At 48.0% G+C, this 68,803-nt stretch overlaps 11 protein-coding genes across 12 annotated transcripts in view; 5 read left to right on the forward strand and 6 right to left on the reverse strand.

Annotated features, from left to right (window-relative positions):
* The window catches only part of TRIM38 (tripartite motif containing 38), an 11,091-nt gene extending 9,282 nt beyond the window's left edge, over positions 1–1,809 (forward strand). For both annotated transcript variants that reach the window (XM_002714220.5, XM_070074845.1), the window contains one exon: positions 1–1,809. This exon is cut by the window's left edge and continues 85 nt beyond it. In XM_002714220.5, the coding sequence (XP_002714266.1) occupies positions 1–439 (439 nt within the window). In that variant the 3' untranslated portion in view covers positions 440–1,809.
* Positions 1,810–30,765: 28,956 nt separating this feature from the next.
* Positions 30,766–32,388, reverse strand: H1-1 (H1.1 linker histone, cluster member). Its single transcript, XM_002714219.5, has one exon. It carries the CDS (start codon positions 31,479–31,481, stop codon positions 30,822–30,824), a length of 660 nt encoding a protein of 219 aa, XP_002714265.2. The 5' UTR covers positions 31,482–32,388; the 3' UTR covers positions 30,766–30,821.
* Positions 32,389–32,421: 33 nt separating this feature from the next.
* Positions 32,422–34,249, forward strand: H3C1 (H3 clustered histone 1). The gene has a single exon (XM_070074846.1). It carries the CDS (start codon positions 33,389–33,391, stop codon positions 33,797–33,799), a length of 411 nt encoding a protein of 136 aa, XP_069930947.1. The 5' UTR covers positions 32,422–33,388; the 3' UTR covers positions 33,800–34,249.
* Positions 34,250–34,374: 125 nt separating this feature from the next.
* On the forward strand, positions 34,375–35,094 carry LOC100349756 (histone H4). Its single transcript, XM_008262456.4, has one exon. The coding sequence runs from the start codon at positions 34,411–34,413 to the stop codon at positions 34,720–34,722; it is 312 nt and encodes a 103-aa protein (XP_008260678.1). The 5' UTR covers positions 34,375–34,410; the 3' UTR covers positions 34,723–35,094.
* Positions 35,095–38,998: 3,904 nt separating this feature from the next.
* On the reverse strand, positions 38,999–39,398 carry LOC100349246 (histone H4). The gene has a single exon (XM_008262457.4). It carries the CDS (start codon positions 39,361–39,363, stop codon positions 39,052–39,054), a length of 312 nt encoding a protein of 103 aa, XP_008260679.3. The 5' UTR covers positions 39,364–39,398; the 3' UTR covers positions 38,999–39,051.
* A 2,276-nt stretch (positions 39,399–41,674) lies between these two features.
* Positions 41,675–43,854, reverse strand: H3C2 (H3 clustered histone 2). Its single transcript, XM_070074848.1, has one exon. It carries the CDS (start codon positions 43,801–43,803, stop codon positions 43,393–43,395), a length of 411 nt encoding a protein of 136 aa, XP_069930949.1. The 5' UTR covers positions 43,804–43,854; the 3' UTR covers positions 41,675–43,392.
* Positions 43,855–44,263: 409 nt separating this feature from the next.
* On the reverse strand, positions 44,264–45,665 carry LOC100348485 (histone H2A type 1-E). Its single transcript, XM_017344944.3, has one exon. It carries the CDS (start codon positions 44,988–44,990, stop codon positions 44,598–44,600), a length of 393 nt encoding a protein of 130 aa, XP_017200433.1. The 5' UTR covers positions 44,991–45,665; the 3' UTR covers positions 44,264–44,597.
* A 6,201-nt stretch (positions 45,666–51,866) lies between these two features.
* LOC103349694 (histone H2B type 1-B) lies at positions 51,867–52,727 on the reverse strand. The gene has a single exon (XM_008262459.4). The coding sequence runs from the start codon at positions 52,301–52,303 to the stop codon at positions 51,923–51,925; it is 381 nt and encodes a 126-aa protein (XP_008260681.1). The 5' UTR covers positions 52,304–52,727; the 3' UTR covers positions 51,867–51,922.
* On the forward strand, positions 52,589–53,065 carry LOC100348744 (histone H2A type 1-B). Its single transcript, XM_017344941.3, has one exon. The coding sequence runs from the start codon at positions 52,632–52,634 to the stop codon at positions 53,022–53,024; it is 393 nt and encodes a 130-aa protein (XP_017200430.1). The 5' UTR covers positions 52,589–52,631; the 3' UTR covers positions 53,025–53,065.
* Positions 53,066–53,262: 197 nt separating this feature from the next.
* On the forward strand, positions 53,263–58,653 carry LOC138849825 (histone H3.1). The gene has a single exon (XM_070074849.1). It carries the CDS (start codon positions 53,654–53,656, stop codon positions 54,062–54,064), a length of 411 nt encoding a protein of 136 aa, XP_069930950.1. The 5' UTR covers positions 53,263–53,653; the 3' UTR covers positions 54,065–58,653.
* Positions 58,654–59,030: 377 nt separating this feature from the next.
* On the reverse strand, positions 59,031–60,614 carry H1-2 (H1.2 linker histone, cluster member). The gene has a single exon (XM_008262462.4). It carries the CDS (start codon positions 60,558–60,560, stop codon positions 59,919–59,921), a length of 642 nt encoding a protein of 213 aa, XP_008260684.1. The 5' UTR covers positions 60,561–60,614; the 3' UTR covers positions 59,031–59,918.
* Between the last annotated feature and the right edge of the window lie 8,189 nt (positions 60,615–68,803).

Raw genomic sequence — 68,803 nt, forward strand, 5'->3', positions numbered from 1 at the left:
GGAGAATCTCGCCGCGTCTCCCAGGAGATTCAGTGCCTTACCCTGTGTCCTGGGCTGTGAGAGCTTCGATTCAGGAAAGCATTTCTTTGAAGTGGATGTTGGAGAAGGGACGGGGTGGGATTTGGGAGTTTGTGTGGAAAGTGTGCAGAGGGGGTTCGGGGTAAAGCAGAAGCCGCAGTCTGGCTTCTGGGCCATCAGGCTGTGCAGGAAGAGAGGCTATGTTGCGCTCACCTTCCCCCAGACTCCTCTCTATCTCAGTCAGCAGCCCCTGGTGGTGGGAGTTTTTCTGGACTTTGAGGCCGGAGTTGTATCTTTTTACAATATGAGTACAGGTGCTCACCTCTTCACCTTCCCAAAGGCCTCCTTCTCTGATACTCTGCGACCCTATTTCCAGGTGTATCACTGTTCTCCTTTGTTCCTGCCTCCCCCGGGTGAGTAGGACAGGCGCAGAGTCTCCTTGTTGGCTTCACCAGCACAGAGAGGAGACTTCAAGTCCCGTGAGGGCAGAAATTTGGTCTCTCCTATTCCCTGCTGTTCCCCCAGTACCTAGAACTGTGATGGCTTTTAGTGGACACTGCTACATCTGCCCTGAACTGCCGGCTCTGGAGACTTTCAGGCTGTCACGAAGATCAGGTCAACAGTGAGGGTCGCACTGTCCTCCCTGCCAGTCCCTCTGCAGTGAGCCCAGGGCTGTGACTGCTCCGGGGTCCTTGAGCAGGGTGTCCCCAGAGTTAGGGAGTCTTCCAGCTTGGTTGACACCATTGTAACTCCTGAGAGCAGGGGCATGAAAGGAGGCCGGGAGTGTCTGCCCACCACATAAAAGAGCAGGAAAAAAAAACAAAATAGCAGCGGCTCCTCCCACAGTGTGCCTGGTCAGTGATCCTCAGAGCTGTCCTTCCTGCAGGCTGCCGGACCCCCTGAGTCTCCCTGGGGAAAGAGGCAGGCAGTGATGGGGGCAAGTTCCAAATGGCTTGAAATTATATGCTTCAGATGGAAGGCGGATTACCAGCAAAAATGGACTTTGGTGGGAAACTCAGTACCGGAAGAGAGCAGGAGGTTGGTCTTTGCCAGACTGCTGGAGCCAGCCCTCTGATGTCTTAGATCTCAGGGAATAGTTGTTGCTGGAGTGATTGTGGGCTGTCTTTGTTGTGATTCAGATGTGATGTAGAGAGACCTTGACTGTCTACAACTCTATTCTGAAAAGTAAATGCCCACCACACCTAAATTATTATACCTCAGTGGGCTAAGGACAAGACCTCATTAATATCAGCCAATACGTAAACAGTGTTATTGATGACCAAAACTAGTCACAAATTTGCTAGATAGTTATCATTCAGAGTTGATATAAAAATTGATGTTCGCTGATGTTTGTGAGGTCCTCTGTCTCTGCATTAAAGGAGAGGCAGTGGGAGTTGTTCTGGATGTCAGGCATGCGTGGGCCAACCCCTCTGTCCACACGGAAGACATAGGGAGAGTCAGACCACTGCCCAAGCACCTGCTGCCTCCACCCCCTCACACACAAACATACAGAGGACAAGAGAAAACACTGTAGCCTCCTATCCTGCAGACAACACCAGAGAAATCCATGTAACCAACTTTGTTAAAACGTGCCTTTATTGACCATTGGTTTTCCTATGTTTGCCACCTGGAAACCAGCCCTTCTCCTTAGCTTTGTTGCTTCTGTAGAAAGAAACGTCTTGTTCTGTTAAGATGCAAGAAAAGCCAAGAGTTCTAACCACCAGCTCTGTCACTCTCCCTGGAGTGCTCTCATGAGTGTGTGATGCTCGTGTTAATAAACTTCTGCTTGCATGTGTCTTGTCATTCTGCCTTTTGTTTAGTTTTTGGGGTTCCAGATGAACAACCTAAAATGGGTAGGCAGACGAGATTTACCTTTTGTTCCCACACGGGGAACCCCAGTCTTACGTGGTCAGTCCTCGTAATTTCAGCATGCTGACTCAGTTCTGGGGCTTAGGGCCCACTGGTAAGGGAGGAACCCCACAGTCGTGCAGGACCAATGAAGGCACAGTCTGGATCTCAGAAGCTCTAACTCCTGGAGTAGTGCAGTCCTGTCTGACCCAAGTGTGGTCTCGCTCAGGAAGGGAGGCCGCCCCGCCACTGGCAGAGTCTGGAGCGCTCGCCCGGGAGATTCTGTATTCCTGAGTGCTCAGTCTGCGGAGCAAGAAAGAGCAAACATTTAACTGAAGAATTTTAGAAATTAATAAAAGAAACCTTTGAAACTGTAAGGAAGGATGTATTAAGGATTACCTTAGAAATTGGTTGGGATGCAAACAAATTATAGAAAGAAAAAGAAGTCCCGGTGGTCCTTAGAGGGAAATACTACTAATTAGATAATACATTGGCTTCTTTAATGAAGATTTTTAAAATGAAGAAGAAAATAGAGGGGCTGACGTGGAGTAGCAGGTAAAGCTGCTGCCTGTGATGCTGGCCTCTGAAGAGACCCAGCTGCTCCATTTCCAGTCCTGCTCCCTAATAGTGAACCTGGGAGAGCAGCAGAGGATGGGCCAAGTGCTTCAGCCCCTGTATCCGGGGAGGAGACACAGAAGAAGCTCCTTCCTCCTGGCTTCAGCCTGGCCCAGCACAGCTGTTGCAGCATTTGGGGAGTGAACCAACAGATGGACGATTCTCTGTCTCTCCCTCTCTTTAAGTAACTCTGCCTTTCAAACACAAATAAATAAGGAAATCTTAAAAATAAGAATAAAATAGAAACACAAAAGAGAGGGAGAGACAGAGAAGTCTTCTATCCGATGGTTCACTCCCCAGATGGCCACAATGGCTGGTGCTGCACTGATCCGAAGCCAGGAGCCAGGAGTTTCTTCCGGGTCTCCCACGTGGGTGCAGGGGCCCAAGGACATGGACCATCTTCCACTGCTTTCCCAGGCCATAGCAAAGAACTGGATTGGAAGAGGAGCAGCCGGGACTAGAACTGGTGCCCCTGTGAGTTGCTGGTACTTCAGGCCAGGGTATTAACCCGCTGCACCACAGCGCTGGCCATTCATAAACTTTTTGAAGACTTCTCACATGCATGGGTGTCAAGTTTTTGTTACACCAAAATAAACTTCATCTTTTAAGTCCATTTTCCACAAACTTTTTGAAGAACCCTTGCACGTGTATGATGCTGCAAGACTTTTCTCTGACAGAATCCAGAAACCAGGGAGCAGAAGTAGTGGGTAGGGTAGGACTGAGCCAATTTTAAGGTTTTGTTGAATTGGTACAATACGAGAGCCAGAAGGGGAGAAGGTTAGGAGATGGTGATGACAATGACTGCATAAACTAAGAGAATCATCAGACTAACTGGGGGATCAAGCAACAGGCCAGGAACTGAGGAGAGGACAAGACTCGGAACGAGGAACAAAGGGGTTGGGGCCGGAGGAGGCCAGGCTACAGGGTGTGATGAGCAGGGGAGTGCAGGGGTGAAGCTGAGTCTGCAGAGGAAAAGGCGCTGCCGGTGGGAGCTGATTCCGGATAATGCTGAATCCCAGGCACTGCAGTAGGGCAGCTCACCCACGCCGAACAGCTCTTAGCTTCAGTGTGCAAAACGGCCGCGGGAGCTGCCCATCAAAGCCCAGATGCACGGGCTTTACCTGGGACCTCAGTGCTTCTGAACCTGGCAGTGAGACCCAAGACCCTGCATTTCCCACAGCCACTGCAGTGATCTTCCTGCAGATGCTTCCAGGCATCAGAGGGGCAATACGCAGGGCAGATTCCTCCTGCAAACTCAGAGTCCATCCAGTCTGAGGCTAAGAATGGGGAGAACACCACGAACTAGAGGAGAAAGTTCTATGATGACCAGTGAGGGAATGAGTGGCAGGGCTGCGGAGGTTGGCCCAAGGGTGTGGCAGTTTAAGTGTGGAGGTCATGGCAGGGAGCTGGGTGCTGGGGCACAGTCTCACCTCTGAGCCCCAAGGCAGAGTCCCTCATGCGGGAGAGAGCTCACAGAACACCATTCTGGAGAGCACCTGCAGACTCTGTCCAGGCCTGGGTGCAAAGGGAGACCCCAGGGCCCAAGAGGGTTGATCTGGAGGCCCCTGTGTAGAGGAGAGGAGGTGCTTGTGCCCAGGTGAAACTCTGGAGGCCCCATCTGGGGAGAAGCCGGGGGGAGGGGCGGGTCCTAGCAACCCGCATGTCCTGACACAGGAGTGAAAACCGCCTCCCTGCCTCCTGGGGCTGGCACTTTGGCTGAGCTCACTGAGCGCGGAGTTCCATCGGCTTGTTGAAATGCACCCTTCTCAGTCCCCCGTGAAGAAGAGTGCCTCCTCACCCATTATCTCTACAAACTCACACTGACAGTGCTTGACTTAAATCAAGCACTCCAGGAGCCATTTCAGGTGAGGGTCCCTTCCTGCCTCTTCAGAAATCCCAGTGACGGTGGAAAGGAGTCACATAGAGAGATCTAGATCTCTATGGTCTTGGGGAGATGTATCAAGGGTAAAGTTTTGGACTGAACTGGCGAGCGCCAATATCAGAAGAACTGCTGTCTCCACAGGCCTCTGAGCCCGCGGGTTGTCAGGAGGAGGAGATAGCCTGGGCTGTCGCTGTGGCTGTGGCCGTGGCCTCCATCCCATTAGGGCTTCCATGGGACTCTGGAAGTTCCGTAACTCCCCTTCCTGCTCAACCACTGGCTGGCATTACTGCCCCCATGCTCCTGAGTCACACATGCGTGTTCCGTGTGGATGGCAGTGCAGTGCAGCACAGTGTGGCAGCAGATGTCTGCTCCCCAGTGTACCACGCCAGGGTGACTGGTCTAAGCACAGACTGAGGAGGAGGCAAACTGTGTAGGTTTTGGAGCCTGGAAAGACATGCCTTCCTTCACTTGTACCTGCAGAACCCTTGCATGCATTCGAGCACACTGGCCCATCCATTAATTCTTCCAGAAAAATCTTTCACTTGCTTTGAAGTTGTCTCCTAAAACTCCATAAACACCAACCTCAATATTTTCATGAGACCTGCATTAGAACTATAGGATGGAGAACAACACGCAGTTTTATATGTTTCTGTTGTAATGGAACATGTACAGCCAGTGAATCATTTCTAGTCCTTTTCTGCTAAAGCTTTGTGGTATTTTGTGTCATCTTCAATGTTGATTCTTTTTACTGCCTTTTGTTTTTAAGTGTTTGCTTCTTTCATCACAAGACCAACAAGTAGGACGCAAGAGTTGGTTTTACAGTCGATTGCTGACTCCCGGGGCAACTTCCTGCTTCACTCTCAGCAAAGTCAGAAGTATGAAGAAGAGGCTTTGATCTGGTGGCTTCCGGTTCTTCTCCTCTGGCCCCCATGCACCCTCCCCCCTCATGTATTGAATGCACAACTAAAATATGTTCTTTCTCTTTTGTAAAAACACACACGAAAACGTGTTTTTAAATGCACCAAAGTTTTTTAGGTAAATGTCAGGTCACTTGTACTATTTCTTTGTAAAATACAGTGTGTCAGCATAGAAACTCACACTTTGTAAATCCGAATGTGTGGGGAGCAGCCCGGACTGGACTGAGTTACTGGAATTAAGACTTATTCTATGCATCTGCTCTCCCACAATATGGCGCTGGGAGAGAAGTAAACAGCTTCCGCACAGCTGCCTCCAGTTCAACCAATAAACTGTAGGACTTGCTCCTGATTGGAGAGCAGCGTACTCGGCGTGTGGGCAGCCGAGTTGGGATTGGCGGAGGAGGACTATAAAGGAGGAGAGAGACGGCATGCACCAGGAACATCTAAGGGGAACATCTGAAGGAACGCCTGTGCAGCCCCCGAGAGAGCCGGCCGGCGGTGCGCCACTCCCCTGCGGAAGTGGGGAATGTGGCCAGGGGGAACCGCCCTTCCACGGAGGTGGAAGGGACAGTAGCCAACCCGGGAAGAACCAGCAGCAAACCCGGGGAGGGCCGAGCAGACGAAAGAACAGCGCAGGGTCCTGTGTCGTTCCTCCACGAAGAGGGGGAGCGACAGAATGTCTACAACTGGTGGCTCGTATTGGACCCGGATTACGGAGTGTGGTTGCAGTGAACAAGGTACCTCCCCTGCATGTTCCATTTAGAGTGCATTAGCTCACGGCACCGAGGGCCAAGGAGGCCGCTGAGGAACTGACATGTGCCAAGTAGGACAAGGAATTGTGAAGTTGATCTGCTTATTAATAATTTCGAAATTAATAAGCTGTGTGGGCTCTTGCCACAAATTCAGAGGATTCTGAAAACTGGCTCAAATAAACTAGACAGCATGGTAAATTTTCAGGATTTTATTCAGCAAGAGAAATGCATAGGAGAATGAGGCTCTATCTAAGGGAGAAGGAAAGTCTAGATCCATACCGAGCAGAAAGCAGGCAGGGAGCCACGTGCAGCAAGCGTTTGGTTATGGGCAGCTACAAGCAGCTTAGCACCAGGAGCGAAGGGAAGGCAGAGAGCACAGGGAGCGGGTGGCTCGAAGGCCACACGCCCAGAAGGCACGGGCAGCAAGGGCCACAAAGGGCAATAATGGCCAAAACAAGGGAAAGAAGGCAGGGCCCACTGTGTTCCAGGCCTTTTATCCACTTCCCAAAGGGAGTGGTTATGTAGCCTGATTGGCAGGTGGGCGTACAGGTGTGGTGAGGTAGGGGCATGAGATCACACAGGGGCGTGGTGAAGGCGTGGCCCTCCAGCTCACAAATCTAATCCATTTTATCCCAGCTGCCTGCCTACAACAGTGAGTATCTAATTTTACTAAATTTTAGTTAAGATGTAAATAGCTATCCATAGCTGTAGCCACTGTGTTGGAAGCAAACATCTGGAGACACCATGAATGAGAGTAGCAGAATCAGATGTAGGGGCCCACGTGGCAGTGCAAAGGGTGGAGCCACCACTTGTGACACAGGCACCCCACGTCGGAATGCAGGTTGGAGTCCTGATTGCTCCACTTCCGACCCAGCTTCTTGCTAATGCCCTCTTTGTCCACCTCGGTGAAGCAGTTCATGAACTTGAGAATTTTGTCTTCAAATTCTGAGGAAAATGCATCCAGAATCCCAGGGAGTGTGGCAGAGGCGCCTCCTCCCGCCTCATCAAGCTTCTCACGTGTCCAGTCTGGAAAGCCTTGTCCCCGGCAGACAACGTCTGTTACATAACTAGCCGGACAGTAAAAGAAGAGAGACCGTTCCTGGTGCCCCCTCCCTCAGATAAAGAAATAACTACTTAATCATTCATTTAACATACACTTTTTGTGAAATGCTGGGAAATACAGTATATACTCTGAGTACTAGGGAAAACACATCCTGTGTTGCTAAATCACCTTCCTCATGTAATCGAATATGTCTGGTCTTGCATTTTTTTTTTTCTGTGTGAGTTTTCCCCACAGCATTTCAGAGTATTTTAATATGTGGTCTTATTTACCTATTTGTTTTATGTTTAAAATTTTGTTATTTGTCCATTTGAAAGGCGGGGGGGAGGGAGAGAGAGAGAGAGAGAGAGAGAGGGCAGAGAGATCTTTCATCCTGCAACAGCTGGAGCTGGACCAGGCCAAGTTTGGGAGCCTGGAACTACTCCAGGTCTACCACAGTGGGTGGCAGGGACCCGAGTACTTGTACTATCAGCTGCTGCCTTCAGGGGTGAGCATTAGCAGGAAGCTGGATAGGAAGCAAACCCAGGACCCTCAATATGGGAAGCTGCGCCCATGTCCACCCCTAATACGTGGTTTTAAATCACTGTGGCGATCTCATAATTATCCCCACAAATATTCAGTTCGTTTCTTGCGATTATAACTAAGGTGCCAATGGACGTCACTGTGTAAGTAGGTCTATACCTCCTGTTTTCTTCAGTGTGGGTTTTTGAAAGAAACTTCCTGAGTCACAGAATGGGTGCAGCCATTTAAGACTGCTGATCCAGTGCTGTCCCGTCTTCCTTCTTCCCTGCGTCCTCCCGTGCCTGTCCTGCTCCCACAGCGCTGGCTGCCTTCAGAGGGGAACTCTGGAAGGGGGCGGGGCCAGGCTGAGGAGGTGAGAGTGGAGAATGCTGCGGCTGGGTGTGGGAGCAGCACTGGGGACTGCGTCAGGGGACCTGAGGCAGTGACCACTGGGAGACGTCCTCGTCCATGACTCCACACTTCTGCTTCCTGATGGAAGAAATGCAGGGATGATGCAAGGATGACAAAGGCAGGGAGGGCCACGAGCTGGATGCACCTGGGATGGTGCTGCACAAAGGTTGCACGTGAAGGTGGGAGGCACCGAGGCTGAGCCTGCAGAGGCTCCAGAAGGTCTGAAAATTAAAAGGCAGAGTTACAGAGAGCCGGGTGTCTTCCATCCTCTGGTTCACTCCCCAAATGACCGAAATGGCCAGACCTGAGCTGATATGAAGCCAGGAGCTTCTTCCAGGTCTCCCACACAGGTGCAGGGACCCAAGCACTTGGGCCATCTTCCACTGCTTTCCCAGGCCATAGCAGAGAGCTGGATGGGAAGAGGAGCAGCTGGGAGCATGAATCGGTGCCCTCTGCTGGCACTTCAGGCAGAGGCTTAGCCAACCATGCCACAGTTCTGGCTCCAGCAATAGTCTTTTCTTTTTAAGATTTATTTATTTATTTGAAAGTCAGAGTTACACAGAGAGAAGGAGATGCAGAGAGAGAGAGAGAAAGGGATGTTTCCATCTGCTGGTTCACCCCCAGATGACCACAATGGCTGGAGCTGTGCTGATCTAAAACCAGGAGCCAGGAGCTTCTTCTGGGTCAACTATGCGGGTGCAGGGGCCCAAGGACTTAGCCTATCTTCCACTGCTTTCCCAGGCCATAACAGAGAATTGGATTAGAAGTGAAGCAGCTGGGTCTCGAACCGGCACCCATTTGGGATGCCGGCACTGCAGGCGGTGGCTTTACCCGCTACACCACAGCATCAGCCCCAACAGTAAATCTTTGTAAAACTCCCTCACAATTCAATCAGTAGGCATTAATAAAGAACACAAGTTTACTTAAAGCCGTTTTTTGGTCAGCAGTTCCACAGATTAGTGATGATTCCTACTGTGCATGAACAACTGAAGGATTTTTAAGCACTGTTTGCATGACACATCTCACAAAGTTGGCTTAAGAAAACAGCCCATTTTGTTCAGTGTGCATCAAACACTGTAGTGAAATAAGGGAAATAGCTCTTATTTTCAAATAAAGAAAGATTCTTGACCTAAAACAGCTGAAACACCATCCATTGCATTGTGGAAAACAAACAAAAAGCTATGTTCCTATCCAGGTGAAATTTTTCTTTGACAGGTATAAAACTTAAAAAAAAAAAAAAAGTTGTTCACAAGATTGACCTTTAAAAATAATGAGCTCTATTTGAAGAGCAGTTTTAGGTTCACAGCAAAACTGAGTAGAAGGTTTGGAGAGTTTCCGTACACACTTGGTCCCTATGTGTACACAGCCCTCCTCTCCACAGCTGTCCAGCACCGCAGTGGCGCGTGTTCCAGCGGGACCCACATTGCTACCTTATCATCATGTCCATAGTCGACATGAAGGTTTACTCTTCATGTGGGACAGCCTGTGGATTTTGACAAAAGTACACTGACATGTGTCCATCATCATAGTATCATACCAAATAGCTCCACTCCCTCAAAAATCCTCCATGCCCTACCCATTCGTTCCTGCCTCCCATGGCCCCTAGTGACCACTCATCTTTTAATGTCTCCCTGGTTTAGCTTTTGCCAGAATGCCGTAGAGTTGGAGACACACGGCAAAGCACTTAACTTTTTTTTTCTTCATGTCTTTTCATGACTGTAGCTCATTCTTTTTTAGCACCAAATAATGTTCCATTATCTAGATGTATCATTGTTTATTTAGTCATTCACCTACTGAATGGTTGCTTCTGAGTTTTGGCAATTATAAATAAAGCTGCTATAAACATACATATGCAGGGTTTTCTATGGACGTAAGTTGTAGCTTCTTTGAGTAAATGTCAAGGAGCGTGAGTGCTGGACTGTATAATAAAAGAATGTTTAATTTTGTGAGAAACTGGGGCTGGTACTGTGGCTCAGCAGGTTAACGCCTTGGCCTGAAGCGTCAGCATCCCATATGGGATATATTTAACATACATATTAAATATATATAAATATATATAAATATATAAATTTATATTACATATATTTGTTAAATTTATATATATATATAAATTAGAAAGCATTTTGTTCAGCCATTGAGAGTTACAGCATAAATATAGTCGATGATTAAATGGAAATACTGATCACTCTCATTTTTATTTAACTACTTAACAAGTTCTATTTGGAATTTAATACTTATTTGATAATTAAGATAATATTTTTGGATTATTTAATTTTCATAATTAAAAGTCAACATGGGAAAAATTCTGAAATGTTAATTAAAAGCATACTACTAAATTATGAGGATTAAAAAACTAAAAAAAAAAAAAGAAAGAAAAAAAATAAAAAAAATTACGAGGAATCGCAAAGCTAGTTATATAACCAGAACAGTACAATAAGAGAAACCGGGAGAAGCTGTGCCACAAATTTCAGGATGAGTGGCAACTGTAGTATGCTTCAGCAGAACAGAACAAAGTGTCTGCTGTGGAGAATGCGTTTTTAAAGTAATGAAGTGAACGATCTTTTTTTTTTTTTTTTTTTTTTTTTTTAGATTTTATTTATTTACTTGACAGGCAGTTACAGACAGTGAGAAAGAGAGAGAGAGAGAGAGAAAGGTCTTCCTTCCATTGGTTCACTCCCCAAATGGCCGCAATGGCCGGAGCTGCGCGGATCTGAAGCCAGGAGCCAGGTGCTGCCTCCCGGTCTCCTACGCGGATGCAGGGCCCAAGCACTTGGGCCATCCTCCACTGCCTTCCCAGGCCACAGCAGAGAGCTGGACTGGAAGAGGAGCAACCCGGACAGAACCGGGAGTAGAACCGGCTCCCATATAGGATGCCGGCACTGCAGGCGGAGAATTAACCTGTGCGCTGGCCCGAAGTGGACTATTTTAAAAACTATTTTCAGCAAATACATAGAGAATTTGGTAAGTCATTTTCTTGCAACAATACAAAAAGTGTAGATATTGCCCAAAATAAAAATTAAATACACAACAAAAAATTTTAAAGGATTTTTAATAGATTCTGAGTTAGTAAAATGACTTGGATTCTTGCAGAAAATAAGACAACCATTTTTATAAGGAGAAATGGTAAAGGAGAGTTGTTTTATTTTATGTATTTATTTATTTTTAGAATTATTTGTTTATTTGGAAGGCAGAGTGGCAGAGAGAGAGAGTGAGATGGGGAGAGAGAGTTCTTCCATCTGCTGGTCCACCAGCAAATGACTGCAATGGCTGGAGGCTGGGCCCGGCCAAAGCCAGGAGCCCAGAACTCCATTCTGGTCTTCACACAGGTGACAGGAGCCCAAGCGCTGGGACCATCTTCTTCTGCCTTCCCAGGCCCATTAGAGCAACCTGGATCAGAAGCGGAGCAGCTGGGACTTGGGGCAGCACCGTGACAGGATGCCGGTGTCACAGGCAGCAGTTTAACCTGCTGTGCCACAAAGCCAGCCCTGAAAAGTGGTTAGTTGAGTTATGGAACTTTTTCTAGAAAGCTGTGAGGAAAACTATTAAAAAACAAAAGGGGTGGGGTGGGGTGAAAGATTAAGTCATCAAACAACTGGAAAAGAATGCCAGATTTGAAAACAGCAAAGATCCATGGAATCAAAATTTGAAAAAGTGTAGCTACCGTTCCTTAGTTTCTGAGTAATTTATAAGACGCTCAATAATATTTTGGGTACTTTTTTTAGATCTCAAAAGACCTGCAAATTTACAAAGAAGTCTTTAAGTCAAACCACTGGGTGAAAATATTTGCAAAAGACATCGCTAATGAAAGACTTATCCAAAGAAAGATGACCAGTTCATCATCTGATGCACGTTATGCTTTTCATAAAATTTTTTTAAAGATTTATTTATTTATTTGAAAGTCAAGAGTTACACACAGAGAGAAGGAGAGGCAGAGAGCGGGAGAGACACACAGAGAGAGAGGTCTTCCATCCACTGATTCACTCCCCAATTGGTCACAACGGCCGGAGCTGCGCCAATCCGAAGCCAGGAGCTTCTTCCAGGACTCCCACGCAGGTATAGGGGCCCAAGGACTTGAGCCGTCTTCCACTACTTTCCCAGGCCACAGCAGAGAGCTGGATCAGAAATGGAGCAGCTAGGTCTCGAACCGGCACCCATTTGGGATGCTGGCACTGCAGGCGGCGGCTTTACCCATTACGCCACAGTGCCGGCCCCGCTTTTCATAAAATTTAATCATTAAAATGAGCACCCATCCTTTGATACTATCCGTCCATTGTAGGAATAGAAATATGTTGCTGGTTCATTCCTCGCCAGTGATCATTTGGATGTGTTGAATTTTTGTTTTGTTTTGTTTCCACTCTTGCAAAAAAAAAAAAAAAAAAGGTTGCAGCTTACATTCTGATATGCATTTACGTATGTTTGTGCAAGTGTTTCCAGTGTTACACAAGAAGGGGAGTGCTCAGTGTGTTAGCTGAAAAATTCAGCATCTTGTTGAACAAAGTGAATAGTTATTAGCTGGTTGCACTTAGAACTTGCACCCAAAAACAACCAGTCTGTGGTCTGAGTTGGCTGTCCCGCAAAGCCGACTGCGGTCACAGGTTGTATGATTTCTCACAGGGTCGGCACATGTGTCGAATCAGGTTTAAAGCAATACAGATTTATGTGTGGTTATCAATCACATTGAAAATTGAAGACTACTGCATAATAAGCAAAGAACACGGGTTCTAGCGAGCATACTTGATTATTGATTAGTTGATGCGTGTGGCCAAGGGGACGCCAGGCTGCCCTTGCTCTCTGTGTGACCTTCTGCTGGCCCACACACCCAGGGACCACTGCAGTCAGCTGGGCGCTGGCAAGGGTCTGAAAAAGAACCGTGAAACTGTCCGTGCTTTGTTGGCTTTGCTCGTGATTCTGATGATTTTTGAATCCTGTCCGTCAAGGAATTTCTGGCTCCTGCCTCAATCCTGGCTGTTGCAGGCATTTTGAGAGTGATCCAGCAGATGGGAGCTCGCTCTCTCTCTCTCTCTCTCTTTCATTCTCGCGAATGAATAAATAAAAGCAAAACCAAAAAGCAGTGGGGTGATTGCCTCTCTTTTTCCTTATTGGCGTGATTCGAGAGTCCTCAGAATCATCTGAGGAGCGTTTTACCAGCTGCTTCTGTGCTCACAATGCCGCGTTGGCTCATCCTTCTCTCGACATCCCAAACAGCCCAGTGCCGGGACGAGTGCTGGCCCTGGGCCGCGGCCGCTAGAGCAGGTGGCAGGCAGAGCAGTGACAGCTGGCTAAGTGCCCGTGGCAGAGGCACACCCTTTCCTCTTCCTGGTGACTCACACAGTCACCCTCCTGCTCCGCCCTCCCTGTCGCTGTGTGACCGAGTTCTGATTGGTAGAGGGTGGGCAAAACTAACGTATACCCTTCCAGACCTTGTGTGGACCACCTGCCGCTCACGAGCCTCCACACCTGCTTCGAGACCATCCCGAAGGCCATCTGAGAAGCCGCCTGCAGATGTGCAAGCCCGGGATGGAAGAAGCTGCGTCCCCAAGGCACCCGTGGAGGAGCCGCTGCCCCTGGGGATCTGGAGAGAAATCTCTTCTAACATCCGCTGCTTTTCTTCTGTCAGCATTCCACATGGCGTGGACGAAAGTCAAGAATCCTCATCTCGGTCTGAAGTAAATAGGGAAAGGCCTGTTCCATCTGAACGCCAGGATCAGGCTGAACAGAACCAGCTAAGGGCCGCAGGGCTGCATCAGGCGTGGGGCCGAGGCTGGCGCTGGAGGCAGGGGCAGGGCCGTCGGGATGGGTCCTCAGGGTGTGCCAGCTGCACCAGGGACACAGATAAACAGATAAAACTCTCTGCCAACCACAGCCACACACAGATGGGAAGGATGGGGAAATCAGACATAATCACTGTATTGACAAGGAGATCGGGCTTTACAGAGAGCAGAATGTTTGCCCTGCGCCTAGCACAGTACTGAGTTCATAGCAGATGGAGAATAAATAGTTGTTGAATGAATAAGTGAGTGTTTAATCTAAGAACTTTAACATGGTCAGGCTTGCTACCAGGGGCTGGGAATTTACCCATCTGGTGGTCAGCAGAAGGTGGCGGTACTGGCACTCAGGACATAGTATGGTTGTGTGCAGTGAGTTAAGAAGTTTGAAGCTTAGTGTGTTCTGTGGTGCGCCCCAGGCCCCACTGCTCCCCGATGCCTCATAACTTCCCCTCTTACAGCTTTGCCCTCCACCCATATTCTGCAGGCATCAGTTGTAAGATTTCCATTTCTGTACTTTGCTGTTCACAAGTCACCTTTTATTTTTAATTTTTTTTAAAACTTATTTATTTGAGAGGCAGAGGCAGAGAGAGAGAGAGAGAGAGAGAGAGAGAGAGAGAGAGAAAGGTCTTCCATCCATTGGTTCATTCCCCAGATGGCTGAAACAAACAGTGCTGTGCCTATCCGAAGCCAGGAGGCAGGAGCTTCCTCTGGGTCCCCTAGGTGGGTGCAGGGGCTCAAGGACTTGGGCCATCTTCTACTGTTTTCCCAGGTGCAGAGAGCTGGATCATAAGTGAAGCAGGGACTGGAACCAGCGTCCATATGGGATGCTGGCATTGTAGGCAGCCGCTTTACCTGCTACACCACAGTGCCGGCCCCCACAAGTCACCTTTTAAACAGAATTTGTCCCCAGCCCTATTGTTTTGCTTTGCTCTGCCCCCTCCTTGCCAGCACGTCCCCACCTCTCCCTCCCTTACATAGTCACTTATTTTCTCTGCATTTTCTCAGGTTTTCATGTCACAAGTGTACATTCTCAGGCAGCTACACCACATGCACAATGAACTAGAAACCTGAGCAACAAGGCAGAGCTGGCCTCAGACATAACTGCCTCACATCTGTGTCACACATATTGAAAGAATGTAAATATTCTGGGGCTGGCGCCGTGGCGCAGTGGGTAAATCTGCCGCCTGCAGTGCCAGCATCCCATAGGGGCACTGGTTCAAGTCCTGGCTGCTCCTCTTCCAATCCAGCTCCTGCTATGGCCTGACAAAGTAATAGAAGATGGCCCAAGTCCTTGGACCCCTGCACCCACGTGGAAGACCTGGAAGAAGCTCCTGGCTCCTGGCTCCTGGCTCCTGATCAGCGCAGCTCCGGCCGTTGCAGCCAATTAGGGAGTGAACCAGCAGATGGAAGACCTCTCTCTCTCCCTCTCTCTGGCTCTGCCTCTCTGTACCTCTGACTTTCAAATAAATAAATAAATATTTAAAAGAGAGAAAGAGAATATAAATATTGTGCTGTGTCATTATTAGGCAAACCTAGTAAGCAGTGTTTGTATAAGTCATACTTCATGTAACCTGGATAAACATACCGTGTGTTATATGTGTTCTGTTTTTACTCAGTGCTGTTAGCTCCCTCAACACCTGCGGTTATTCTATCGTAATGTTTTCCTATCTGCTGAGTGAGGGTTTGGAAAGCATGGAGCAGGTACATGTCCAAGGTTCAAGAATTCTGATTATTGCCTGGGGAGAGAAAAGTTCAGACTAGTGAAGGGTTGGGGGAGGATAAAGCAGAGGGTAGGGGGAGGGTCAGTTCCCCAAACACGAGCTGGGCCAAGTTCTCCCAGAAAGCATCTTCTGTAAAAGAAGCCTAAGATCCTGCATCCCCAGGAGACCGTGGGACCAGTGTCTCTGGGAATCCTGAGAGCAGATGGTCTGCTAAAGCCTTCCATTGCAGTCCGCTCCAGGCAGGATCTCTCCACACTTCGTGGTGCTTGTTACCGGAGAAATTGCAGGGTTCTTGTCTTCCCGCAAGAAAGAATTCAGGCGTGAGACAGAGAGTAGTGGGAGGTAAAATAGCAAGGTTTATTAGGGAAGGGACATCCGTAAGGATGGATGGGCACCCCTCCAGACAGAGCCTGAGAGACCGGTTGTGGGGGGTGGGGTGGAGGTTACATGGTTGAATAGAGAGATTACACCTGGCCAGACCAGGCAGGTGGCTCAGCAGAGAGGCAGAGGGCTGAGCGAGCGGTCCGGTTGAGGCCGGGGGTTTTTAAGGAGATGGGTCTTTGTCTTCACACATCTCCTCCTGAAACAAAGGATTTTATTGCTGTAAATATTAAGAAGCTCCTATCTGAGTTTTCCCTTGAAGGTATCAGACAGGAGGAAGCCTAGCTGGCGCCATCCTGGGTTCAGAGGAAGGGCGAGCAGGACCCCCTAGAGAATGGGGATCAGAGCAGGGTGTTTGAAATGCAGACACTGGGCTGCATCTGGGAGATTGTGGAAGATTTGTCAGGCAGAAGGGGCGGGGATCTCCACCTGGCAGGTTATCAGGTAGAAGGGGGCAGGGCAGGATGTGAATACCGGGCTGCCCCTGAGACATTGTCAGCAGATGCATATGCTGGACATAGATGTCTTCTCTTTAGGCCTTTATGTCACACACACATAAGCTCAGAACTGACTTCCTACCTAACAGTGCTGAGGATCAGTGCCTGCCCCTACACCGTGGGCCCGGCCAGTGCCTGCGGGACACAGGGAGGCGTGGGGGAGAAGCTCCCATTGCCACCTGCAGGCCTTGGTCGAATCCTGGTTCTTTCCAGAAGGGGGCTGCTTTTAGAGGAGGTCTTTCTGGGAATTCCTGCTGGGTTTTCATGGGCAGTCCCCTTCCCCGTGCCCACTCTGGCTCTTGCCATCTCCCTACCACCAATTTCTGTCTCACGGCTCTGCAGATGTGACACGCCCCAGCACTGGGCCTGCTGTAGAGAAGTCCAAAGCCAGGGGTAGCAGCTCCAGCAAAGTGGGACCAGGCCTACTGCTGTTTCTGCTTGGCTGCAACATGGGCGACAAGGTGATAACCCTTCTGTAACAGAAACAGTGCCACGGCCTCAAGTCAGCTTCAGACTAAATGTGTCCTATTTAAAAATGTGAGCAAAAAACTTGTTATCTGTTTTAATGGGGGCTTCTTATGCTTACTCTGCAGAATAGTATAGTATAAGAGAAAAATACAGTTTCTTTGGAACTTCTTTTTTTTTTTTTTTTTTTTTGACAGGCAGAGTGGACAGTGAGAGAGAGAGACAGAGAGAGAAAGGTCTTCCTTTTTGCCGTTGGTTCACCCTCCAATGGCCGCCGCTGCAGCCGGGCGCACCGCGCTGATCCGATGGCAGGAGCCAGGATCCAGGTGCTTTTCCTGGTCTCCCATGGGGTGCAGGGCCCAAGCACCTGGGCCATCCTCCACTGCACTCCCTGGCCATAGCAGAGAGCTGGCCTGGAAGAGGGGCAACCGGGACAGAATCCGGCGCCCCAACCGGGACTAGAACCCAGTGTGCCGGCGCCACAAGGTGGAGGATTAGCCTATTGAGCCACGGCGCCGGCCTGGAACTTCTTAATATTTACCTTAACAGGGCCGGCGTTGTGGTGCAGCGGGTTAATGCCCTGGCCTGAAGCGCCGGCATCCCATATGGGCGCCGGTTCTAGTCCCAGCTGCCCCTCTTCTGATCCAGCTCTCTACTGTGGCCTGGGAAAGCAGTAGAAGATGGCCCAAGTCTCTGGGCCTCTGCACCCATGTGGGAGACCTGGGGGAAGCTCCTGGCTTTGGATCGGCGCAGCTCCGGCCATTGTGGCCAACTGGGGAGTCACCCAGTGGATGGAAGACCTCGGTCTCTACCTCTCTCTGTAACTCTGTCTTTGAAATAAATAAAATAAATCTTTTAAAAAAAGTCTACCCCAACAAATACAATCAACATAGAACTCTGCTAATTTTCTATTAAAATAGAAATTTTCAACATCTTGGTGGGAAAAGATGGAGGGTTTTTTTTACACTTGTATATAACATAAAAATTTCAACCAGCTTGGGGGACCATTTTATTTCTACTCATAACTACTTAGTGGTTAATCTAAATCATATTAGTTTGGGGCTTTTTAAAGTAGGATGTCCTGATAGAAATCAACAAAATAATATCATGAATACTTCATAAATGCCCATAACCTTGGAACATATTGTAGGAAACCAATTCAAAAGGAATCAGTGTCTAATTTCAGAAATACATTAATTGTAAAATGTATTGGGACAGCCCAAATATTCTGGAATTCCAAACAGATGAGAGAATTTTGCAAAAATGGTCGTATCAACAGGCTTGATGAACTGTGCTGCATGAAAAAAAGGATTATTATGAATGCAGCAGGCTAGTGAAAATGGGTAAATGGGAAAGGCAAAATGCAAAATTGAGTGTGTACTACAGCAAAATATGGAAAACGTACTTGCAGAGTCATAAAAATTAGAATGTAGGAAAATATAGTTAGCATTTGTTCGAAGTTAAAAATCCATTCCAGTAGGTAACCATTTTTTCTAACTGAGCAGGAATCCGGGGACACAATCACCAGCAGAGGCCCCAAGCTGTCGCCTTCAGCTCTGCGGTTACCCTGCCGCCAGTTAGAGGCCTCCCTCTGGTGGGCAAATCTGGGAATACACAAAAAAAAAATCCTCCAAATTCCTTCTCCTTGTTCCCAGTGGATTATGAGAATTCAGCTCTCTCTCCTCAAGTCCTGCACCCTGGCAGTTTAGTGTCGCCTCTGTTTCCGCTTGCAACCCGGAAGTATCAGCTATTGTCTGTCCCTTTGGCTGTCAATCTCATTCGTAGTTTTTTTTTTTTTTTTTTTTTTTTTTTAGATTTGTTTTTATTGTTATTTGTAAGGTAGTTGCAGAGAGGCAGAGGCAGAGGCAGAGAGAGAGAGGTCTTCCATCCAATGGTTCACTCCCCAGATGGCTGCAATGGCTGGAGCTGCGCTGATCCGAAGCCAGGAGCCAGCAGCTTCCTCTGGGTCTCCCACATAGGTGCAGGGGCCCAAATACTTGGGCCATCTTCTATGCTTTCCCAGGCCATAGCAGAGAGCTGGATCGCAAATGGAGCAGCTGGGACTCGAACATGTGTCCACATGGGATGCTGGTGCTGCAGGTGGTGGCTTTACCCACTGTGCCGCAGCAGCAGCCCCTCATTTTTTAGCTTTACCTTTAAGAAACATTCTGCATCTTGGAGTAGACTGAGTGCAATGGCGCAGCGGGAAGGTCCTGGGTGGTTGGTGCAGATAGAGGAGGAGGGCAGTGTGGGGAGCAGAATGAGTGTGTACAGGAGAGAAGCTGCCCTCAGAGGATGTGGGGGAAAGCAATCAGCACAGCAGGGCTTTAATGGGCCCTGTGCCTTGGAGTGATGGGCTCCCCAGTATTTACGGTCTCTTTCACTCACATAGAACCCCCCCCCTTTTTTAAAGATTTATTTATTTGAAAGGTAGAGGTAAAGAGGCAGAGGCAAAGAGAGAGATATCTTCCATCTGCTGGTTCACTCCCTGAATGGCCCCAATGACTTGGGCTGGGCCAGGCCAAAGTCAGGAGCCAGGAGCTTCTTCCAGGTCTCCAACGTGAGTGCAGGGGCCCAAGGACTTGGGCCATCTTCCACTGCTTTCCCAGGCCATAGCAGAGAGCTGGATCAGAAGTGGAGCAGCCAGGACTTGAACTGGCATTGCAGATGGAGGCTTAACCAGCTATGCTGCAACACTAGCACCTAGAGTCTTTCTTTTTAAATAGAACTGCACAGTGATCCTAAGGGAAATATTGGTCCCTGCAGCCTGGAGGTTGGAGCAGCCCTCATACCTCTACCAAGCAAACTCCGCTCAGCAGTGTGGCCCACAGGACAAGCCCACAAAGAGATTACATTACTAACAGTAACTCACCTATTAAGGAGGCAGGTGCTTGCCACAGAGGTAAGGAAGCTGCTTGGGATGCCTGCATTCCGTGAGGGAGTGCTATGGGAGCACCTGGTTTTTGAGTCTCAGGTCCTCCTCCTGATTCCAGTTTCCTGTTAATGTGCACTCTGGGAGGCTCCAGTACTTGGGCTGTCCCTGTGAGAGGCCTGGATCGCATTTCTGGTTCCCAGCTCCAGACCCGTCCAGCCCAGTGAATGGGAGATGTTTTCTCCCTCTGTCTCCCTGTTGAATAAGTCAATGCAAATTATTTGTAAAAATATTAGAAGTAACAAAGAGGGATCACTGAGGGCTGAGTAGCGTCCAGTTCTGAGTAGCAGGAGGGGAGACAGGAGCTCCTCCCCCAGCCTGGCTGTTGTATGTGAAGCAGTGGGGTTGGCGGCTTCAGGGCCGGGAGCTCTCAGTTTCTTCCTTCAGTCTTGATACTCAAAGCAGTGACCATTTTCTGTGCTGCCAATGTCCAGGGTTAAATTCCATCTGGAATCGTACTGGCCTTTGGTAGGGAGTCGCTTTATATCTCGATGACGTCTCTCAAATTTGCAGCCCAAAGTTATAATCATGAATTCTTCTCTCTTGCATAATCAATCACTCACAAGAAGCAATAAAACAAAAATCAATCAAGAAGTAACGAAAGTTCAGTGTGGGTGTGGAACAAATGGTTATAAAGTGATGAACGATGATGGGTGAAAACCAAATCCGCTTTGATTGTGTGCTCTGCCACCTCCATTTCTTCCTTGTCCTGACAGCAAGCTGCCACCGCCCGGTCGGACTGCACATCCTGTTTCCATCTCTGAACTTGGTCCCCTGGAGTTTCCATCTCCCAGCCTCAGCTGCAGTCCCAGTGGCAGCCATACCTCAGCTCTGGCTGTAGACACAGAAAAGACGAAGGTGTAGCCCCCTCCTAGCTCTCCGTGGCTGCCGGCAAGTTTGCCACTCTACTCAGCACCACCTTGCTTGTCACCTGGCTTTCTCCCTGTGTCTCCGTCTCCACTTGGCCATCTGTTATAAGGACGCCAGTGCTGCTAAGCCAGCAGGCCATCCCAGCACAGTATAACTTCATCTCAAGGAATTGCGTCTGTAGCCTTCCTATTTCCAAACGAGACCACTTTGTGAGGTACTGGGAGTTAGGTCGTCAACATGTTTTCCAGGAGTGGCGGGAACACAGGACGCAGCCCGTGCTGTGCACTTCTCTCCTGGGCTGATTTCAATGTGCATCCTTTGCCTGTGATAGACGATAGCCACGAATACAGTGGTTTTTCAGCAAGTTTATTCCCAGCCAAGAGTTGAACAACAGTGAAGAGGTCGTGAGAACTACATGTTCATCTTCATGACTTTGTGCTATAAAATGTTTTCTTAAGATAGGAAAAAGCAGGGCTGGCACTGTGGTGCAGTGGGTTAAGCCATCACCTGCAATACTGGAATCTCATATAAACACTGGCTCAAGTCTCAGCTGCTTCACTTCCAATCCAGCTCCCTGCTGATGCATATGGGAAAGTAGCAGAAGATGGCCCGAGTCCTTGAGCCCCTGCACCCATGTGGGAGACCCAGAAGAAGCTCCTGGCTTCAGTCTGGCCCAGCACTGGCTGTTGCGGCCATCTGGGGAGTGAACCAGCCGATGAAAGACCTCTCTCCCTATCTCTCCTTCTATCTGTAACTCAGCCTTTCAAATGAATAAATTTTTTTAAATGAAAAAACTCTAGCATAAAAGGACAGCATGCTAGACTATATTACATTAACAGCTTAGATTTATTCCAAGATATATTTAAAAAAGTGGCAAGACACAGAGTAGGAGAAAACATTTTCAATAATTAATTTAGTGCTGCAAAGAGCTTGTGCCTGGATTTTTTTTAAAGCATTCTCATTTTTCTTTTTTTATGATTTATTTATTTATTTGAAAGTCAGAGTTACACAGAGAGAGAAGGAGAGGCAGAGAGAGAGAGAGGTCTTCAATCCAATGGTTCACTCCCCAAATGGCTGCAATGATCGGAGCTGTGCCAATCTGAAGCCAGGAGCCAGGAGCTTCTTCTGGGTCTCCCACATGGGTGTAGGGATCCAAGGACTTGGACCATCTTCTACTGCTTTCCCAGGCCATAGCAGAGAGCTGGATTGGAAGTGGAGCAGCCAGATTTCGAATCAGTGCCCATATGGGATGCCGGCACTGCAGGCCAGGGCATTAACCTGCTGCGCCACAGCGCTGGCTCCCATGCCTGGATTTTAAAAAGAAAAAAAGTTATTATTTTAAATCAGCAAGAAAGCACACTGTTAGGAACTAAATTTTTTGTCTCTCCCAAATTCATATGCTGAAACCCTAAACCATAAGTGATTGTACTTAAACACAGGACTGGGAGGGAGGGAGTTAGGATGAAATAAAGTATAAGGTGGGGAGGGCCCTGATGAAATTGGTCTAGTGCCTTTATAAGAGGAAGTGAGGACGGTGGTTGGCCTAGGGGTTAAAACACCTGAAGAATGTCCTGCATTGAGTACCTGGTTCAGTTCCCAACTGCCACTCCTGACCCCAGCTTCCTGCTGCTCACGCAGACTCTGGGAGCCAACAATGATGGATCAAGAACCCTGCCATTTCTTTGGAGACCTGGATTGAGTCCCCAGCACCCTGCTTTGGCCTGGCCCAGCCCCAGTGGTTGTGGGCATTTGGGGAGTAGGCTAGAGGATGGGAAGTCTCTGCCTATCAAATACATAAGTAAAATTTTCAGATAAATTTGGGGATCATTATGTTGGTGCAGGTTAAGCTGCTGCTTGCAATGTAGGCATTCCAAATCGGAGTGCTGGTTTGAGTTCCAGCTGTTCTTCTGCTGTTCCAGCTCCCGGTTAATGTGAATGGATTGGCAGTGGATGACGGCCCGAGGACTTGGGCCCCTGCCACCTATATGGGAGACCCAGATGGAGTTCCTGGCTCCTGGCTTTGGCCTGGCACACTCTTGACTGTTGCAGCCATTTGAGGAGAGAGGCAGCAGATAGAAGATAGCACGTTCTCTCTCCCCCCGCACCGCTGCTCTGTCTTCTAAATAAATCTTTAGAAAATTAAGTATAAGTTTTTTTTGGTGCAAAGATAGTTCATGATCTGTGCATATTTTATTTATAACATGCATTTCCATGTACTTTTTGAAGGCCCACTGCATAGGGTATCCTTTAATTCAGCTTTCCGTGAACTTTTGAGAGCACCCACATATAGACTAACAGCACACACTTGAAGGACAGACTGAGGTTCTGTTCAGTGTCTCCTTCCCAGGCCCAGCACATGGCCTTGTCCGTTTCACAGCCATGTTCCTGCTTCCATCAGTCGTCTCCAGCTCTTCTATTTCCAAACACCTGCATTGATCTTTTTCCTCCTTGGTTTCTTCCAAACTTCTCTTATTAAAACCAAATCATCTTCCTAAAGTATGGATGAGATACTTTCTCTTACCTGCTTTAGAATATGTAGGGTGTGTCTTTTTAAAAAAGATTTTATTTATTTGAAAGACACAGTTAGAGAGAGGCAGATGCAGAGATAAAGGTCTTCCACCCACTGGTTCACTCCCCAGTTGGCTGCAACAGCCAGAGCTGTGCTGATCCGAAGCCAGGAGCCAAGAGCTTCTTCCAGGTCTTCCACGTGGGTGCAGGGGCCCAAGGACTTGCACCATCTTCAACTACTTTACCAGGCCACAGCAGAGAGCTGGATTGGAAGTGGAGCAGCTGGGACTCGAACCAGTGCCCAAATGGGATGCCGCTACTGCAGGTGGCGGCTTTACCTGCTATGCCACAACACCAGCCCCAGGGTTCTCTTCATGATTACAAAGACTGGCCTTTTCATTTCATGTGTCCTCAGGCAGGAGCCCGATTCCCACCCAACTCCTGTCTGTAAGCAAAGCTCCTACTGTCACTACTCCCCCCACACAACCATTTCCTGTCTCTCTGGCTCTGTTCCCACTGGCAACCATCTGCAAGCCAGGAGCCAGCCCTCAACAGAAGTGGAATCTTCTCACATCTTGGTCTACAATTTATGGCTCCAGAACCGTGGTGGGGGAAAATAAATTCCCTTTCTAAAGTTATCCAGTTTATGGTATTTTGTTGTGGTAGCCCACACAAATACACAGCTCAGGTTTTAACCATGAACAAAATATATAAAAGCACAATAATGTTGCACTGAGACATATAAATATGTACAATTATTATCTGCGACTTAATAGTGGTGATGAGGAAAAAAAGATAATTTACCTACTTTAAATGTCCAACAGTACTGCTGTCATACAATATATATATATATATATATATATATTTTTTTTTTTTTGACAGGCAGAGTGGACAGTGAGAGAGAGAGACAGAGAGAAAGGTCTTCCTTTGCTGTTGGTTCACCCTCCAATGGCCGCCGCGGCAGGCCTCGCTGCGCTGATCCGAAGGCAGGAGCCAGGTACTTCTCCTGGTCTCCCATGGGGTGCAGGGCCCAAGCACTTGGGCCATCCTCCACTGCACTCCCTGGCCACAGCAGAGAGCTGGCCTGGAAGAGGGGCAACCGGGACAGAATCCGGTGCCCTGACCGGGACTAGAACCCAGTGTGCCGGCGCCGCAAGGCGGAGGATTAGCCTAGTGAGCCGCGGTGCCGGCCCATACAATATATTTTTAAATAATAGGATACTTTAAAAGGTTCATGGAAAATGAAATTAAAAGAAGTTTTTAAGCAAAACAATTTGGAATCCATGTATACAAAAGGCTTTCAAAAAGTTCACGGAAAATACGAATTATGAAAAATCTATACATGGATTTTAAACATTTTTTATACCAAAATATTTTTTACTTCTATTTTATTGTGAACCTTTTAAAGTACTCTTGCATGTAGAGAGTGGATACATGTTGTTGAAGTGCAATGCAGTGACCAGAAACGATTCTGGAACTCATTGATATGTGCTTACAAAATAATGCTAAATGAATAAAGAACACAAGATAGGATATACAGGCATTGCCATGGTACTACGATTCTGCGTGTATATAAATAGCCTGGTGAAAAAGATAAACTGCAATGAGATACCAGTGCATATTAAAAAAGTTTAACAATTTCAACTAAAAGCCCCATTGGGAATGATGTGAAAAAAACAGGAACTCTCACGTAGAGTTCACTCAGGGTCAGGTTTGTGAGGTTCATTCGTATCTGTTTATAACTGTGGTTTTATTTTTCACTCATTTTTCATTCTATCGCTCATAAACTGATACAATGACTTTCAAAAGGAGATTAGTATTTGACCCAATGATTCCACTCACAGGGAAACTAACAGATGTGTGCACACACACACACATGTACCAAGACATACCCAGGAAAGTGCACAGCACTGTTTACAATAGCTCAAAAACACAAACAATTCAAATATCCTTCAATAATGAGATACCCACATTGTGGAACACTCATAACAGGATGCTATACAACAATGAAAATAATTACATTTACAGCAACATAAGGAATCTAAGCCTAATGTCCTAAGTGAAAGATACCACATTCAAAAATCTACATTTGCTTGATATCCATTTCCTATGTTCCAAAAACAGGCATGCCAAATTCCAGGAGAGACTCTCTTGAGGGAAGACGAAGCGGGTTGTGATGGAAACGAGTGCGAGGCCCCTGCTGGGCCGGCTCATGTCTGTTTTCTGACTTGCATGGCATTTACAACGGTGTTTACTTCCTGTTACTTCATTGAGCCGTAACATTTCTGCTTTTGTTATGATTTTGTTTATAGCTTACGCTTCCAATTAAAAGTTTAAAAAGAATTTTGGAGTCTTCTATGAATAATTTTTTGCCAAGAAGGGTTTTAGCCATCAAGAGTAAAGTTTAACGTCTCCAATGTGCTTTACAGATGTTTATAGGTTGCTTAGGTACCATTCACTTTTTTCCTTCATTTACCGATATTGAAATAATATTTGCTGTACACTTAAGTATCAGATTGCATCCTAACTGCTTTAGAAATAAAAAGTTGAAATCAACCCAACCCGTGAAATTTTTTTGAGAATTTCTGCTGTCATTGACTTCACCCTATTGCCTCTTGTACCCTTTCTCCCCACTGCTGAACATGCAGTAGTGCAGATGTATTTGTCACTTCCAGCATGTTTCTAGGCCCGATTTTTTTTTTAAAGATTTGTTTATTTGAAACAGTTACATACAGAGAGGGAGAGAAAGGGGAGGGGGAATCTTCCTTATTCTGGTTCATCCCCCAAGTGGCCTCAATGGCCAGGGCTGAGGCAGGCGAAGCCATGGACTTCACCTGGGTCTCCCACGTGAGTGCAGGGGCCTGAGCATTTGGGCCATTCTCCACTGCTTTTCCTGGGCCATTAGCAGGGAGCTGGATGGGAAGTGGAGCAGCCAGGACAGGGACCAGTGCCCTGTGGGATGCCAGCACCTCAGGCAGAGGCTTTACCTGCTACGCCACAGTGCTGGCCCCTCCAGGCCTTGTTTTAGAGAAGTAGAACACCCCAAGGTTCTGTACAGGAAGGGCCTTGCACTCTCTCTGAACAGCCCAGAGACACGTGTGCAATCCTGTGAAAACCACAGAAGCATACAGAACTCCTGCAGAGTGAATATTTGCCGAACCTACCTCCTCTTCTTCCTTGGCACAGAACAAGAATAACTCACCTTCGTCTCTGGGAGTTAGGAGTTCCCACATGGACAGGAAAGCAGAATGAGCTTCCAGAAAGTTTGGAAGAGGAAGTGATAAATTAGTTCAAAGAGTGCACCCATTGAATCCTAGATAATACAACACATTCCAGGTTTCTTCTTACTCTTTTGCATTGGCCATGCCTCAGTATAGATTTAAGTAAAGCACCTGTCCATGAGATACGATTGCACTGTAATAACTGATGGCAGGTGCTGTGGTATGGTGTTCAGGGAGAGAAAGCAAGACAATTTCTACAGAGTTTTCCCTGCCAAAAACAAAACCTGGACGACCTCCAGTGCTTCTCAAGCTTGAAGCATCCCACAATTCTTTGAAAAGTTGAGATCTATTACTGCCCTAACATTGGAAAGTAAGGGCAGTAAGGATGGACAAAAAAAATCTACTTTGTTAAGCACCATTAAGCCTCAATTGAAATAGCGATTGAACAATTGAAATAGTGTTACTAGTGCTTAAATAGAAAGACCAGAGCAACTGAAGAGAAAATCCAAATAGAGAAGTATGGGGCCAGCATTGTGGTGCAGTGGGTCAAGCCACCGCCTGGAGCCCTGGCATCTCAGATGGGCGCTGGTTCATGTCCCAGCTGCTCCTGATCCAGATCCCTGCTAATGAGCCTGGGAAAGCAGTGGAAGATGGCCCAAGCCCTTGGGACCCTACACCCACCTGGGAGACCCAGAAGCAGCTCCTGGCTTTTGATCTGGCCCAGCCCTGGCCGTTGTAGCCATGTGGGGAGTAAACTAGTGGATGGAAGACTCTCTCTCTCTCCCCTTCAACCCATAACTCTTTCAAATAAATAAAATATATCTTAAATACACAAGAAACAAGACAGTATTTCTTATCATTGAAAATATACTTTTAAACAGTGTTGAGACAACTGGATAGTCAATTGTAAAATATAGCATACCGGGGCCGGTGCTGTGGCTTAGCCAGTAAAGCCATTGCCTGCAATGTCCGCATCCCATATAGGCACTGGTTCGAGTCCCGGCTGCTCCACTTGCGATCCAGCTTTCTGCTATGGCCTGGGAAAGCAGTAGAAGATGGCCCAAGTCCTTGGGCCCCTGCACACATGTAGGAGACCTGGAGCAAGTTTCTGGCTTCTGGCTTCAGATTGGCGTAGCTCCAGCCGTTGTGGCCAACTGGGCAGTGAACCAGCAGATGGAAGACACCTCTCTCTCTCTGTGTAACTCTTTCAAATAAATAAATAAATCTTAAAAAAACAGCATATATACCAGATAAAGTCTAAATATATCAAAGATCTAAATAGAAAACAAACAGAGCACTCAAAAGTATTCAGACAATATAAATGAATTCATTGGATTCATAAAGCGGGAAAGACCTATAATTCAAATTTCAAAAGCCATGAAAGGAAGTATTGATATAATTACATAAAAATAAAAGTATAGCCTAGCAAAATACATCTTAAGCAAATTTAAGACTAATGACTATGTGGGAAAAATATTTCTTGCAACTCATATTACAAAGGGTTAATCTCTCCAGTGTATAGACATATACTGGAATCAGAATAAACCATTATTACTTCACACAATGTAGATTGCATTCCTGCAGAAGGAAATGAAGAGGACGATATCTGTGTCCTGTTAGGAAAGACTGCTAGTGAACAATGGTACAGGAATCTATTACCCTACAAAAGGGTGGGGAAGAAAAGTACTGTAGCTTTTTGTTCACATTTGCATAAACAAGCACTGGAAGGGGAACTATGAGTAACACAAGGAAGGAACCTTGACTTCTCAGTGTGTATTTTCATGTAGCTTTGATTTTTTAATATTTTATTTATTTGAAAGGTAGAGTTACAGTCAGAGGGAGGGAAAGCAAGAGAGAATCTTCCATCAGCTGGTTCACTCACCAAACGGCCAAAACGGCCAGGGCTGGGCCAGGCTGAAGCCAGGAGCTTCTTTCTGGTCTCCCACGCAGGTGCAGGGAGGGGCCCAAACACTTGGGCCATCTTCTACTGCTTTCCCTGACCATCAGCAGGGAGCTGGATTGGAAGAAGAGCAGCTGGGACTAGAACCTATACGCACATGGGATGCCGACACCACAGGTGCAGGCATAGCCCACTACACCACAGCACCGATCCCAGTTTTGATTTTCTTAAACACTGATTTATTTGAAAGTGAGAGTGACAGGGAGAGATTTTTTTTCCATTTGCTTGTTCACCCTTGAAATGGCTGCAACAACCAGGGCTGGTCCAAGTGAAAGCCAGAAGCCTAGAATTCCATCTGAGTCTCCCAGGTGATGGCAGGGGACTTGCAAGCACTCAGGCCATCATCCACAGCCTTTCCAGGCGCACCAGCTGGGACTCAAATCGACACCACACTATGGGAGTCTGCAACACAGATGATAAGTATCAGACTCATTTGTTAACAATAAAAAACACAAGAAAAAGACAAACTGTCCAATGAGAAAATGAGTGAGATAAACAGATTGTTTAAACCTAAAGAGCACAGTAGAACGTACGTTGGTAACCAGGTGAAGTAAGTTTGCAGTGGTTGGAGTAGTAGCAGTTGCTGAGACCACACTTCGATGCCTTTGATGGAGAAGGAGCCAGCAGACAGTTGTGCGTGTGCTATCTTCAAGACACGGCCACACCTGGGGAAATTGAACACGCGCTCCGGGACAGCAGTCTCGGCCCCAGAACGCGACCATTGACGCAGTGTGTGCACCAGTCTATCCATCAGGAGTGGGTAAATTACCCTACTCCGTGTGAAGTAGCTTTTCAAGACAGAGATGCCTTGAAAGGATTTTTGAAAAGTCTTCAAAGAAATAAGATGCAAAAAAGTATAGAATACCATGATTTTATTAAAAAGTTAAATAACAACCCAAACCAAAAAGCAAAACTATGTACTTGTATAGACTTAAGTAAAACTAAATTCCAAGGAAGCCTGAACAGGCCCATTCAGTTTTGGGGAGAAGTGAGACAGGAATGCAAAGTGCCTGAATTGACTCTGGGACAGAGGGAACTAAGCAAAAACTATGTGAAACACTTATAAAGACAAACACTTATAGAAGCAGAATTGATCATTAAAGAACTTACAAGTGAATATGTAAAAAATTGTTTTAAGTAAAAATGAATAAACTCAGTTCCTCATGGACCTTTTTTTCTGTTGTCAACAAAAAACGTTATTAAAATCTGAGAATTAAAACTGCAAAAGGGCAATTTTGTGATACAATCTCCAGTACTTAATATTAGGCAATATAAACTTAAAATCTTTTAAGTATTTAAAAACTTAAAATCGAGCCGGCGCCGTGGCTCAATAGGCTAATCCTCCACCTTGCGGCGCCGGCACACCGGGTTCTAGTCCCGGTCGGGGCGCCGGATTCTGTCCCGGTTGCCCCTCTTCCAGGCCAGCTCTCTGCTATGGCCAGGGAGTGCAGTGGAGGATGGCCCAGGTGCTTGGGCCCTGCACCCCATGGGAGACCAGGAAAAGCACCTGGCTCCTGCCATCGGATCAGCGCGGTGCGCCGGCTGCAGCGGCGGCCGTTGGAGGGTGAGTCAACGGCAAAGGAAGACCTTTCTCTCTCTGTCTCTCTCTCTCACTGTCCACTCTGCCTATCAAAAAAAAAAAAAAAAAAAAACTTAAAATCTTTCCTGTGATGAGATAAAATCCAAACTGGCGGAGCAGAATTTCCCACTCGGGACACTTCTACTTCTATAAAGAGAAACTGGATAGAGGTTTTAGGATTGAGCCTCAAGCCCAAGACTCAATTACAGCGAAGTCTTGCTTTGACCATGGCTGCTGGAACCAAGCCTACAACCTGTTAAAGACCTGGGAAAAGCAGTCCGAGTGCTTGGGCCCCTGCCCCTTAATGGGTGACCCGGATGAAGCTCCTGGCTCAGCCCCGGCCCTTGCAGCCACCTGGAGAGTGAACCAGCGGATGCGAAGACCCGTGTCTGACTTTGAAATAAACTAAAAAAAAACAAAAACAAAAAAAACCCCAACATGCAGCTTTGATGCTTTTTCTGGAGCCATGGGAGCTTAGGCTGAAAAGTAACAGGTGGCTCACTACTTGGGCGGGGGAGCTCCCACCTGTTGGTTCAGCGGTCCTGGGATGGGCCAAGGCAGCACCTGGGCCACTTCCCCAGGCCATTAGCAGGGAGTAGGATGCCAGCCGGTTTAACCCACTACACCACAGAACCAGCCCTGGGGTGTGGGATTGCTCAGGTGAGTGCTAACAAGGTAGCCAATTGGGAGGGCAGAGGCATCCAAACTTGGTGCACCTGAACTCACCGTGGTGTCCTCAGGTGTATCTGGCGAGGCCTCCCGAGACACAGGAACCCCCCATACCACCCTAAGGGTGCATGCCAGCACGGGGACCCAACCTGCGACCCGACGACCGTGTATACAGCTTTTAACTGAGAGGTGGGGTGGCTCTTAAAAGAGCCGTTGGGTTACTGGAAGCAGCTTCCAACCAGGACTTTACTTTTTCTTGGGTGCTGCCTTCTTGGGCTTGGCACCCGTCTTCGGCTTTGTCACCTTCGCCTTGGCCGCCTTGGGCTTCACCGCCTTGGCCTTGGCGGGGCTCTTAGCCACTTTCTTAGCCTTGACGACTTTGGGCTTCTTGGGGCTCTTAGAGGGCTTTTTGGCCGCCGCCGCCGGCTTCTTCACCTTCTTCGGAGACTTCGCGACCTTCTTAGCCACAGCCCCAGCGGCTTTTTTGGGCTTCTTGGAAGCGCTCGTCGGCTTGGCTTTCGCCACCACCTTCCCGGCACCGGCCTTAGCCTCGCCGGCCGCCGCCTTCTTGTTGAGCTTGAAGGAGCCCGAGGCGCCGGTGCCCTTGGTCTGCACCAGGGTGCCCTTGCTCACCAGGCTCTTGAGGCCCAGCTTGATGCGGCTGTTGTTCTTCTCCACGTCGTAGCCGGCGGCCGCCAGCGCCTTCTTGAGCGCAGCCAGCGACACCCCGCTGCGCTCGCTGGAAGTGGAGACGGCCTGCACGATGAGCTCCGACACCGAGGGGCCCGCGGGCTTCTTCTTAGCGGCAGCGGCTCCCGCCTTGGCGGGTTTCTTGGCTTTCTTGGCAGCCGCAGGCTTCTCGGGGGCAGCGGATGCAGCCTGCACGGCCGGCGCCGTCTCAGCCATGGCGAACAGCGACAGCTAAAAGTCCAGTGGACTGAGACCTGCAACACAGGGAGACGCCAGCCGCCCGCACACCGCGTATTTATAGGGCGGAGCTGCGCCGTGATTGGTGCGCGTTAGCGACCGCTCCACGCACCCTGGCGCCCCCTACGCGCCGCGGCCTCTCCCCGGGCCTCCGAGGGGCCTGCGGGGCCGCTGCCCCTAAGCCACTGGTTTTGACAAGGGGGCGTTTGGCGGGGCTGTTGTGCCTCCCCGAGAGTAGCTTCTCTTGGGGGGCGAGGGGCTGCGCACGCAAGAGGGGTTTCACCTGAAACTACTAGAAAGCCCCTCGTCGGCGTGCGTCCGTCTCCCTAGGTTGCAGATTGGCGACGGTCGAGTGTGGAATAGCGGAGCGGGAGAGGGGAAAGCGAGGGTCTTCGGGTTTCCGGAGGTCTGGAACTTGTGCCCTGGCCTTGCCCGGCGGCACCGAGCCAGGCTGACGGCGCACGCTTTCCATGTGTTTCGGTTAAAGGAATCGGACCCAAGCACCAGAGTTCACCCACACCACAGTCAGTACTCCACCTACGCGTGTTTAGAACGGGGTAACGCCTGCCCGGCGTCTTTCATGCTGACCACGTACGCCGGGCGGCCGGGCTACGGTTCACGTTCCGTGTCAGCGCCGAACGCGATCCCCTCCTCCGAGGTCACATAAGAGGAGTGGGGTTCGAACTGCGCCGGCCGGCGGCGTGGAGCTGACACCAGGGGAGACAGGGCTCCCGCGGGGTCTCTAGAAAGTGGGGGCGTCCCCAGGGCTGATCTGAGGGCAGCGTCAGCAAGCAGCGCCGCGAACCAGAGCCCAACGGACCAGTTAGAGGGAGCTTCGCGGCCCGCAGTCGCAGTTCTGGTAACCGCCTCGGGCGCCGGCGAAATCACCCCCGCGCGCGCTGCGAGGTTTTCAAACAGGTCCGCAGTGGCCTAGGATACCTCAGGTTTAGCTGTTTTCTAACAATGGACGGCGTTGGTCTAAGATACGCGTCGCGCTCGTCGGCTGCACCGGCCCTTTATTACCTATGTTGTTAAGGCGCCGTATTTCCAAATGGGCTGCGCAATTTCTGACCAAGTATTTGGGCGCGAACAGTGGGAAGGTCATAACGCAAGACCGGAAGCTCTTTAGTGGGCAAACCCTTTTAGAAAGCCCTTTCTAGTATAATCGAGGAATTTGATCATATTCAACGCTTGGTAACGAACACTAGGAATTAGACTCGGGACTGGTTTAGTGCAGCAGTTTTTATTTAAAATACTTTCTCATTTCTATCGTGGTAAACGGTAGCTGCCAACAAAAAAGACAGCGCTCCATGCAAATAAGGGATGCGAGATGTACATTTCTATTGGCTACTCAGGAAGAACGCAGCGAACCAATCACAAGGCAGAACCCGCTCCGCGGGACTTTCGTTCGAAGCGGTAACGTTCGCTGTGTTAGCTTTTCAATTTGAAATGGTCAGTGTAACTCTTGGCAAGGGGGAGTTCTTGCAGATTGGCCGCCGGCTGTCCGTAGGCTGCGTCCGCCGCTTCTCCCACTAGGGAAACGTTTTGGAAGCTTTAAGACGATATCTGGGCGAGGAGAGGAAGTGCAGAGCACATTTCAGGGGAGGGAACGTCATATTACCATCTCACGGAGAGGCAGTAAAAAAAAGCCTCGCTTTTAATGTTTGAATGCCGAAGCAGCAGCAAAATTAAAAAAAAAAAACCGTTGAGCGCTATGGATACATAGTAGCCAATGAAGGGCACGACAACTTAAAGATAAGCCAATCAAATGGCATTGCGTCACAAGCAGGCATTTCGTTCATCCAATCAGCACACCCTATTAACTATAAATACTGGCAACGACGCCTCTAGACGCATTCCGTCCCCTTTTGTGGCGTCTTTGTACGATGGCTCGCACGAAACAGACGGCACGCAAGTCGACAGGCGGCAAGGCGCCGCGCAAGCAGCTGGCCACCAAGGCGGCCCGCAAGAGCGCGCCGGCCACGGGCGGCGTCAAGAAGCCGCACCGCTACCGGCCCGGCACGGTGGCGCTGCGCGAGATCCGGCGCTACCAGAAGTCCACCGAGCTGCTCATCCGCAAGCTGCCCTTCCAGCGCCTGGTGCGCGAGATCGCGCAGGACTTCAAGACGGACCTGCGCTTCCAGAGCTCGGCCGTCATGGCGCTGCAGGAGGCCTGCGAGGCCTACCTCGTCGGCCTCTTCGAGGACACCAACCTCTGCGCCATCCACGCCAAGCGTGTCACCATCATGCCCAAAGACATCCAGCTGGCGCGCCGCATCCGCGGGGAGCGGGCCTAAGCCTCACCAGCTTAGTCGAAAACAACCCAAAGGCTCTTTTCAGAGCCACCCAATTAGCCAAGGAAAACGGCTGTGAACCAGTTAGTCCCAATCTTCGACCCAATAAGGTTCAAAGCGCAATAACTTTCCGCAGGGTTTGGGCATCTAACATAAAACAGAAATGTCTATCACTGAGGTTCTCCATGGGGCGTGAGAGCATTTCAAGAAAAAGTGTTGGTCCCCAAGCACCAGTTGGTACAAACAGCACAAGTAATAACAGGGCTAGCAATACACGGTTTGCGATAAACTAGTAGGATGCATAACTCAGTGTCGTTACTTTTTGTCTTCTGATTAAGATGTTATCTGGGTTTTCTTCCACTGTAACTCTACCTGCCAAAAGAAAGTTACCTGGAGCCGTTATGGCCTATTTCCAACAGAAAACGTAGCTCAGTTAAAAGGCGCGCTCCGGGCGGCTCGGGCCCATTCCCGCGCTCGCCTCTGGGACTTGGGGGAGGAGACTGTGACGTCACGTTTCCCGCCCGTGTGCGGTGGGCGGGGCGCGGACGAGAGCTATATAAGGCCCTGCTGTGCCACTCGCTTTCAGTTGCTGTGAGCTCTTCTACTGAGAAGCTATGTCTGGCCGCGGCAAGGGCGGGAAGGGCCTGGGCAAGGGCGGCGCCAAGCGCCACCGCAAGGTGCTGCGCGACAACATCCAGGGCATCACCAAGCCCGCCATCCGCCGCCTGGCCCGGCGCGGCGGCGTCAAGCGCATCTCGGGGCTCATCTACGAGGAGACCCGCGGCGTGCTCAAGGTCTTCCTCGAGAACGTCATCCGCGACGCCGTCACCTACACGGAGCACGCCAAGCGCAAGACGGTCACGGCCATGGACGTGGTCTACGCGCTCAAGCGCCAGGGGCGCACGCTCTACGGCTTCGGCGGCTGAGCTGCCCTCGCGGCCCCAGACCCCACCCAAAGGCCCTTCTCAGGGCCACCCAACTTCTCAAAGAAGGAGCTGTTACGATATTACTTAGTAGCTGAAGGCGGCGTGCGCCCTAGACTGGGAGTGAAGGGACTGGTAGTGTAGCGGGTTAAGCTGCCGCCCGGGACGCCACCGCCGGGTCTACTTCCCGGTGCTCGGCTTCCCGCCTCCCTGCTCGTGCGCCAGGGAAGCAGCGGGAGTCGAGCGAAGCGATTAGGCCCCTTCCGCATCCTTGCTTCCTCGTGGTCTGCTCTCCCTTTCCGGCGGGGAGCGGACCTGCGACTGGAAGATCAGTACATAACCAAGTGTCAGCCCATTAACCTCACTAGGAAGAACGCCATGTACTTGATAGGGGCTAGGGGTCGGGGAGCAATGAGACAGCGAAAGCGTCGGGCACCGAGGAGCGGTGATCAGCAAGGGACGAGCACTACCTTCGGCCATCCCTGCTTCTGTTGGCCAATCAGAACTGAGTAGCAGATGGTCATTGAGGCGTAGCCGATAGGAAAGCGGCCACTGTGGCCGCGGTCTCCTGGGCCCGCTGGGATGTGGGAACTTGATTAGGAATCCATGTTTTCAGCTTCATAGACCATCTGTTGGATGTCGGTCCAATTTTAGGTGCTAAGCATAATTCAGGGGTAATAAAGCAACATCCCCAGCTGTACAGAACCTAAAAAACTTTAAAATGTATTGTTGAAGATAGCATATATGTGTGTAGTATTACAAACAGCAGAAAATGTTATTTTCCAAAGGGTTATCGAGGGAAGTCTTGCAAGGGTGGTTGATCAGAGGTCGGAATGAAAGGATGTCTAAAGCCTTAGCTATCCAGCATAAGACATTTCTACGGCCATGGCTCTGATGCTGGCAAGGCTTGATTCATTCCAGAAACACCAGGATCAGTGAAGAGAAAGAAACGTGGTAGATGAGGCCCGAGGTAGCAGAAAGACAATAGCTAGGGGTCACCGTGCTCAGGTAGAGGGATGATGGCGGCTTGTCCTGAAGCAGCAGAAACAGGGTGCCGAGACCAGCTCCAGCCGGTCCAGGGGCCCCAAGGTGTGAGAAGTGTCGCACAGGAAGAACTGAGACACACTCACAGCAAGGCTGATGGCGTGGCTCTGGCTCTCGAGCACCAGACTTTGTATCATAAATTACATAATGGTTCTTATAACAAGTCTGTTGTCCACTTTTATCCAGTGACAATTTTTTATTTACAAACGCTTAGAGCATGGGTTACGATCACAGGTGCAAGACAATGATTTTCAAAGGCATGTTCAGGGGGCTGGCGCCGTGGTGCAGTAGGTTAATATGCCTGCGGCCCCGGCATTCCATTTGGGCACTGGTTCTAGTCCTGGCTGCTCCTCTTCCAATCCCCCTCTGCTGTGGCCTGGGAAAGCAGTAGAAGATGGCCCCCATGTGGAGACAGGAAGAAGCTCCTGGCTCCTGGCTTCAGAATGGCGCAGCTGCAGCCAATGTGGCCATTTGGGAAGTGAACCAGTGGAAGGAAGACCTTTCTGTCTCTCCCTCTCACTGTAACTCTACCTCTCAAATAAAATAAAAATCTTAAAAAAAAAAAAAAGGCGTGTTCAGAGCATGGGTTACTATCACAGACAGGTGCAGAGCGTAGTTCCCAAGAAACCTAAAACCACCAAGAGGACCAAAGCTGTCCTCATGCCTTGCTGAGACAGACGTGCTGTGACCTTGTCAGCCAGCCGAAGTTGCCTTGGCCTCGCCAACATGGAAAGGTGGTGTGATTTTGATCCCAGAGCTTTCCGGATTAGATGAAAGTTTGGTTGAACAGAGCTGTTAGTTTTCTATCTCCAGCCCACTGGAAGAATGGGGTTCCCCTCACTGAGGTGGAGAATGCTGGATGATCTGATGTTTATGTGTCAGGATATTGATTGGGTCTGGAGATGGTCAAGGGGATGACTTGTGGTAAGCAGTGTTTTTCTTACATGTTTCTTTGTGAGTGGAAGGAAACTGATAGCATTTGGAGAGTTAAGGATACTTCCAAGAAAGCAACCAGGTGAAGGAGAAGCAGCTGGAAGCTCCCACTGGGATGGGCTTTGGCATTGCTGGAAGCCCATGTGGCACTTAGGGCAGTCAGGGTGTTCTCTTGAACATAAACTGTTCTGAGCTCCTGCACGTGGTAAGCTGAGCTGGATGAGCTCAGAAAGAAAAAACCAGAGGAGGACCAAGGATTGATGGAGCCAAAGTATCCCCCAGTACATACTGAAGTAAGCCTTCTCATTCTTTAGTAGGTCTGTGTAAGTTTCCGCTTTGTGGATATAGATTTTTTTAGAACACCCACAAACGTGATTACAGAAATTGAACAGTAGGTCTGCTTGGCTGACACACAGCAACCCAATAACTAACACCTGGGTGTAGGAAGAAAGTTTCTTTTCCAATGAGCAGAGCCATGTTCAATTCCCAGATACCCTGAGGAATTAAAGGTGGTGAATTTCATAAAGTAGGGGGGTGTCTTGTGGGCCTCTGGGTGGTGGTCCATAGTGTTCCTAGTCTCCTTTTGCTTGATCAGTGACAGGGACCAGCTAGTTTCTTTTGTAACGGCACCTGTGGGTTCTGAGTGTCTAGGTTGTGTGCGTGGATTGGATATTACTTTTATCAAGGCCTTCTAGTTCCCGGGAAACTGAATAGAAGCTGGTATTGAGATACTGCCTACAAGCTGATCTGTCTTTGATTCAGGGAGTGGCTCTGCCCTTATCCTTGGACCACTCTCTTTAATTTAATGAGTTAATTTTTAGCAAGGCACTGACTTGGCATCATCAAAGGGAAAACACAGGAATATAAACACATTATGGAACCTAACAAAGGTCTGCATCACAGACATTAGGGATAGGCCTTGGCTTCAAGATTATACTTCAGCCAGTTGCACTTGATAAAATGACATTGTTTCCACCGCACTGAATTCTGTGTAAACTCTTGGCAAAATCTGTTTCAGCACTTAAAGCCATTCCTCTAAAAGCTTGGGGGTGGTGGTGGTGGGGGGGGGTGCTGATTTCAGGACCTCCATAAATACCCAAATCTGCAGAATCCAAGCTTCCTTATTTTAAATGGTGTAATATTTACATATAACCCATGCATATCCTCTATTTTAAAAGTCATTTGTCCATTACAATTACAAATGGCAATGCCACGTCAATTGCTGATACACTATGTTTAAGGAATGATCACAAGAAAAAAATACATGTGTTCACTACAGACCCAATTTTCCCCCAATTCTGGATCCACAGTTGTTGGAATTCCCCTGACTGCTCAAAATCATGGACATGGTGGGCTATCACTGCTACCATGCCCAGCGCAGACCCTCACCTGAACTCGGGAATCTTGGCTCCCTATTCAATTCTCTCCCCCAGGGTCAGAGAGCAGTGTGGGCAACGCAGGTGACAAAGCGGTTTTACTGTTGAAGCAGCCATCAATGCATTCATCAAATGGTAAAGTTGCTTAATATTCAGTTGGACAATTCCTTATTTGGGGCACCTTCTGAAAACTGTGCTTTTGTACTATTAAATTTTCATAACCTAAAGATCAACCAAACTTCAAGCTTAGAGGAAGGCGAGGAAAAGGAAGAATTAGCAAAGACCAGGGACAGCCAAAATGCACTGCCCAAGAACCACCTAAATAAAGCGAGTTTTCTGTTTCCCCACGTTTGTGCCATGCCAGGGGCCTCGGGATTAGAGGAAATCACAGAACCCACTGGTGTAACAGGTGGCAACCTGCAAACCTAGCTCAATCATCTCAAGGGTCTGTGCCACCTGAAGGCATTCAGCAACGCCAAGTAGTTACTCTGGATGACCTCTGGCCGCATCACACTTGGTAAAAAGGAAGCTGAGGAGAAAAGGGAAAAAGGAGCTGGAGACCAAACCCTTATCTTCCCAACACTGCTGAAGCCAGATGCCACGGGAATACAAGAAGCGCTGCCAACATTTTATAGTTTGTACACACTGAGCTAAGGGAAAAAGAGCTCGAGGCAGCTCTTCCCTGGGGTGCCCTCACCGTGAATATAGCAGACGGCGTCTGAGCGACCTCCCCAGGTAAGAAGGCCCAACCAGTGCGCCCAGGGCCACACAGGCGGCCATCTGAGCCCCAGAACCTGCGTGGATGGAAATTGCTCTCCCTACGCTAACCCTTGCCGTCTGCCACCATAAAACGCACGTCCAGCCCCTGAAGGAGCCGACTCACGACCCCGACCGACAATGGCACTGCTCTTCCCAAAGACAAGTGGGTGGCCCTGAGAAGGGCCTTTGGGTGGGGTCTGGGGCCGCCGGGGTAGGCAGCTCAGCCGCCGAAGCCGTAGAGCGTGCGCCCCTGGCGCTTGAGCGCGTAGACCACGTCCATGGCCGTGACCGTCTTGCGCTTGGCGTGCTCCGTGTAGGTGACGGCGTCGCGGATGACGTTCTCGAGGAAGACCTTGAGCACGCCGCGGGTCTCCTCGTAGATGAGCCCCGAGATGCGCTTGACGCCGCCGCGCCGGGCCAGGCGGCGGATGGCGGGCTTGGTGATGCCCTGGATGTTGTCGCGCAGCACCTTGCGGTGGCGCTTGGCGCCGCCCTTGCCCAGGCCCTTCCCGCCCTTGCCGCGGCCAGACATCTCTGAGTTTCAGTCAGCGAGGGACTGCACGGCGCTGGGGTCCGACCCTCGCAGTTATAGGCTGCTCTCGGACCGCGTTGAGAACGGAAGGCGGGGCCTCCCTCCGCCCCGCCCCTCTCCGGGCCGAGACCTGGGCGCCTCGTGGCGGGGCGCTGTCGGTTTCGCTTTGTAAAAGCTGGTTTTTTCGCCCGTGCCTGTTACACTGTTTACCTCGGAAACTGATCTTTGAGAATTTCAGTGAAGACGTATTTTAACAGCAATAGCGCTTGAACGATTAAAAAATGCCACTCTGGCAAATGTGGACGCAAAAGGGAATTGTTAGCTATGTGGCCTTGCAACCTTACTTGCTTTTTCTCGAATGTAAAATCGGGCTTATGGCAAGAAAGAACTATATAAAGATAGTTTATTTTTAGCTACTACTTTAAATACGTGGAATCGAAAGGTCTACTGGTGAGGGCTGTTTTGGTTGAAATTACAGTGTCATAAAATGCAAGATGTTGAGTTTTTTTTTTAAATATATGACATATTAGAAATGATTGTCAGGTTTTTTTTTTTTTTTTAACCTTTCTCAAGGTGCGTTGGCAATCACATCCCTCAGCAAGCCTTGGGTGCGGTTGAGATGTCCAAACCTCCCTACAGACTCACCTGCATGTTGGTAAGTCTCCCTAAAACACTCACTCAGCGTCACCTCTGGAAAAACTAGAGAGGCTACTACTGAACCTGTAAGTCATTCTTCCTCTTCGCTAAGAATTCTGGTCTTTCCACTAAGTCTCTCTAACCAAAAGCATTTCTAGTTTAGTTTGCTCTAAACTTCAGCCAGTGTTGTTATCTGTGGTACCTAAGCAGAAATCTATTTAATTGAATGCCTTTCAACAAACTACAATTATAGGGAGGCAAAACTTTATTTCTACCCTGTTAGGGTCTCTCGTTTGACCTGAGAATTAATTTTGCATAAGGCAGAAGATAGTACAGAAGCAGACAACCTTAATACAGTTTCAAGGGACGAGGGATCTCTCTTAAAGAAATGAACTCCCCCCACCCCCTGCAAAAAGGGCAAAAGTGAAAAGCTTTTATAGTAAATTGAAAAGAGGGAATTGCAGGAGAGTAACTAAATTATGCAAGGAAGACCCAAGGAACAAAACATTTATTTTCACGAGGTCTGTTTGTGTGGCAGTGTCTGGGTTTGGACCTCCTTCTGCATTTGTACAGAATTCTCTTCCCTATTCCTCCCTCCTGAGGAAGATCATTGTTTCCTGGTTCAAGGAGAGCATCTTTCACATGGGGATTTTTTTTTTTTTTTTTCAGAAAGAAAAGGGAAGATCAGAATGGACTTCATGCCTCTGCTATTTCTGAGCATCTTTAGCTCAAAATCACCCTATTGCCACAATGGCGTGCTACAGAATGACATGGTCAACACTGAGAGCTTCCTTTTCCTCCAGTACCTCTGTAACCAGCCCCGAAGACACTAATAGATGTATACTGCAGTGAAATCTAAATGCCTGCATGCTCCCCAGTGCAAAATGCTCAGCAAGTTGTCTTTTACAAATGTGAATTTCTTCTATTCTGATTTTTTAAATGCTGCTGAAATTAAATTCCTAACCTGAACAGAATGTATGGCGCTAAATAATGCCAAGTGTTTAGGAATAGCTCGATATTGAAAAGTTTGACACCATCAGGGTAAATGATACACAGTTCAGAAACATTAGCATCATTTTGATGCTGTCTATCTAGGAAAAGTAACAACCATATAATGGACGTCACGTTACTCCCATTTTTCTGATAATGGAGGAATGCATTTCTCAGATGACAGAGTTTTGAGAATAAGGCTGGAATCTGAACCCAAGCAAGCTGGCCTCCAGGAACTCATCTGTACTACAAGCTGCCAGTCTTACTATGGTGAGGTTAAGTGTCATGAACTCTAAGATAGTGCTATGCTTTTCTTTTCCCACATTGGGTAGTTTTGTCAAAGGCCTCAAGTAAACAAAGACTGAAAGCAGAATCCATGTTCTGCCCCTGTTGCTGTAGGGGCCTTGTAGAGTCATGCTGAACCACTGACCTGTCCATGTGACCCTCAAACCGTAAACTCTTTTACTTTTTCAATGTTGTCTCATCACAGCCTGTACCCAAAACACTTTACTCCTACAGAAAAAATATAAAGAGAAAAGCAACACCTTATGAAAGCCAGCACTGCTATAATTAGAAAAACAAAAATACTTGACCTTCAGGGAGGGTCTAGAGCTGGATGGCAAAGACCAAGGGATAGGCCTGTTGCATTCACTTGTCAGCTAAAATAGAATATTACAAAAACCAGTGACAGTCACACATGAATTTTATTGAAAATGAGAGGCAAGGCAACTGCTCAGGACCGGCAACGGATCGGGACCAACAATGCTTACCAAAGTGCGGCCCCCAATGGTGTGTTACACAGCTTCTTATAGTATTCTATCCACTAGGGCTCACAATTTCGAACCCTTGGTATGCAGTGAACAGAAAAAGAAACTCAGAATATGGTTGTAAGAGAACAGTTAAATAATAACAAACCCAGTAACAGATCCAAGCTATGGTGGTAAGATAACAGTGGAGGACACATTTCAGTCAACCTGGTTCCTGGGAATTTGGGCCCACATAGTTTCCCAAGATCCACCCTTAGCCATTAGCAAGCAAAGCTAATAAGTGCAGAAGCAAGAGGGTCTGCAATTGGCTTTTAGCCACACTCACTCCATTTTGATTCTCATTCTACAGGCCAAGTGCATTCGTGCCTACAATAGACCCCATCTCTGAGCAACAAATGTCAGTGTCAGGCAGAGTTGCTCTCACCAGTCTAAAAACAAATGATGTACAAAACATGCACGCACAGGAAAGAAATCCATTTTCATTTTTATAAAAGTTCAAAAATTTTGTAAATCTAGGAATTCTATTAAAATCCAGAGTACACACAAAACCATGAGCACAACTTACTCTATAGAGTGTGTGTGGTTTCCTTATTGAAGTTTTCCAATTAGATCACATTTCATATGTAGGCAGAGAGAATGGTCTTGCGAGGAATCAAATGTGGAAAAGAGATGTGAAGCAGGACACTGGCATTAGTGGGCACAATGACCTTCAGCACTCCGTGTAGTTGTTCTAAAGTTAACTTGCAGTACATGGCATAGAAGCCTTACCACAAAGGCAGTTCGCTGAAAAAGGAGAATTTTATTCCAATATATTCTTCTCTTTATACGCTATTCCATACGAATCAACTTCCACCAGCACTCAGTCCTCAACGGAGAAAACAAAAGCAACAAAAGGAAAATGGTAACAAAATCTAAATTGAAATTCCAAAAAATTCTACAGGTACAGTCCTAGAAGACAACAGCAATTCAACCAAATTTACAACTGGACCACACACAAATATCAACACGTAATGCATTGAGAAAGCCGTAAGGGCTCTTAGAAATTAATGAGCACCTGGCGCATTATTTCGTGCACACTTCCAAGGGAAGTTACTGGGCTAAAACTTTAAATTTATTTCTTTTAAAGTCAGCTACTGAGAGAGGCAGAGAGAAAACTTCCATGTCCAGTTGGCTGCAATTGCCGAAGCTGCGCCGATCCGAAGCCAGGAGACCGGAGCCTGCTCCAGGTCTCCCACGTGGGTGCAGGGTCCCAAGGACCTGGCCCACCGTGCACCGCTCTCCCAGGCTATGGCAGAGCTGGATCGAACTGGTGCCCCTATGGGAAGCCGGCGGTTCAGGCAGAGACCTTTCCCGCTTCACCACAGTGCAGGTGCCACGTCGCCGTCTTTAACCTTTCCCGAGCACTAACCCAGCTAAAACCAACTTGCCCCTTAAGGCTTGCTATTACTCTACGATTGCTAACAGAAAATGTAACCACAGAATTCCTAATTTACTATTCGCCCGGGTCCTACAAGGAATGCTCTTCCTATTCAAGGTTTATCTGCTTAACGAGCAAACTATCACAGCCGCTTTCCTTGGATAACTGGGTGGCTCTGAAAAGAGCCTTTGGGTTTTGCTTGAGCACACGGCCGGGTTCTTAGGCCCGCTCCCCGCGGATGCGGCGCGCCAGCTGGATGTCTTTGGGCATGATGGTGACGCGCTTGGCGTGGATGGCGCAGAGGTTGGTGTCCTCGAAGAGGCCGACGAGGTAGGCCTCGCAGGCCTCCTGCAGCGCCATGACGGCCGAGCTCTGGAAGCGCAGGTCCGTCTTGAAGTCCTGCGCGATCTCGCGCACCAGGCGCTGGAAGGGCAGCTTGCGGATGAGCAGCTCGGTGGACTTCTGGTAGCGCCGGATCTCGCGCAGCGCCACCGTGCCGGGCCGGTAGCGGTGCGGCTTCTTGACGCCGCCCGTGGCCGGCGCGCTCTTGCGGGCCGCCTTGGTGGCCAGCTGCTTGCGCGGCGCCTTGCCGCCCGTCGACTTGCGCGCTGTCTGCTTCGTGCGAGCCATCACCAGAACCAGCACACAGCGTCCTCACAGAAACCTCTGAGGAAAACGATCGGCCATCTCTCTTTTATAGAATCTGGCTAGCTAGTATTGGGTCGCGTACATTCAAATTCATGAGCGCGCCCATCCTGGATTGGTCCATCTGCTTGTCTAGTTCCCCGGTTTCCGGAGCCTTCACGTTGGTGAACCAATCCGCTGCCCTGCCCTGAGCCATAGTCCCGCCCCCTCCCGCCCCCGGGGGCGCACGGCATTTGACGTCACATCCTTTACCCTTTCCTATCCGTAGACGTTGCCTGAAAAATCTACAGGGCACATCTGATTATACAAATGTGGTAGCTTATGGGTATTATATAAAGGTAGAGTGCTGAATACTACTGATTATCATTTTAGGCAGTGCCTGAGTATTGTGGGCACGTACGAAAATGCGCTGAAGAAATGCAAATATGGGAACTCTAAGAAACTGTTTAAGTGTTCTTAATTATGTGTGTACATATATGTATAGATTTATTTTTTGTGAAACGGAGTTCACGATTACACCGTTCTGAGATTATGAAATTGTGGCCTTAGATTAAACTCCAAAGCCATGGCTGAAGGGGCGATTGAAGGGCGCGGCTTGGATCCTCCACAGAAAACTCGCGAATCCTCACGGGGCAAAGACCCGATACCAACACAGCTGTGTCTGCTACTGAGAACACAGCGCGAACAGGACAGCAGTTTTCATGAAAGCTGTGGGTGGCTCTGAAAAGAGCCTTTGTGGTTAGGTTGATCAGAAAAGCGGGAGCCGTGCAACGGACACTTCACTTGCCCTTGGCCTTGTGGTGGCTCTCGGTCTTCTTGGGCAGCAGCACGGCCTGGATGTTGGGCAGCACGCCGCCCTGCGCGATGGTGACGCGGCCCAGCAGCTTGTTGAGCTCCTCGTCGTTGCGGATGGCCAGCTGCAGGTGGCGCGGGATGATGCGCGTCTTCTTGTTGTCGCGCGCCGCGTTGCCCGCCAGCTCCAGGATCTCGGCCGTCAGGTACTCGAGCACGGCCGCCAGGTACACCGGGGCGCCGGCGCCCACGCGCTCGGCGTAGTTGCCCTTGCGCAGCAGGCGGTGCACGCGGCCCACGGGGAACTGGAGCCCGGCCCTGGAGGAGCGGGTCTTGGCCTTGGCGCGCGCCTTGCCGCCCTGCTTGCCGCGTCCAGACATCGCTTGAGATCACAACTTCAGACGAAAGCAGGAGCAAAACCTAGAGGAGCAACAGATCTGAGAACGGCAGGAGCAGTATTTATACTTGCTGGAGGGAGCCTGTATGGGATTCTCCCATTGGCTAAGATCAGATACCCAATGAGAAACGAGAATTTGCATCCTTCATTTGCATGCACCGCTTTCATCCCGTGTGAGCTTTATGTTAGAGCCAATCACTGATCCAGCTTCATAATCTTTTCTTGTGTTTTACAAGTAATTATTGAATCAATTCTTTTTCTCAAAATGCCATTATTAAAAGCGGGGATGTTTGTCCTCATTGTTTTGAGTTTTGATTATATAAGCCGATATAGAAGAATACAAGCAAGATTTTAATAGAATCAAGGGCGATAGTTCTTGTGATTAAATGTAAAGTTGAAAAGTCTGGGGCCGACCCTGTGGCACAGCAGGTATAATCCTCACCTGCAATACCCGCGTCCCACATAGGCGCTGGTTCCTATCCTGGCTGCTCCACTTCTGATCCAGCTCCCTACTAATGACCTGGGAAAAGCAATGGAAGATGGCCCAGGTGCTTTGACTCATGCCCTCATTTGGGAGACCTGGATGAAGCTTCTGGCTCCGGACTTCGACCTGGCCCAGCCCTGGCCATTGTAGTCATCTGAGTAATAAACCAGCCAATGGAAATCTCTTTCTCCCTGTCTCTACCTCTATCTCTAATTCTGACATTCAAAATTTTAAAAGTCCTTAAAAAAAAAAAAAGGTTTGCAGTATAGATTTGTTCTTAGAAATTCCCGTGAAATGGTGTTTTGCAGGCCACTCATGAGAACATCTTGTTATGCTGCAAGGCTAAACCACTGAGCTTTTGGTAACAAAAGCTGATGTAGGCAGGAATACAGGATAAAACTGATCAGGTCTGTGAGCTGGACGACCCCGCCTTCACCACTGCATGATCTCATGCCCCTACCCAGCCACACCTGTGTGCCCACAGGCCAATCAGGTTAATTAACCACTAAGCTTTGGAAGTGGATCAAAAGCTGTCAACAGGGTGTGTCTGGCCTTATCCTTCTCTCTGGCCTTTTGCCATTGCTGGCCCTTGCTGCCCCTGCGCCCCAAGTCGCCTGGCCTTTGGGCCACCTGCCTGCTTCCTGATCTGCCTGTTCCTCCACGTGGCTGGCTCCTGGTGCTCGCTATGAGCCCGGATTTCTCTCTCTTAGGGCCCTCACTCTCCTCTGCATTTCTCTCACTGATTAAAAGCTTAAAACGTATCATGCTGCCTCATTTGTTTATGCCGGTATTCAGAAGTATTTTCTGAATATTAGGCAAGAACCCACACGGGCTTATTAATATTGGGAATTTATTAATAAACACACGGTGATATATAACACCCCAAATTCCGATATCACATTGGCCCTTTTTTTGGGGGGGGGAGATTTTCATTTATGGTTTTTGAAAGGAACAAACTCACAGCCATTTCTAAATAAGTGATTGGAAAGAAATTTCTGGGCTACGTTTTGTTTTAACTCTCAACATCACAACGAAAAAGAAAGTGGTACAAAGAATTATTTATTGTGGTTTAATTCTTCTTTAATTACCTGAACAATTAAAACTGGGGGCAAGGACTCGATGATTATCTTCTGATCTAGGACAGCAAATCTTCCATTTCACCTGTACCCTTGGTAACTAAGTCTATGAAATAAACTGACAGCAGGCAGGTCAAGTTTATCAGTGCTGTGGCGGTGGGGGAGGGGGTGGGGGTGGACAGAGGGGTCATCACAGGAAGGGAAAGTAGGTATCGAATAACCTCCTGAAATCTTGGAGTTCTTTATAGGAGACAGGCTAGAGGGTGACTTAAAGGTTTGGAGAATAGAAGATGATTTCTGGGAAAGGTGAACAGGCCTTTGGAAAATCGGGGAGAGCCTCTGGGAAGTCTGGGTGTGGAGTTTGTCTCTTCTCCTGCGTTGATCGCTCCTGCTTGCTGAGATGCAGGGGAAGTGGACTGAGGACAATGAGTCTCTGTTGGAGGCCCTGTCCTCAGGATGAGACGTTCAAAGAAAGTTTCTGCTGCCTTGCCCTCATTGCTTTTCGCTGACACAGTAATAAATTGTAGTTCAGAGAAATTAAAGGAGAACTTAAAGCAAATTGTGTTGACATGCATTCCAAGAGAGGAAGGGACCAGTAGCAAGAACACATGGGAAACTTTCTTCTGTTTGGGACTTTTATTCCTAAAGTATAAGGGACATTAAGTAGTGATGTGGCCATGATGCTCATGATTGACATGTGTGATGGACATCTGGGAGTTGCATGTCATTGGACTCCGTGCATGTGGCTGCAAACTAGACTTTACTTTGAGCTCCCATTATTATGAGGATATTTCAACCTCCAGTTAAAGTGCAAAGTGGGCAGTCTTTGGTGGGTCTTGGAGAGTCCTGGATGAGTCTTTGGGTTCATCCTGCCTAGCTCTCTACCTGACAATTTCCTGGTCTTAATTGCTCATGTTGATTGGCAGGAGGGGCCAGCTTGGTGGTAGAGCGGATTAAGCTGTGGCTTGAAACTCCATCATCCCATATCACATGTGGCTGCGCTGCTTCTGATCCAGCTCCCTGCTATGAGGCCTGGGAAAGTAGCGGAAGGTAGTCCAGCTACGTGGGCCCTTGACACCCATGTTCAAGACCTGGATGGAGTTCCAGGCTCCTGGCTTCAGCCTAGCCCAGTCAAGCTGTTGTAAGCATTCGGGCAGTGAACTAGTACATGGAAGACCTCTGTCTTTCCCTGTCAGTGTTTATTTCAAATGAGTAAATCTTTAAAAAGAGAGATTAGCAAGAGAAATCTTATTGCTAATCTTTTTTATGACCCTTAACATAGAAGCAATAGGGCATAGATGGACGTGGATAATTTTTTCAAGAATTTCTGAGGGCTCAAACTGAAAGTTTACTTTGTACACAAATGGGGTTGTAGAAGAAACAACAGCCCAGGTGTTAAAATATGATCTACTCCCAAATGAACCTTTTTGATCTGTGATTTGATCCAGAGAAACTAGCAAGAGAGTGAAAGTGCTCATTTCTTCTTTTTTTTTTTTCCTTTGTCTTCTCTCCAGTCTTCTGACGTCTATGACTTTTTCTCTTAGTATTCAAGTTTCCTTATTTTTTCAGTGAGCATTTTCACCATCTATGACAGCAAAATACATCAGTAATCACTGGCTCACTGTTGGAAAAGCTGCAAAACCTAAGGCGGAGATGTAAAACAGTATCACAAATGCTGCTCCAAAGAATTCATAATCTCTTTGAGAAGGGTGAACTTGCGTGCCTGATGATTCCATAGCAGTGCTGGAGGTTTTGAGCAATAACTAACATCAGGGAGCGTGAAGGGGAAGATTAGTCCATGTAAATTAGAAGGATCAGGAGAGTTCACGAGGCAGATGTGCGTCCAACATTTATTCAACATATATTTACCAAGCACCTGCTAATTGTCAGTGCTGTAGGAGCACAGAATGGTGAACTAAGCAGACAAAGACTTGTATCCTCGAGACGCTACTTTTCTTCTTGGGGAAGGCACACAATGAGGTAACAACATAAAAATATTCAGTATACGTGTTTTTGGTGATAAGTGCTATGGAGAAGAATTTAGCGAGGGAAAGTGATAGTTGAGAGGAAAGTGGGGAGGGAGGGACAGTGTCCCCAGGAGAATGTCACCTGGGTTCAGGCCTGCACAAGGTGAGGAAGCCAGCTCTGTAGGAAGACTGAACACTTGAGCCGCGGGCCTGATGTATTCAAACAGGGGATCATTCAGGGAGAAAGTCAGAAGGGACAGCGATTTTGATTTTCTGGAGAAATTGTAGACGCTCTCATAGAGCAGTGCTCAGACACAGGACTAGCTGAAGCAAACGCTAAGGGGAAGGGCTGAAGCAGGGGTCTCTCCGGGCATAGCCTCTGGACTCTCTACTCCACAGAGTCGTGGGTAAGAAAAAGCCGTCCACTGACCCAGGTCACCTGGAGTGGGCAAGCACTTGGCAGCCTCAGGCATCCCATTGAGGCGCCTCATTGACAGCGAGTTCACAGCATGTGCTTTTGAAAAAGATGTGGAAGGCAAATGTGAGAAACAGATACTGGGAGGTAATTATCCCAAACAAATAGGAAAGGAAGTAGTTACTTCCCAATAACAACTCCAGCTCCAGAAACAGCAAAAGCAAGACAGTTGACATCACTGAAAGATATAGGTTGGGGCCGGTGCTATGGCTCAGAGGCCTGAAGCGCCAGCATCCCATATGGGTGCTCGTTCGAGACCTAGCTGCTCCACTTCTGATCCAGCTCTCTGCTCTGGCCTGGGAAAGCAGTGGAAGATGGCCCAGGTGCTTGAGCTACTGCACCCTCATGGGAGATCTGGTGGAAGATCCTGGTTTCAGAATGGCCATTGCAAAGCCATCTGGGAAGTAAACCAGAGGAAGACCTCTCTTACTCTCTGCTTCTGCCTCTCTGTAATTCTGCCATTCAAATAAAATAACCTTTAAAAAAAGAAAAAAAGGGGGGGCATTAAATGTGTGGGAAACTAATGATAGACAAAGATTAATTAGTATATTTTGTAACCTAGATCCCTCTGGGGCATTTTCCAAGTTAAGAGTTTAAAAGTCTGTCTGATGATTGTGGGGGGAGGGGAGAAAACCTTTGCAAATTTACGTGCAGCATTTCAGCAAATAGGGGAAGGCAGAGAACTTGTCTTGTGCCTGCTGCCTCTCAGTTGTTGCCAACTCAAAATAGTCCTCAAGCTAATGTGGCAAGTTTCCAGCCCTCACATTCTTAAGCCCACGAGATCAATGATTACTTTACCTGTACATGGCCTGAATACAATTAAAAGGAGACAGGCCAAGTGGATTAAAATGGAAGTCCTTCTCACAAATTTACCAGTGAAACAACCAAATCTCATTGCTCACTTCTCCAGTTTGTTGGGTGTTGTCCATCTTTTAAACCTTCAATCAAAAATACTTTAGGAAGTTGGCAAAATATCAGGTTGCTGAGGATGTTAACAGCCTTTGAAGAAGGCGACTTGCAAACGGATGTTGACAGACAGGATAAAATCGATGAGATTTGTGAGCTGGGAGACCACGCCTTCACCACGCCCCTGTGTGTGCCCCTGCTGCTACCTGCCCACACCTGTAAGCCCACCTGCAAATCAGACTAATTAGCTACCCCCCTTTGGAAGTGGATTAAAGGCCTGCAACACGGTGGGCCTGGCCCTTTGTTTCCCTTTCACACTTTTACAGACCCTCTTTGTCCCTGTTGCCCCTCGCCTTCCTGGCACCTGGCCTTCCGGCCACCTGAGCTCTCTGCCTTCGCGTTGCTGCCCATGCTAAGCTGCCTGTAGCTGCTCATAACCAAACGCTTGCTGCACGTGGCTCCCGGCCTGCTCTCGGCGTGGATCTGGATTTCCCTTTCTCTCTTAGAGCCCTCACTCTTCTATGCATTTCTCTCACTGAATAAAAAGCTTATAAAAATTTACCATGTCGTCTAGTCTATTTGAGCCAATATTCAGAATTCTCTGAATTCATGGCAAGAGCCCAAAAAGCTTATTGATATGGGGAATATTAATAAGCAAATTGGTACCAGGTACATGTGTTAAGAAACAAAATAATGACATGTCACTGTCCATGAATCTCACTTCTATATTTTCCCTAAAGCAATCTCTTCAGTGTGTAAAGTGTCAAGAATATGTTCCTGTTATCATGGCTTAGAATTTTTAAAAAAGGAAGGTTGATGCAAAAGGGAGCAATTACCTAATTCTCTACAATGAAATGCATTCATCAGTATGATCATTGGAATCCCTATTAATTTAAGAAGATAATAGAGGGGCCGGTGCTGTGGTACAGCGAGTTAAAGCTGCAGCCTGCAGCACCTGCATTCCCTATGGGCATACGTTGGAATATTTTCTGGGCCAGCATTATGATTAGCAACTAGAGCCACCACCTGCAGTGCCTGCACCCCATAAAGTCAATGGTTTGAATCCCAACTGCTCCTCTTCAGATCCAGCTCTCTGCTATGACCTGGGAGAGCAGAAGATGGCCCAAGTCCTTGGGCTCCTGCACCTGTGTGGGAGACCCGGAAGAAGCTCCTGGCTTCTCAAGTAAATAAATCTTAAAAAAAAGTTATCAGAGATGAGGCATTTTGAGAATACGAATACCGGGGGGGGGGGGGGGGGGGTGTCTCAGTCCTCCAGGGCAGCTGCTGACGCTGCGGCCGGTGTTTGCAGGTTTTGTGGGGTGGGATTGCCAGGCCAGCTTCTCTTTCACACCAGCGTTTTGCGCGCCCAGACAGGCGGTGTCGGTCACAGTGGCGCGCGAACCTCTGGGAACCACTCCAGAGTCGCTCTAAAGCCACGGCACTGGCCAACCTCCGCCCCGACGCGCCCTGGCCCCTCCCCTCAGCCAGTGGCTGGCCGCGAACCAGGAAAGGCGCGGGATTCAGATCGCATCCTGACTCCAGCCAGTATCAAGGCTCCATTCTTGAGAAAAATCCGCCCCATCCAATAGGTGATCCATGGATTTCTGAAGACTCAAGGACTGCTTAGCCGACGTGATTAGTGGCTACAGGTAGGTAACAGGGAGAACTGCAGGAATTTCACTCCATTTCACTGTCGAGGAGCTGGAGATGTTAGAGGGGGCTCTTCAAAGCTCATGCGAACCCGAGTTCACGAAATGCGCATCTCCCATCACATCGCGAACCCCAGTCCCCGACCCCGACCAAAGTGCCCTAAGGTTACTCAGCGCCGACCTGCACGGGATAAACACGCGTTCTGGGGTCGTCACTAACGCCAGCCCTAACACCCGACCTAAACCCACCTCAACAGGAGCAAAATACAAGGACGTCGGCCACAGCTCTATTTGTGAAAGAGTTGGTGGCTCTGAAAAGAGCCTTTGGGGTGAGGGGCGGCGGCGCCAATTCGGGAGCTCACTTGGAGCTGGTGTACTTGGTGACAGCCTTGGTGCCCTCGGACACGGCGTGCTTGGCCAGCTCACCAGGCAGCAGCAGGCGCACGGCCGTCTGGATCTCGCGCGACGTGATGGTCGAGCGCTTGTTGTAGTGCGCCAGGCGCGAGGCCTCGCCGGCGATGCGCTCGAAGATGTCGTTGACGAACGAGTTCATGATGCCCATGGCCTTGGACGAGATGCCGGTGTCGGGGTGCACCTGCTTGAGCACCTTGTACACGTAGATGGAGTAACTCTCCTTGCGACTGCGCTTGCGCTTCTTGCCATCCTTCTTCTGCGCCTTTGTTATCGCCTTCTTGGAGCCCTTTTTGGGGGCGGGAGCGGATTTGGAGGGTTCAGGCATTGCTTTTAATATTGGCTGAGAGACTAAAACAGACTCAGTCTACAGCTGATTAGTGATGACAGGCCGGAGTGCATATATTTATAGTCCCGTAATTCAAATGAGGGTTTGAGACTTCTCACTTCTGATTGGACAACAAAGAAATTTTCTCTAGGGGGGTTGTTTATGCAAATAAGGTATCCGGGTTGTCTTTTCCTATTGGGCAGAAAAGGCGAACCTATTTCGACCAATAGGATGACGTACTGTAGTAGCCCTGCGCTGCTTATAAAAGCACAGTCTTGGCGGGTATGGTTTTCTTTACTTCAGATTGCGAAGCGTGTTTGGCTGTACCATGTCTGGGCGTGGCAAGCAAGGCGGCAAGGCGCGCGCCAAGGCCAAGACCCGCTCCTCCCGGGCCGGGCTCCAGTTCCCCGTGGGTCGCGTGCACCGCCTGCTGCGCAAGGGCAACTACTCGGAACGCGTGGGCGCCGGCGCCCCAGTGTACCTGGCGGCCGTGCTCGAGTACCTGACGGCCGAGATCCTGGAGCTGGCGGGCAACGCGGCGCGCGACAACAAGAAGACGCGCATCATCCCGCGCCACCTGCAGCTGGCCATCCGCAACGACGAGGAGCTCAACAAGCTGCTGGGCCGCGTCACCATCGCGCAGGGCGGCGTGCTGCCCAACATCCAGGCCGTGCTGCTGCCCAAGAAGACCGAGAGCCACCACAAGGCCAAGGGCAAGTGAAACCACAGTAAAGACGACGCAACTCTCGCTTTGAAATACCCAAAGGCTCTTTTCAGGGCCATCCACTGTTTCACAAAAAAGCTGCTAACCCTGACTGGAATTAGTCCTTCCCATGGTGATAGCGTTAGCGCTTAAGAAAACTGTGGAAACAAGTGAAACGTGTATTTATTGTGACGGATGAAAGGCCACACAGTGACGGGGGGTGTGTCAGTCGGGAAATAGCCCCCGAGGTGCAGCTGTTTCAAACGTAAAACGCGTTTTGCCTTAAGTCAGGGCACCTTTCCGTGGCTCAGTGTTTATCGGGCGCTATTAGACGGCAGGCCCAGGTAATTAGGGATTTCGGGGTCCACGCTAGGGCCTGTTACTGAGGTAATCTCCCTCCACGGTTAGGTACGCTTCTGAGATGGAATGATCCAGATGTTAGAAAACGTCTACCATCCCAAACGGACAGTGGATGAATCCGGCCAATCAGGTTGTCTGAGTGGACCAATCATCGAAGTTCCTCCTTTAGCCAATGAGTTTGTCGCGCGGATTTTTTGAAAATCCGGAAGCCAATCACAGTAGTCCTAACGATATTTAAAGGCAGCTCTGTCGCCGCAGACAAGAAGTTTGAGTCCCACCGGCGCGAGATGGCTCGTACTAAGCAGACAGCGCGCAAGTCAACAGGCGGCAAGGCGCCGCGCAAGCAGCTGGCCACCAAGGCGGCCCGCAAGAGCGCGCCGGCCACGGGCGGCGTCAAGAAGCCGCACCGCTACCGGCCCGGCACGGTGGCGCTGCGCGAGATCCGGCGCTACCAGAAGTCCACCGAGCTGCTCATCCGCAAGCTGCCCTTCCAGCGCCTGGTGCGCGAGATCGCGCAGGACTTCAAGACGGACCTGCGCTTCCAGAGCTCGGCCGTCATGGCGCTGCAGGAGGCCTGCGAGGCCTACCTCGTCGGCCTCTTCGAGGACACCAACCTCTGCGCCATCCACGCCAAGCGCGTCACCATCATGCCCAAAGACATCCAGCTGGCGCGCCGCATCCGCGGGGAGCGGGCGTGAATCCTGTAAGCTTATCGGATTCCAAAAAGGCTCTTTTCAGAGCCACCCACAAACTCACTTGAAAGAAGTTGTAATGACGTCTGGGTGAGGAGTGTCTCTGGGCTTCGTTTCTTGGAGTTTGTAAGGGTGAGGTGGGCTATCAGTGTGCACACGGCTTCAACTTGGGTCAAAGGTTCTTCAGCTGTTTTCAGTGCAGTTAATTACACGTAAATTTGTGAGAAGTTTAGTTTGTCCAAATGTTCAATTCAGTTTCTCATAATTATTTCAGGGATAAGTTTTTATCCAGTGCGTGAGTGTCGAGTTTCTAGGGTTAAAATATTTTGGACACAAATTTAACTTGAACAGAAAGTGGAAGCCAAGGAAATTGTGGCTCATTGCTCATGAGGTTTTTTGTGCTTTATCATCTAATTCTTACAGAGCCGTGGGCGAGGGTGGTAATTCGCTTTTTGTTGTTGTTTACTTTTTGGTACCTGAACTATCTTCCAGTCTATTTAAAAAAAAAAAAAAGACTTTGAGAGATGGAGAGAAAGAGAAAGGTCTTATTTCCATTAGTTCCCTCCCCAGATGGCTGCTATGGCTGGAGCGCTCGCGCTGATCCAAAGCCAGGAGCCAGGAGCTTCTTCCTGGTCTCCCACGCGGGTGCAGGGGCTCAAGGACTTGGGCCATCTTACTGCTTTCCCAGGCCACAGCAGAGAGCTGGATCGGATTGGAGCAGCTGGGACCCGAATCGGTGACCGTTTGGGATGCTGGCGCCGCCGGCTGAGGATTAACCTGCTGCGCCAGGGCGCGGGCCCCCAGTCTGTTTATTTTCAATACCGCCCCGAAGCAGGATTGGGCCACACCCAAAGTCGGGAGCTCAATGTGGGTCTTCACACTTAGGTGGCAGGGACCTGACGTGAATGAGTCATCACCTGCTGCCTCCCAGAGTGCGCATTTAACCGGATGTGGAGAGCCGAAGTGGATCTGGGACTTGGAGCCCAGGCCCTCCCATGTGGGATATGGCGTCCACAGCAGCACCCAAAGCGGTGGGCAAGGGGTGAGACAAAGGCCTACCTCCATTTTACACCTGTTCTCAGCTGTCTGCTCGCTCTCCCTGCGGCCCATCCTTGTTCCCCTGGAATTCTCCATCGATGTATTAATGCCTTGAACTGGACTTGCCATCTTTGGCATGGATTTCACCCTTCAAGTCACCTTCTATATTTCTCTCAATATACCTGTAAGTCTGTCTATGGAAAGTAAATACAATTGATTTTTCAGCATTGAGAGGACTGTGTATGAAACTATACAATAACACGTGCCAAGTAACATTTTTTTCTGTAATATTTCTATCATATGTTAAAAAGAATTCGTGACTAAATTATGAGTCAAAAGTTTATGGAGTATTTGTGGACATTTTCAGCTAATCAGTTTGGAGAAGTATTAAATATATTACTATTTCCTAGTATTGTTTTATAAATCTAAGTGCAAAGTTTAATAGCACTAGGTGCTGGTGTTGTGATACAGGTTAAATCGCTGTTGGCATCCCTATCACAGCTCTGGGTTCAAGTTCTGATTCCAATCTAGCTTCCTGCTAATGCACTTGGGATGATGGCACAACTTCTTGGGCCTCTCCCTCTATGTGGGAGACGAGGATGGAGTTCTTGGCTCCTGGCTGCTAATGCCTGGCCCATATCTGGTTGTTGCAGCCATGTGGGGAAAGAACCTGTGAATTTAAGATCTCTCACTCTCTGTCTCCCTCCCTCCCTCCCTCCCTGCCTCTCTTCCTTTTAAATTAATGTCTACAATAATATCAGTGAGGCCAGCATTGTGATATAGCCACTAAAGCTGCCTCCTGCAAAGCAAGCATCCCATATGGGTGCTAGCTCAAGACCTGGCTGCTCCACATCCAATCCAGCTCCCTGCTAAGGGGCCTGAGAAAGCAGCAGGAGACGGTCTCCCACGTGGGAGACCTGGAAGAAGATCCTGGCTCCTGGCTTCAGCCTGGCCCAAACCAGGTGGTTGTGGCCATCTGGGGAGGGAACCAGTGGATGGATGATCTCTTTCTCTGTAACTGTGCCTTTCATATGAGTAAAGTAAGTTTAAGAAAATAATATAGATATACCTCTTTAATCACACTCAAAATAACTGAGGCTCAGGAGGTTACCAAGTATGCCATATTACCAAATAATAATAGCAATAATATCAAAATCAGTATATGTTTTGAAGGCGATCAGAATGTCTTCCCCAAATGTGCCACTTTGGTGTAAGGTTTATTTTTAGCTGAAGGCAATTGAGAATAGATGCAGGAAGAATTCTCTGTCATTTTCTTATTCAACTCAAAATAGAGATTAACTTCCTTTGTGAATGTTGCATAAATTTCCTTCGTGAAAGACAAGGACAGCTATACCAGGAAAAGCACTAGAAATAGAGTTGGCACTGAGATGAGTCAACAAAAACAAACCTAACTAAAACAGCCTTATCGGCCATTAGTTGTGTCCATGTATTTCCTAGTCACTTCACAATTTATGGCTCTTGAAGCCCAGGCCACCTTCTGTTTGTTAGAATGGTTTCTGAGTCTAACCACTTGATGGAGTGTCATTTTTTTTCTTTGAACTCTTTGCATATAAAACACTGATAAAATTAACTACTTTTTTTCTGCTGTAAATCTGTTCTTCGTCAGTTAAATTCACAAGTCCCAGGCAATGAACTTAGGGTAGAAGAAAAGTTTTCCTTCCCAACAGTTTCATAAACATTAAAAAAGTCAATTTTCTCTTCAAACAGTTTTACATTCGAAGAATTATCTTGGGCCCAAGTCAGTCAATTATCTGAACAATTGTGATGAAATGCACAAAATTTAAAAATGAACAAAACCGAGGAAATATGGTATTGAAGAAGGCTAGATGAAATTGGAGACTTAGGATTTTAACTCTGAAAATGCAAGGAATATGTCTTATTTGGAAATAAGGCAAGGACATCCTTCATCTATGGAAATATGTTTGCTGCAGATATTCGGTGTTAGGATTGGTTGTATGTAAATCCCCTAGATTCAGACCCTGAAGGGCACTGATGGAAAACTGACCATGGGGCTCAGCATCAGTTGGGTGGAAGCTGAAGTTTCGTCTGCCATTCCAAGTCATCTCTGCTCAGGGGGCTTCTGAAATTCCTATGCAAATGTTATTATTCACTAGTCATTCACAATATCAGTAATTGTTTTTTGTTATGTAAAATATGAGAAGAGGAAGGAAAAGAAGATGCCTTTATTATGGTTAGACTCAAGCCATAACACCACTGGAAATGAGCTACTATGAACTGAGATGTGCTATAAGTAAAAAATACTGTTTCAGTAAAACCCAGAGTATGAGAACCAGAAACCAAGGATAGGGGTAGATGAATTCAGGATTATACAAAGTATAATTCACTGGGGAAGAGTTACCAACAGATGTGGTCTCTGGAGGCCAGGAGACCTATAAATCTCCAGTGAGCAGCCAGAGGTTTATATGTTAAGGTAGACAAAAGTGATCCACAGCTATCAAAGTAAGTGCACCTAGACTATGAACACTTCATGCATTAGATGAAGGACATTCCAGGCAGGGTCAGGCCAGTAAAACAAGCCGGAGGGGTCTTAATGACTTGTTTATCCCAAAAGGATAAACTGTCAGGGTTACCTAAAGGGCTACAATCAAAATGATTACAACCAAAATGACTGTGGTCATGTCAAGCTGATTTCCTACAAATACATAGGAGACTGAAAGTAGCTGGCATGAGAAACATATTTTACCTTGATGTTTAGAGTGAATAACATTTTATTTTATATGTATAGGATTAAATAAAGCATATAATCAAAATAGATTTCACCTGTTTCTTACTCATATGACTTCTAGAAGATTTATGATTACATCCATGGCTTGCATTTGAGTGCTCAGCTCACTTGACGATGAACAGCACCGTTCTACAGGTTAATTCACTCACCGATTGATCTGAGAATTGAGTAGCTTCAGTGTGCACTACATGAGATGCTGGACCTCAAGGAATCTAAAACCACATAGATTCCCATTAATGAGGGCAACAGAGAAAATATCTGGAAATAAATGCAATAAAAATGCTAAGATGCATTTGGAGATAAATGTAAGCTCCTTGGATAACAAAAAATACTCAAACAAGTGGAAAAACATGATAATTCCTGAATAAGGAGACTCAGCAGCTCCAAAGTTAAAAAGTTTCCTATAATCCCAGTAAAACTACCAATAAATTGTTGAGGATTATTATGTGGGACAAGCGATAAGGCAGTGAGAGGCCTGTGAAAGTACATATGGAAAAAGCACCCCCCCAAAAAATAACCCAGAAAATTCTGAAAAGGAAGAGTGATTGGAGGAAATTTACCAGCTATTAAAATCCTAAATTTTTGAGTACTTGATTGGAGGAAATTTACCAGCTATTAAAATCCTAAATTTTTGAGTACTTGGTATGCTGAGTATTACATATAGCGTTGTGAACAGCACTTAAAACAGTATGATCCTACCCTACCTAAAGAATGGCCAAAGACCAAAGCCACAAAAAAAAGAGCCCAGGATTTAACACACTTGTGCATATAGTCTATGATAAAGGTGCAAGGGACAGAAATGAACAAGAGTTCACAAATGGTCTTGGAGAAAAGACAGGTCCAAATACTAAGCCTTAACCAAAATTCCGAGGGCTGCATTATTTCATGCTGATGTAGTCAGCGACACAGAAGGGGCGGGGGGGGGGCAGAATTTCCTCTTCCCTCCTGCTCTCGCGCTTGCCCTCCCTCCCGGCGGCAACCCCAGTCACTATCCACACTACAGAGACATGAACTCACCCTGGCGGCGGCCTTCCGGAAGCAGCGGTGCGATCTCCAGCAGGCTGCCCGCGTCACTAGGTTTGCCAAAGTCTGCGTCCACAAGGACACAAAACAGGACGGTGGGATTCGCAGAGCAAAAGCGTGCATGTGAAACAACTTGGACAACACTCATGCAAATCAGAAGCCTTTATTACAAGGAACATCTCCGCACCTCCAATACACATTTCCAATAACCAGTACCTTTTCTCGCAAACACCTGGATTCCACACACACACACAAAAAAATGCGTACAAACAAGTTGAGTTTTAGCTAGTGATCAAACGAGGACAAAATGGCCGACCAGACGTGGGTTTTGCTGCGCCCAAGCCCTTCGCACCTTTCTGTGGGGAAGACCCTAGGGTCGCGGGGCGGACAGGCGAGGCCGCCGCTCCACTTCTTCAGGGCGCCCGCGGCCCCCGGCCCTCAGGCATCCGCAGCAGCGGGGCGCGGGCAGAGGCGCTGGCCGTTCCCTGTCGCCCCAGGGTCAGAGACGCGCCAAACGTCTGACACCCCGGACACCTTCCCTGCCAGCGGGAACGTCAAACCCTGAGGCAGACGGCCGCTAACCACAGAGCGAACCGCAGCCGGCACCCAATACCGCACAGGGTGAGCGCAGCGGGCCGCAGGCGAGCGCCAACCCCCGAGCAGGGCGGGACTTTTGAATCCGTCTCCAGCCCAGCGCAGACATCAGAGGCTGGGAACCTGGCTCCATGCGTCTGCGCTGGTTTTGGCAGCTCGCAGGCTCGGGGAGGGGCTGGCAGGGCTGCCTGAGCGCACACCGGCCAGCGGAAACACCCGCCGCGCAGCTGGCCGCGGGCCAGGGCCGCGGAGGGGCGGGAGCGCCGACGACGCTGAGCAGGCCCCTGGGCCCCGCAACCCCACGCGTGGGTCGTTACAGCTTCTGGGGGAGCGGAGCGAGGGCGGAGGCCGAGAGCAGACAGCGAGAAGTGTCCAGCTCTTTCCCGGAGGTCCGTGGTGGCTCTGAAAAGAGCCTTTGGGGTTTGGGAAGCAGGCAGTCTACTTCTTCTTGGGGGCCGCCTTCTTGGGCTTGACAGCCTTGGGCTTAGCCGCCTTGGGCTTCACAGCCTTGGCTGGGCTCTTGGCCGCCTTCTTGGGTTTGGCCACCTTAGCCTTCTTGGGGCTCTTGGCCACCTTTTTGGTGACAGCGGCAGCCGCCGGCTTCTTGGCCTTCTTCGGGGTCTTCTTGGCAGCCTTCTTCGGGGTGGCGGCGCCCGTCGCCTTCTTGGGCTTCTTGGCCGCCCCGGCGGGCTTTTTGGGCTTGGCGGCGCCCGCCTTCTTGGGCTTGGGCTTGGCCTCGCCGGCCGCCGCCTTCTTGTTGAGCTTGAAGGAGCCCGAGGCGCCGGTGCCCTTGGTCTGCACCAGGGTGCCCTTGCTCACCAGGCTCTTGAGGCCCAGCTTGATGCGGCTGTTGTTCTTCTCCACGTCGTAGCCGGCGGCCGCCAGCGCCTTCTTGAGCGCGGCCAGCGACACCCCGCTGCGCTCCTTGGAGGCGGCCACGGCCTTGGTGATCAGCTCGGACACCGGGGGCCCGGACGCCTTGCGGCGCGCCCCGGAAGGCTTCTTAGCCGCCTTCTTCTTCACCGGGGTCTTCTCCGCCGGGGGGGCGGCGGCGGGAGCGGCGGGAGCGGTCTCCGACATGCTGAGGACTAGAGCGCGGGTACAAGTGGCGCAGCACCGATGGAGCGGCGCGGGGCAGGGCCGCGGTATATATAGAGCGCAGGCGCGCGCTGATTGGTGCTCCGCGCGCCCGCCGCCTGGCAGGCTCCGAGCCGCCGCGCTGCGCCCAAGTTGTGTTTGTTCCACCTCACAAAAGGGAGAAAATATTAAAATATCCCGCACCAAATCACTCGGGTTTGGTCGGGAAATGATCCGAGAAGCCTCGGGCTTCATGCTCACCAGTTACTTTTCCTGTAACCCCAAAGGCAACTTGTCCAGGAGTCCCCAACTCCCCCAACTCCCAAGGAAGTCCAAGGCAGTCATAGACCACTTTCTGTTTTTCTTCTAAATTACCTGTTCGCTCCTTTGCCCCTCAAAGTTCTTTTTCTCAGGGGTGGTAAAGTAGATGCTTTCCTTATTTTTGGGACAAAAATGGAATCGTTTCCACCCAGATTTTGACGATAATTCTGTTTCTTCGCAAGGGAAGTAACACAGGTCCTCGGTGAATTCTGCGTGCAGACCCACAGGAACTGCGGGCTGGGACGGGGGTCCCGGGACCCGTCCGAAGCCCTTAGGCCGGGATGGGAGGGGGTTCCTGGGCCTCGGGGGGGTCCTGGGTGGTGAGGGGTTAGAGACTTGAATCTTTGATTTAAAGACTTGGAAACTACCAAATCTCTTTTCATAGGTGGGGGCGGGGCATCCTTTTCACCGCTCCAAAAGGAGACATTGGGTTGTTTTTAAAAAGCTTTCAGGTCCCCCTCTGAGTTGTGCGAGGCAGGGGGTCTGACCCTCAAGAATAGGGATAATTAGGGAAGAAGGGAGACGCCTGAAGCCTGCCAAAGGCCCCCCTTAAACTTGGCAGTTAGGACATTGAGATGGCATGCTTTCAAAGGAAACAAGCATCCGATGTATTTATTTATTTATTTTTATATTCTGCAGTACAAGATCAAGTGCAGACCAAGAAATGTCCAGGTTATTTCCAGTAACAATACCTTACATATGTCATGGTTTAGAGAACTCCGTCCAACTAGAAATTCAGAGATGGAAATAAATCGGCTGACTTTAACAAAACACACTTTTGATTCATGAGCCATAGATTTGAAACACGCACATACAAATTAGATGGCAAAAACGTAAACTGAACATGTAAATTGTTATACCTGCTGTTGCCTATGAGTTTGATAGCACCACTTCTCATCCCTTTTAAAATCGGCCGTTCTATTCTAAAATTTGCTTTGCTAATTGCAGGCTTGCTACTTCATGTTTTAACCTTTGATGCCAAGTAGTTGCAATGTTTTTTCCCTCGAGAGAAAACACAAGGTAACTTTCTGCTCACATATTTAGTATAATTATATATTTATGTTTAGGGTCAAGGGCATTGTAACTCAGCAGAACCTCCTATTCAAATATATGTCTACATGAAAATATATGTTAAAGATATCAGCTCTAGATTGTGGTAAAGTCAAAAATAGTGATAGAAATTGAGTTCAGTGATGAATGAAAACTGACACGTCTTTTAAACCCCGAGTGGCCCCGTGATTTCGTGAAATAACACTTGTTTGACATTTAGAAACAAGGTCTACTACCACTCATGTCCTCTGGGAATTAACAGCCTAAGAGATTAGTGATGGATGAATTAGCAGCCATAGAAACCACTTCACACTGGCTGTCCTCCTGTGTGACTTGTAGGAGTTCTAAGACATTGTTCAAGAGTACAAATGACTGAAGTGCTTTCATCCTACTAATATGTCTTAGTAAGGGAAATAAGAACATGTCCCTGTGCTCCAAAACTATATGCAATGAGCCCCGTTTCATCTGAAACTCAGCTAAGAGTTCACATACACCAGGAAAACTGCTGCGTGAAGTCCTGGGTACCAGGTCACTGATCCTCCCTTCACTATAGATTGCTGTCCTGGATAATGAGCGAAAAAATCTGATTGCTATGATGCAGCTCTCTAATATGATTGTTCGGACTGAATCAATTAAATCAAACCATGTCTCTTTACATGCAGTTCTGAAGTCCAGACTTCAAGCCACGTAGAATAGCCAGCAAACCAGAATCTTGCCTGCAGTGTGCTAGCCACATGGTCACGGGCAGAAGACAGAAGAACTACTAACCCTTCTCCTGATTCCTTATAATTTGTACTGAGAAAAATGGAGCAAAATTTTAAAACAAGGAAAAAAGGATTTCTTTATGTTCTTCCAGGCTGTATTAGAGAATTACCTAAAAAGTTAACTTTTGGATCATGTGATACTCTGAGGCACCACTAGACAATGAATACTATGTGAATCACATACATCACTTTTTAATTTTCTGTGAGAACATTGCAAGAAAAGAACATAATTTTAATAGTTTTCATTTAACTAGAACAATATACCCAAAATATTATCACTTCAAAATATTATCAGCATTTTATGTTGATGTGTTGTATTCTTCTTTAAAGAGAAGCTTCAAAATCTGGTGTGTATTTCATGCTTATTGAACATCTCCATTCAGACCAGCACATTCCAGGTGCCCAGTGGTCACATGTAGCTGCCATACTGGACAGTACAGCTTTAGGTAGTTAACTAATTAATTGCTTCCTTTGAGTGGGCCCAGATGATGTGAATAAGATATCCACTTGCAGATTAATAAACAATAAGAGTTTTGTCCAGTAACGATGCAAATGAATGTTTCCAGTGGAAAAGATAACCCTAAAAGAATATGTTAATGCTGCCTAATACGACATTAACCATTCTGTGTCTGATTTTTCAGCCTTCTTCCACCATACTTTCCCTTCCTGGTAAACACATATTTTATTTTCCAGTATCCTCTTTTGGCCTAACTTTGTCATCCTGCTCGTTCCTTCATTCATCAGTCAAATTATTTTTTGACCTATGCGTGAGTTTGCTATATATTGTGTGTATGCAAGTCCTTTTTAACTTTTTGAGTACTACTTGCTGACACTTGGTTGATTAGTTTGTCCTAAGGGCTCTCGGTTAGAACCTCTAGATGCCATTCTGGAAATTGGAGAATCCAAAACTTTGCGTCACCAGCTTTAGAGCAAACTGAGATCTGGTAGGTGTCCTGTGGAATCTCAGAAACAAGATTCAAGAAGATTGGGAGCAACAAAAAGCCTACTACGCTGAGCTCCAGGGGAAAATTCAGATTAAGGAAGTGGTCTTCCCATTCAAAATTCGTGGCTTTAAGATAGCCACCAATAAACAGAAGACACAGTTAAAATATTGCAAAGCAACACACCGTGTATTCTTGTTTTTGCAAACATCATGACTTTATAGGCTGGCTAAGTTTGTTTCATGCCATACTCTTCAATGTCTGGAAACCCTGGAGGGCAAATTTAAACAGACAAAGCAGAATGTCAAGACACACTCAGCATGAGAGAGATTCTTGGTCAACATGCCAAAGTAAGTAGAATGCTGTAAGCTTTTGAAGGCAGCTAACCTATTATTAATAGGCACTGTTGTGGGCCCCAGTTGCAGTTATTAACACTTCATATGTCCTGATTCATCAGATGATGAAGCTATTAAATAACACAGGACAACTTTTCTACTCTTTTTTTTTAATCTTTGGAGGCAAATGGCCAACAATTAGGAGTTTAAACCTTAGCCAAAATGTTTGCTGCACCATGCTTTGAGCATCACAAAGACTGAGACCAAAGTTTCTATGTCCTTTCACCCTGACACATCCACAAAATGCATTGAGGAAACTTATATATAACAGTAAAGCATATAGCAGGAGCTTCATAAACACATAGATGGCATCACAAAGGAACAATGCATTGCACAAAAATACTTAGATAACACTTTGGAATTGCCACTGGAATTGAGTCGGTGAAAGAGGAAACCAGGTCATTTATAATCAGCTTTCTTCAATTTTATTTCAAATGACTTCACGCTCCTTCAGAAAGTCAAACCTACCCTCAAAAGATAATAGTTTTTCAATCATGAGAACATACACACTTTTACACCTTCCCAGGCTGGAAGGCAATTATAATGCGCAAACTTATCAGACAGTAGCCTTAGTCAGAATAAGTATATTTTCTTTTTAATATAAATATTTATTTATTTATTTGAAAGTCAGAGTTACAGAAAGGGAGAGACAGGGATAGAGAGATCTTGTATCTGCTGGTTCACTCCCTAAATGGTGGCAACAGTTGGAGCTGAGCTGATCTGAAGCCAGGAGTCAGGAGCTTCTTCTGGGTCTCCTACATGGGTGCAGGGGCCCAAGGACTTGGGCCATCTTCTACCCCTTTCCCAGGCCATAGCAGAGAGCTGGATCGGAAGTGGAGCAGCGAGGACTCAAACCAGTGCCCATATGGGATGCTGGCACTGCAGGCGGCAGGTTTACCCGCTACTCCACAGCGCCAGCCCCTAGAATAAGTTTATATTCATACACCACAACTATTTTGGAGGAAACATGGAAGTACTTACTTTGCTAGACTTTTTAAGAAATTTTTTTCAGTCCTAGCCCATCACTATATTGTGCATTCCTGAACTCTTGTTAAAGCACAAGACATCAGGCAAGATTTAAAAAGAAATCGGTCAAACAAAATACCTTCTTTAAAGGATTTATGGCTTATATCATTCAGCATGAGGAATTTGATAGGAAAGACCCAAGTCACTAAAACAATAGAAGAATAGGAAATAAAACTGTGAATGTGCTGATTAAACCTTTGCCTTCAAGTGCTTACCAGTCCAGTAGGGAAGATACAAGAGAACCGCCTAGAACAGTGTTTCTCAAAGTCTTGGATTTCACAACCGCTTTCACTCTTAAAAATCAGCCGGGCCTCCAAAAACCTTTTGTTAACGTGGGTTATGTTTATGGATATATGCTACTTTGAAGCTGCGGATTGTTAATAATTTAATAATTTATATTATTTATGTAGCAATCATTTAAACATTATAAACTAATAATATTTATCTACAATCATATATTTTTATACTGATTTTGTAGCACAGTGGGTTAAGCCTCTGCCTGGGAAGGCCCCATCAGAGCGCCTGGGATCAAGTCTCCGCTCTGCTTCCAATCCCGCATCCTTGCTAACGTGCATTCCAGGAGGCAGCAGGTGAGGGCTCAAGCACTGGGAGCCCTGCCTTCCATGGGGGACAGCCACAGGAGTTCCTGGCTCCTGGCTCGGGCCTGGCCCAGGTCTGGCTGTTATGGGTATTTTGGGGAATGAACCGGTAGATGGAAGAAATTCTCTCCCCACCCCCCCTTTCTTTTGGTTGCTCTACTTTTCAAATAAATTTTAAAAACTTAAAAACAAAGGAAAGGCAAGCCATCACAGACTGTCTGGAACTTGCAAGACCCCTGCGGGCTCAGCACAGCTGGCGGGCCATGTAGAGGAGTGGAGAGCCAGCTTTGGCGCAAGCAGGTTGTTTTAATCCCAAATCCTTCACTCAGAAGCTGAGCGAACTGTCCAGGTCCACAGCCTTTCCCAACTTTGATTTCTGCCCCTGTAACCCAGGGATTACACCTTCCCACTAGGAATATAGAGAAGATTCCATGAGAGGATATGGTGACAGTTCCTGGAATCGGGTTGAGCACACAGTCTCTCCCTGACCCGTGAGACCTTCCTGTTTCAGGGGTGGTCTTGAGAAAGTTCAGGGTGGTCATGAACTTGGAAGGGTGGGTAAGAGTAGAGCAAGTCCAACAGCTGGCTCATTCTTTCCAGTTCTGGGTGATTCCCTTAGTGGAGTCCAAAAGGTCGCAGGCCCTAGGCCAAGAAGCCTGACGAGAAGAGGTGAAGCTGGACCACCAGAGAGGGGAGCGGTGGATGTTTGTGTTCCTGTGTGTGTATGGCAAGCGTGTAACTGTGCGTGTGCCCTGGGGAGTGACAAGTGAGCAAGTCAAACTTGGCTGTGCTCTGCACTCACGGCTCATGACGGTTAGGATGATGGGTAGTTATCCCGCCTCCGGCACCTGCCACTCTGCCATGCTGCACTGTTTACCCCTGAGCTCCACTCCACCTGCTTAAGTCAAACAAAACTGATAGGGACCATATTCTTATTCTGAATCTTCTTAAGGATTTATAGCTGATTCAGTAAATTGCTTATATTTTGCATAGTTAAAATACAGATGCAGCACACTTTATTTGTCAAAAGACCAACTATTACTGGCTCAGACACTAGCACATCTGAGTTCAAATTCAGTTTTCCCATTTTCTGGCTGTGCAACCTTGAACGAGTTAATTAACCTCTCAATGACTCGGTTTTCTCATCTATAAAGTGGCAATAATAATGCCACCTGTTTTGTAGACTGTTATGAGGACTAAGGAGTTAATATTTATGTAGTTCTTAGAACAGTGTCTGGTATATTTTAAGTGCATATATATTGAATTAGTAAGTATTAATTTAAAATATTGCACATACATTATTACCCACAAAACAGTGACACAATGTGCAGCTGCTTAAGGGTATCATTGATAATATTAATGGTGCTGGGTAACTGAACACTTCCCAAGAGCTTCAGACTTCACGATTCTTCGAGTGCTGCAGGCTCATTGTGATTCTACCCTAAACACACAAGCAAACACACAGGCACGATGAATTAAAATACCCATTGAAAGAAAGCCAAACAAGATGAGGCTTGTGTGTGTGTGTGTGTGTGTGTGTAGTGCATACATTTAAAACTCTGTCAATTATTAACTACTTACTAAATAACAACTCTAGCAAGTTTTAGATCTGCATCCTCCTCACCCCTACCCCTCAGAATTGCAGGCATTCACACTATCGTGCTTTTGTTTTTTTGGACACTAGATGGCACTCTACACAAGGAGCTTTATTTTGGAAGCTTACATAGTCCTACTTCTCCCCGCTCTATGCAATTGTCAACCTCTCGCTATACACTTAGTTTTTCATCTCTTTTGGTGGCTGGAAATTGTTATCACCACCTGACACATGATTATTCTGAGGCACTGAGAATCCATGAGGCTACAGGAATGCCGTATGCAGGCAAGAACACAGGAGAAGCAAAGTTTATGCCTTGAACTCTTGCCTAAGTAGTCTATAAAAATCACGCTGCTAATTCATTCACTCTGCAAAGAATCCATCAGCAGCTTCAGTAAGTCCAGCAGTGTGCTGGCTTCAGGGACAAGAAATGACACAAGATAGGCCCTGATTGTGGGGCCGTGAGAATGAAGGCCTAGGAGAAGATAGGGAATAGTGATTGTGAAAAGGAGGTCGGAAAAGGAGGGGATTGTTGATTTTCCCTGGGGGTGGAGCATGCCTTAGAGGGAAACCCCGACAATATCAAATTAGTTCTTTTCATTTTTGAAGCAACGTGTCCATGGTGAGGAAGATGGCAGAGGAAAACACCGCTGTGTGTGGGTGCTGCACACGGGTGCCAACGTCAGACTGGCTCCTAACTGCAAGGGAGCATTCATAACATGCATGATTAAACAGTTGGGCCAATCCAAAGGCAGGAGCCAGGAACTCTCTCCGGGTCTCCCACGCAGGTGCAGGGCCCCAAGGACTTGGGCCATCGTCTATGCTTTCCCAGACCATAGCAGAGAGCTGGATCAGAAGTGGAGCAGCCGGGACTCGAACCGGTGCCCATATGGAATGCCGGCGCTGCAGGTGGCGGCTTTATCTGCTATACCACAATAAATAAATCTTTAAAGAGTATCAGTAAAGTGAGCTTACTACTAATGATATTAATGTTAAATTTATTTCATCATTATGTGTCAGGAAGAGGAGTGGAGGAGTTTGTGCCTACAATATGCCCAAGATCAACACATCGCCTTGATTGTAATCGACATTCCCTTAGGCGTACATGTCCCAGACAGGACCCAAAAATGGAGATTGCACTAAACTGCAGGTTGAATATAAATGAAGCAGAAAAGGCACCCTCAGTATTATTTTTCATCTATAAAACATAAATTAAACAATAGAAAACATCCGTTGGCAACTAATAATTTTAGTGTAGGTTGAAAATTGAAGGTATATTTCCCAAGAAATTGAATTTCCCAATAAATAGAATTGCTGAAGAATAACAATAAAAATAGATTTTCTTTGGCATCAATCCTTTCCTGCCCAAAGTATTTACAATCTAGCATGTTTTTTGTGACTAGATGGCGCTCCAAATTAAAATTGCGGTAGGCGGACGGCTGTCACGCAGGCAGCCTGGCTACACAGCCTAATGATTAACTTCACTGTACCCAGCTGACTTCAAAACTCACTCACAGTCTTTTGCTGGGCAGAAATGATTATTATCCATGGTTGAT

The sequence above is a fragment of the Oryctolagus cuniculus genome, chromosome 5 (assembly GCF_964237555.1).
Source record: "Oryctolagus cuniculus chromosome 5, mOryCun1.1, whole genome shotgun sequence".
Lineage (NCBI taxonomy): Eukaryota > Metazoa > Chordata > Mammalia > Lagomorpha > Leporidae > Oryctolagus > Oryctolagus cuniculus.

Excerpts from the sequence above, each read along its gene's own strand:
- H1-1 (XM_002714219.5), bottom strand. The coding sequence starts at position 31,481 with ATGGCTGAGACGGCGCCGGCCGTGCAGGCTGCATCCGCTGCCCCCGAG.
- H3C1 (XM_070074846.1), top strand. The coding sequence starts at position 33,389 with ATGGCTCGCACGAAACAGACGGCACGCAAGTCGACAGGCGGCAAGGCG.
- LOC100349756 (XM_008262456.4), top strand. The coding sequence starts at position 34,411 with ATGTCTGGCCGCGGCAAGGGCGGGAAGGGCCTGGGCAAGGGCGGCGCC.
- LOC100349246 (XM_008262457.4), bottom strand. The coding sequence starts at position 39,363 with ATGTCTGGCCGCGGCAAGGGCGGGAAGGGCCTGGGCAAGGGCGGCGCC.
- H3C2 (XM_070074848.1), bottom strand. The coding sequence starts at position 43,803 with ATGGCTCGCACGAAGCAGACAGCGCGCAAGTCGACGGGCGGCAAGGCG.
- LOC100348485 (XM_017344944.3), bottom strand. The coding sequence starts at position 44,990 with ATGTCTGGACGCGGCAAGCAGGGCGGCAAGGCGCGCGCCAAGGCCAAG.
- LOC103349694 (XM_008262459.4), bottom strand. The coding sequence starts at position 52,303 with ATGCCTGAACCCTCCAAATCCGCTCCCGCCCCCAAAAAGGGCTCCAAG.
- LOC100348744 (XM_017344941.3), top strand. The coding sequence starts at position 52,632 with ATGTCTGGGCGTGGCAAGCAAGGCGGCAAGGCGCGCGCCAAGGCCAAG.
- LOC138849825 (XM_070074849.1), top strand. The coding sequence starts at position 53,654 with ATGGCTCGTACTAAGCAGACAGCGCGCAAGTCAACAGGCGGCAAGGCG.
- H1-2 (XM_008262462.4), bottom strand. The coding sequence starts at position 60,560 with ATGTCGGAGACCGCTCCCGCCGCTCCCGCCGCCGCCCCCCCGGCGGAG.